Below are 72089 nucleotides of genomic sequence, written 5' to 3' on the forward strand. Positions count from 1 at the left end.
AAAAAGTTGAAAATTTTCATGAAAAGATTTCGGCTTCAAAAAAGTTGAAAATGTTCATCAAAAGATTTCTGCTTCAGAAAAGTTGAAAATTTTCATGAAAAGATTTCTGCTTTAAAAAAGTTGAAAATTTTCATGAAAAGATTTCGGCTTCAAAAAGTTTGAAAATTTTCATGAAAAGATTTCGGCTTCAAAAAAGTTGAAAATTTTCATGAAGTATTTCGGCTTCAAAAAAGTTGAAAATTTTCATGACAAGATTTCGGCTCCAAAAAGTTGAAAATTTTCTTGAAAAGATTTCGGCTTCAAATAAGTTGAAAATTTTCATGAAAAGATTTCGGCTTCAAAAAAGTATAAAATTTTCATCAAGTATTTCGGCTTCAAAAAAGTCAAAGTATTTCATGAAAAGATTTCTGCTTCAAAAAAGTTGAAAATTTTCATGAAAAGATTTCGGCTTCAAAAAAGTTGAAAATTTACATGAAAAGATTTCGGCTTCAAAAAAGTTGAAAATTTTCATGAAAAGATTTCAGCTTCAAAAAAGTTGAAAATTTTCATAACAGCATTATGGCTTTAAAAATGGTAAGAATTTTCATCAAGTATTTCGGCTTCAAAAAAGTCGAAGTATTTCATGAAAAGATTTCTGCTTCAAAAAAGTTGAAAATTTTCATTAAAAGATTTCGGCTTCAAAAAATTCAAAAACTTTCATGAAGTATTTCGGCTTCAAAAAAGTTGAAAATTTTCATGAAAAGATTTCGGCTTCAAAAAGGTTGAAAATTTTCATGAACTATTTCGACTTCAAAAAAGTCGAAGATTTTCATGAAAAGATTTCTGCTTCAAAAAAGTTGAAAATTTTCATTAAAAGATTTCGGCTTCAAAAAATTCCAAAACTTTCATGAAGTATTTCGGCTTCAAAAAAGTTGAAGATTTACATTAAAAGATTTCGGCATCAAAAAAGTTGAAAACTTTAATGAAGTATTTCGGCTTCAAAAATGTTGAAAATTTTCATGAAAAGATTTTTATTTCAAAAAGTTGAAAATTTTCATGAAAAGATTTCGGCTTCAAAAAAGTTGAAAATTTTCATGAAAAGATTTAGACTTCAAAAAAGTTGAAAATTTTCATCAAGTATTTCGGCTTCAAAAAAGTTCAAGATTTTCATGAAAAGATTTCAGCTTCAAAAAAGTCAAAGATTTTCTTGAAAAGATTTCTGCTTCAAAAAAGTTGAAAATTTTCATGACAGGATTTTGGCTTTAAAAAAGGTAAAAATTTTCATGACAAGATTTCGGCTCCAAAAAGTTGAAAATTTTCATGAAAAGATTTCGGCTTCAAAAAAGTTGAAAATTTTCATGAAAAGATTTCGGCTTCAAAAAAGTTGAAAATTTTCATCAAGTATTTCGGCTTCAAAAAAGTCAAAGTATTTCATGAAAAGATTTCTGCTTCAAAAAAGTTGAAAATTTTCATGAAAAGATTTCGGCTTCAAAAAAGTTGAACATTTACATGAAAAGATTTCGGCTTCAAAAAAGTTGAAAATTTTCATGAAAAGATTTCAGCTTCAAAAAAGTTGAAAATTTTCATGACAGCATTATGGCTTTAAAAAAGGTAAGAATTTTCATCAAGTATTTCGGCTTCAAAAAAGTCGAAGTATTTCATGAAAAGATTTCTGCTTCAAAAAAGTTGAAAATTTTCATGAAAAGATTTTGGCTTCAAAAAAGTTGAAAATTTTCATGAACTATTTCGGCATCAAAAAAGTCTAAAACTTTCATGAAGTATTTCTGCTTTAAAAATGTCAAAGTGACCCCGTTGAGTTTTTATTTTCTACATCTTTGCAATAAATTCATCTCTTCATTCAGTATTCAAGGTATTCCTCAATTAACTTGTTTTTGATCATCATACATCCTTATTTTATTTTTTCCTTTCTTACTTTTTGAATAAAAAACATTTTTGTATCATTACCCTTCTAATGCACAACATGGGTCAAAAATGAATCCACTTTCTATGTTATTTCATGTATGGCTGAGTGTTTCTATGATATATCTTTGAAATAAATACATTTTATCATTTTCTTTTCCAAGTATGCAGTAAATATCTTGTTTTTGTTAAGCACAAATCATCATTTGTATTTTTCCTTTCTTACTTTATGAACGAGCACAGCTTTTGTATTTCTACATCAAGTCAGAAACGACCCCAGAAACGACCCACATGCATTTACTATAGCATTTGCTGTGAAACGTGGTTGTTTCAGACATTTCACAGCTCAGCACAGCTCCCTTGGAACATCTAATACATGTAAGTATTGTTTTTAAATTGTTCTAACATCACTTTAGAAAATATTTGATGACAATTGTGAAAGATAACTGTACATAACATTTGATTAGGTTTAGGTTACCTTGAGAGTGAGTACATTACTTGTCAGAAAGTTACAAGTAATTACTATTAGCTAGCTAGCTGTTGACACTTCTATTTTAGTTAGCTAATTCTATTGTAGTTAGCTAACTATTATGTAGATTGCTAGGCTACTTAGCAAAGTACTTAGCTAAGCTACTTAGCCAAGTCACCAAAATAAAACTCTATGTATGTGTATGTATATTGATGTGCATCTGAAAATTTTATTGTGCTTTTGATTTTCTTTATCCAGAGTATGGCTGGTCCCAGATTTACTACTGAGATGGTTGTAGCGATGCTGCAGGAAGAACCAGATGAGGAGGCAATTTGTCTTGATTCAGAGTCTGAAATTTCTGATGATGATGACCCAGAATATTTGCCAGAGGGTCAAGCTGGAGTTGTGGGTGTGTCTGGGAATCCATGAAGAAGACTCCTCTGATGATACAGAAGACTCATCTGATGAGTCCTCTGAAGAGGAAACTCAGACCCAGTCCAATAGATTGAGTAAAAACGGATCTTACTGGAATGAGAATCCCCCCATTCATGGCAGAACAAGAAGCCATAACATTCTGAGGAGCTGCCCAGGACCTACACCTGGATCACCAGCTGTTTCACCAAAAGATGCCTGGGATATGTTCATGAGTGACAACATCATTGAGGAGGTTCTAATATGTACCAACTTAGAGGGACGAAGAACAGCCACAGCAAAAGGGAAAGAGTGGAGAAGCATTGATAAAGAAGAATTGATGGCCTTCATCAATTCTTGCAGGGGGGGAGAAGAGCTGGGATGTGGCCTTGCAGGAGCTGTTTGTGGATCCGCTGCAAAATCCAATTTACAAGGCCACCATGGGGCTTAGGAGATATGAAGATATCCGCCGCGTCATACGGTTTGACGACAAGAGGACCAGGGCTCTGCGACTGGAAACACACCACATGGCGACATTTAGGTACGTGTGGGACTGTTTCCTGGACAACTGCAGAAGAAAGTTCATCCCCAGTGACTGTGTCACCATAGATGAGCAGCTTGTGCCATTCCGAGGCAGGTGCAAGTTACGGCAACACATGCCCAGCAAGCCTGCAAAATATGGGATAAAAATCTTCTGGATGTGCGACGCAAGGGTACCTTATGCAATAGATGGAATTGTCTATACCGGGAGACAGCCAGGTTCAGAGGAACCTTGGAGAGAATGTCGTCCAGCAATTGTGCAGTGGAATCAGACAGACAGGTGAATGTAAAGTACAATAGAGAAACTAATGTATTAAGTTTTAGCACAATACCTACATACTTTTTCCCAATCTTCCCAATCGGACATACCACCTATCATGAAGCCATCCAAATCACGGGAGACTCATAGCTCAGAATTCGGATTCAATGGCAACATGACCATGGTGTGCAGAAGAAGGGAAAAGCTGTTGTCCTCCTGAGCACTATGCATGATGACAAAGCAGTGGATGACAGCAGTCAGAAGAAGAAACAATGGGAAGATGTGGGTTTAAAAAACAAAACACAGCCACCACCCAGCCACAAGAGGACATCAGACAGGAGGGCCAAAGGAAGAGGAAGAGGTGCACGATCTGCCCAGTTACCAAAGACAGAAAAGTCAGCAGCTAGTGTTCCCAGTGCACCAGGCCTGTGTGCAAGGAGCACAAACTCTTAGTGATCATTTGTGAGGCATGTCAAAATTGAGAAGGCAATTTGTGCTCTAGTGATGTGTTCAGTTGTATTTCATTTTGTTTGGTCACATTCACCAGTTTACAGTTGTTAAATTACAGATACAGTTCAGTTCAACAGCCGTGTTATCTGTTATCAGAGGTATGTGTATGTGTGACAAAATGACAAATAAACATGTTGCAAATATGAAATACATAAGTGTTTGGCTCCACTCACTGCTAAAGTAATTACTTGAAACAAATTATTATTATAGTATTAATTCATTTAATTTTAAATCACACTTGGATGTATGGGTCATTTTTGACCCATGTGTGTAAACTTGATGTAGTAATAAAAAAAGCTATTTTTGTTCATAAAGCATGAAAGTAAAAATGGAAATAGTGATTGGTGGTAATCAAAAACAAGATATTTAAAGAATACTTGGAATATTCAATCATAAAATAAATTGATTTCAAAAGACAGAACAAAGAAAAACTCAGCCAGCATGAAGAAAGTCGAAGATTTTCATGAAAATTTTCAACTTTTTTGAAGCCGAAATACTTCATGAAAATCTTTGACTTTTTTGAAGCCGAAATCTTTTCATGAAAGTTTTCAACTTTTTTAAAGCCGAAATCTTTTCATGAAAATTTTGAACTTTTTTGAAGCAGAAATCGTTTCATCAAAATTTTCAAATTTTTTGAAGCCGAAATACTTCATGAAAGTTTTCAACCTTTTTGAAGCTGAAATACTTCATGAAAATTTTTACCTTTTTTAAAGCCAAAATCCTGTCATGAAAATTTTCAACTTTGTTGAAGCCGAAATCTTTTCATGAAAATTTTCAACTTTTTTGAAGCCGAAATCTTTTCATGAAAATTTTCAACTTTCTGAAGAAGAAATATTTTATGAAAATTTTCAACTTTTTCAAAAACCCGAATTTTTCAACTTTTTTGAAGCCGAAATACTTCATGAAAATTTTCAACTTTTTTGAAGCCGAACTCTTTTCATGAAAAATTTCAATTTTGTTGAAGCTGAAATCTTTTCGTGGAAATTTTCAACTTTTTTGAAGCCAAAATCTTTTCATGAAAATTTTCAACTTTTTGGAAGCAGAAATCTTTTCATAAAAATTATCAACTTTTTTGAAAATGAAACCTTTTCATCAAAATTTTCAACTTTTTTGAAGCAGAAATCGTTTCATGAAGATCTTCAACTTTTTTGAAGCAAAAATCTTTTCATCAAAATTTTCAAATTTTTTGAAGCTGAAATACTTCATGAAAATGTTCAACTTTTTTGAAGCCGAAATCTTTTCATGAAAATTTTCAACTTTTTTGAAGGCTAAATCTTTTCATGAAAATTTTTAACTTTGTTGAAGCAGAAATCTTTTCATGAAAATGTTCAACTTTGTTGAAGCAGAAATCTTTTCATGAAAATTTTAAAGCAGAAATCTTTTCATGAAAATTTTCAACTTTTTTGAAGCTGAAATCTTTTCATGTAAATTTTCAACTTTTTTGAAACCAAAATACTTCATGAAAATTTTTGACTTTTTTGAAGCCGAAATCTTTTCATGAAAATCTTCGACTTTTTTGAAGCAGAAATCTTTTTAGGAAAATTTTCAACTTTTTTGAAGCAGAAATCTTTTCATGAAAATTTTCAACTTTTTTAAAGCCAAAATCCTGTAATGAAAAATTTCAATTTTGTTGAAGCAGAAATCTTTTCATGAAAATTTTCAACTTTGTTGAAGCAGAAATCTTTTCATGAAAATTTTAAAGCAGAAATCTTGTCATGAAAATTTTCAACTTTTTTGAAGCAGAAATCTTTTCATAAAAATTATCAACTTTTTTGAAAATGAAACCTTTTCATCAAAATTTTCAACTTTTTTGAAGCCGAAATCTTTTCATGTAAATTTTTAACTTTTTTGAAACCAAAATACTTCATGAAAATTTTCAACTTTTTTGAAGCAAAAATCTTTTCATGAAAATCTTCGACTTTTTTAATGCAGAAATCTTTTTATGAAAATTTTCAACTTTTTTGTAGCCGAAATCTTTTCATGAAAATCTTCGACTTTTTTGAAGCAGAAATCTTTTCATGAAAATTTTCATGCAGAAATCTTTTCATGAAAATCTTCGACTTTTTTGAAGCCTAAATCTTTTCATGAAAATTTTCAACTTTTTTGAAGCAGAAATCTTTTCATGTAAATTTTCAACTTTTTTGAATCCGAAATACTTCATGAAAATTTTCAACTTTTTTGAAGCCGAAATGTTTTCATTAAAATTTTCAACTTTTTTAAATCCGAAATCTTTTCATGAAAATCTTTGACTTTTTTAATGCAGAAATATTTTTATGAAAATTTTCAAGCAGAAATCTTTTCATGAAAATTTTCAATTTTTTTAAGTAGAAATATTTTATGAAAATTTTCAACTTTTTCAAAAACCCGAATTTTTCAACTTTTTTGAAGCCGAAATACTTCATGAAAATTTTCAACTTTTTTGAAGCAGAAAACTTTTCATTTAAATTTTCAACTTTTTTGAAGCCGAAATACTTCATGAAAATTTTCAACTTTTTTGAAGCCGAACTCTTTTCATGAAAAATTTCAATTTTGTTGAAGCTGAAATCTTTTCATGGAAATTTTCAACTTTTTTGAAGCAGAAATCTTTTCATAAAAATTATCAACTTTTTTGAAAATGAAACCTTTTCATCAAAATTTTCAACTTTTTTGAAGCCGAAATCTTTTCATGTAAATTTTTAACTTTTTTGAAACCGAAATACTTCATGAAAATTTTCAACTTTTTTGAAGCTGAAATTTTTTCATGAAAATGTTCAACTTTTTTGAAGCAGAAATCGTTTCATGAAGATCTTCAACTTTTTTGAAGCAAAAATCTTTTCATCAAAATTTTCAAATTTTTTGAAGCTGAAATACTTCATGAAAATGTTCAACTTTTTTGAAGCCGAAATCTTTTCATGAAAATTTTTAACTTTTTTGAAGGCTAAATCTTTTCATGAAAATTTTTAACTTTGTTGAAGCAGAAATCTTTTCATGAAAATTTTCAACTTTGTTGAAGCAGAAATCTTTTCATAAAAATTTTAAAGCAGAAATCTTTTCATGAAAATTTTCAACTTTTTTGAAGCTGAAATCTTTTCATGTAAATTTTCAACTTTTTTGAAACCAAAATACTTCATGAAAATTTTTGACTTTTTTGAAGCCGAAATCTTTTCATGAAAATCTTCGACTTTTTTGAAGCAGAAATCTTTTTATGAAAATTTTCAAATTTTGAAGCAGAAATCTTTTCATGAAAATTTAAAAGCAGAAATCTTTTCATGAAAATTTTCAACTTTTTTGAAGCTGAAATCTTTTCATGTAAATTTTCAACTTTTTTGAAACCAAAATACTTCATGAAAATTTTTGACTTTTTTGAAGCCGAAATCTTTTCATGAAAATCTTCGACTTTTTTGAAGCAGAAATCTTTTTATGAAAATTTTCAACTTTTTTGAAGCCGAAATCTTTTCATGAAAATTTTCAACTTTTTTAAAGCCAAAATCCTGTAATGAAAAATTTCAATTTTGTTGAAGCAGAAATCTTTTCATGAAAATTTTCAACTTTGTTGAAGCAGAAATCTTTTCATGAAAATTTTCAACTTTTTTGAAGCTGAAATCTTTTCATGTAAATTTTCAACTTTTTTGAAACCAAAATACTTCATGAAAATTTTTGACTTTTTTGAAGCCGAAATCTTTTCATGAAAATCTTCGACTTTTTTGAAGCAGAAATCTTTTTATGAAAATTTTCAACTTTTTTGAAGCAGAAATCTTTTCATGAAAATTTTCAACTTTTTGAAAGCCAAAATCCTGTAATGAAAAATTTCAATTTTGTTGAAGCTGAAATCTTTTCATGGAAATTTTCAACTTTTTTGAAGCCAAAATCTTGTCATGAAAATTTTCAACTTTTTTGAAGCAGAAATCTTTTCATAAAAATTATCAACTTTTTTGAAAATGAAACCTTTTCATCAAAATTTTCAACTTTTTTGAAGCCGAAATCTTTTCATGTAAATTTTTAACTTTTTTGAAACCAAAATACTTCATGAAAATCTTCGACTTTTTTGAAGCAGAAATCTTTTCATGAAAATTTTCATGCAGAAATCTTTTCATGAAAATCTTCGACTTTTTTGAAGCCTAAATCTTTTCATGAAAATTTTCAACTTTTTTGAAGCAGAAATCTTTTTATGAAAATTTTCAACTTTTTTAAATCCGAAATCTTTTCATGAAAATCTTTGACTTTTTTAATGCAGAAATATTTTTATGAAAATTTTCAATTTTTTTAAGCAGAAATCTTTTCATGTAAATTTTCAACTTTTTTGAATCCGAAATACTTCATGAAAATTTTCAACTTTTTTGAAGCCGAAATGTTTTCATTAAAATTTTCAACTTTTTTAAATCCGAAATCTTTTCATGAAAATCTTTGACTTTTTTAATGCTGAAATATTTTTATGAAAATTTTCAAGCAGAAATCTTTTCATGAAAATTTTCAATTTTCTGAAGCCGAAATGTTTTCATTAAAATTTTCAACTTTTTTAAATCCGAAATCTTTTCATGAATCTTTTCATGAAAATTTTGAAGCAGAAATCTTTTCATGAAAATTTTCAACTTTTTTGAAGCCGAAATCTTTTCATTAAAATTTTCAACTTTTTTAAATCCGAAATCTTTTCATGAAAATCTTTGACTTTTTTAATGCAGAAATATTTTTATGAAAATTTTCAAGCAGAAATCTTTTCATGAAAATTTTCAATTTTCTGAAGCCGAAATGTTTTCATTAAAATTTTCAACTTTTTTAAATCCGAAATCTTTTCATGAATCTTTTCATGAAAATTTTGAAGCAGAAATCTTTTCATGAAAATTTTCAACTTTTTTGAAGCCGAAATCTTTTCATGAAAATTTTCAACTTTTTAAAAAGCTTGAAATTTTCAACTTTTTTGAAACAGAAATCTTTTCATGTAAATTTTGAACTTTTTTGAAAATGAAATCTTTTCATGAAAATTTTCAACTTTTTTGAAGTCGAAATACTTCATGAAAGTTTTCAACTTTTTCAAAGCTGAAATACTTCATGAAAGTTTTCAACTTTTTTAAAGCTGAAATCTTTATATGTAAATTTTCAACTTTATTCAAACTGATATTCTACATTTTCTAACTCAAAGTGTCGTTTCAAAGTAAAAATACTGTTAGAAGGAGTGATTCAGACAAAATTAGATGAAACAGCTGTACTGGTAACAAATGAGCGCAGTTACATGAAATGACATCAAAATCAACATTCCCTGAGCCAGACAACGCTATTAACAGCTTTAGTGATCAAATTGAGCGTTTCTTGCGAAGCTGAGCTCGAAAGTGACATGAAACATGTTTTTGGGACATAAAGTGACACTTACTTTTCAGACTACATTTTCTAACTCAAAGTGTCGTTTCAAAGTAAAAATACTGTTAGAAGGAGTGATTCAGACAAAATTAGATGAAACAGCAGCACTGGTAACAAATGAGCGCAGTTACATGAAATGACATCAAAATCAACATTCCCTGAGCCAGACAACGCTATTAACAGCTTTAGTGATCAAATTGAGCGTTTCTTGCGAAGCTGAGCTCGAAAGTGACATGAAACATGTTTTTGAGACATAAAGTGACACTTACAGTGAATACCTGTCCTGACTACATTTTTTAACTCAAAGTGTCGTTTCAAAGTAAAAATACTGTTAGAAGGAGTGATTCATCAAAAATAAGATGAAACAGCAGCACTGGTAACAAATGAGCGCAGTTACATGAAATGACATCAAAATCAACATTCCCTGAGCCAGACAACGCTATTAACAGCTTTAGTGATCAAATTGAGCGTATCTTGCGAAGCTGAGCTCGAAAGTGACATGAAACATGTTTTTGAGACATAAAGTGACACTTACAGTGAATACCTGTTCTGACTACATTTTCTAACTCAAAGTGTCGTTTCAAAGTAAAAATACTGTTAGAAGGAGTGATTCAGACAATATTAGATGAAACAGCTGTACTGGTAACAAATGAGCGCAGTTACATGAAATGACATCAAAATCAACATTCCCTGAGCCAGACAACGCTATTAACAGCTTTAGTGATCAAATTGAGCGTTTCTTGCGAAGCTGAGCTCGAAAGTGACATGAAACATGTTTTTGAGACATAAAGTGACACTTACAGTGAATACCTGTCCTGACTACATTTTTTAACTCAAAGTGTCGTTTCAAAGTAAAAATACTGTTAGAAGGAGTGATTCAGACAAAATTAGATGAAACAGCAGCACTGGTAACAAATGAGCGCAGTTACATGAAATGACATCAAAATCAACATTCCCTGAGCCAGACAACGCTATTAACAGCTTTAGTGATCAAATTGAGCGTTTCTTGCGAAGCTGAGCTCGAAAGTGACATGAAACATGTTTTTGAGTCATAAAGTGACACTTACAGTGAATACCTGTCCTGACTACATTTTTTAACTCAAAGTGTCGTTTCAAAGTAAAAATACTGTTAGAAGGAGTGATTCATCAAAAATAAGATGAAACAGCAGCACTGGTAACAAATGAGCGCAGTTACATGAAATGACATCAAAATCAACATTCCCTGAGCCAGACAACGCTATTAACAGCTTTAGTGATCAAATTGAGCGTATCTTGCGAAGCTGAGCTCGAAAGTGACATGAAACATGTTTTTGAGACATAAAGTGACACTTACAGTGAATACCTGTCCTGACTACATTTTCTAACTCAAAGTGTCGTTTCAAAGTAAAAATACTGTTAGAAGGAGTGATTCAGACAAAATTAGATGAAACAGCAGCACTGGTAACAAATGAGCGCAGTTACATGAAATGACATCAAAATCAACATTCCCTGAGCCAGACAACGCTATTAACAGCTTTAGTGATCAAATTGAGCGTATCTTGCGAAGCTGAGCTCGAAAGTGACATGAAACATGTTTTTGAGACATAAAGTGACACTTACAGTGAATACCTGTTCTGACTACATTTTCTAACTCAAAGTGTCGTTTCAAAGTAAAAATACTGTTAGAAGGAGTGATTCAGACGAAATTAGATGAAACAGCAGCACTGGTAACAAACAACGATATTAACAGCTTTAGTGATCAAATTGAGCGTATCTTGCGAAGCTGAGCTCGAAAGTGACATGAAACAAGTTTTTGAGACATAAAGTGACACTTACTGTTCAGACTACATTTTTAACTCAAAGTGCCGTTTCAAAGTAAAAATACTGTTAGAAGGAGTGATTCAGACAAAATTAGATGAAACAGCTGTACTGGTAACAAATGAGCGCAGTTACATGAAATGACATCAAAATCAACATTCCCTGAGCCAGACAACGCTATTAACAGCTTTAGTGATCAAATTGAGCGTATCTTGCGAAGTTGTGCTCGAAAGTGACATGAAACATGTTTTGAACAGTAAGTGTCACTTTATGTCTCAAAAACATGTTTCATGTCACTTTCGAGCTCAGCTTCGCAAGATACGCTCAATTTGATCACTAAAGCTGTTAATATCGTTGATTGTTAGCAGTACAGCTGTTTCAACTAATTTTGTCTGAAACACTCCTTCTAACAGTATTTTTACTTTGAAACGACGCTTTGAGTTAGAAAATGTAGTCAGAACAGGTATTCACTGTAAGTGTCACTTTATGTCTCAAAAACATGTTTCATGTCACTTTCGAGCTCAGCTTCGCAAGATACGCTCAATTTGATCACTAAAGCTGTTAATAGCGTTGTCTGGCTCAGGGAATGTTGATTTTGATGTCATTTCATGTAACTGCGCTCATTTGTTACCACTACAGCTGTTTCATCTAATTTTGTCTGAATCACTCCCTCTAACAGTATTTTTACTTTGAAACGACACTTTGAGTTAGAAAATGTAGTCTGAACAGTAAGTGTCACTTTATGTCTCAAAAACATGTTTCATGTCACTTTCGAGCTCAGCTTCGCAAGATACGCTCAATTTGATCACTAAAGCTGTTAATAGCGTTGTCTGGCTCAGGGAATGTTGATTTTGATGTCATTTCATGTAACTGCGCTCATTTTTTACCACTACAGCTGTTTCATCTAATTTTGCCTGAAAAACTCCTTCTAACAGTATTTTTACTTTGAAACGACACTTTGAGTTAGAAAATGCAGTCTGAACAGTAAGTGTCACTTTTTGTCTGAAAAACATGTTTCATGTCACTTTCGAGCTCAGCTTCGCAAGATACGCTCAATTTGATCACTAAAGCTGTTAATAGCGTTGTTTGTTACCAGTACAGCTGTTTCATCTAATTTTGTCTGAATCACTCCCTCTAACAGTATTTTTACTTTGAAACGACACTTTGAGTTAGAAAATGTAGTATGAACAGTAAGTGTCACTTTATGTCTCAAAAACATGTTTCATGTCACTTTCGAGCTCAGCTTCGCAAGATACGCTCAATTTGATCACTAAAGCTGTTAATAGCGTTGTCTGGCTCAGGGAATGTTGATTTTGATGTCATTTCATGTAACTGCGCTCATTTTTTACCACTACAGCTGTTTCATCTAATTTTGCCTGAAAAACTCCTTCTAACAGTATTTTTACTTTGAAACGACACTTTGAGTTAGAAAATGCAGTCTGAACAGTAAGTGTCACTTTTTGTCTGAAAAACATGTTTCATGTCACTTTCGAGCTCAGCTTCGCAAGATACGCTCAATTTGATCACTAAAGCTGTTAATAGCGTTGTTTGTTACCAGTACAGCTGTTTCATCTAATTTTGTCTGAATCACTCCTTCTAACAGTATTTTTACTTTGAAACGACGCTTTCAGTTAGAAAATGTAGTCAGGACAGGTATTCACTGTAAGTGTCACTTTATGTCTCAAAAACATGTTTCATGTCACTTTCGAGCTCAGCTTCGCAAGATACGCTCAATTTGATCACTAAAGTTGTTAATAGCGTTGTCTGGCTCAGGGAATGTTGATTTTGATGTCATTTCATGTAACTGGGCTCATTTGTTACCAGTACAGCTGTTTCATCTAATTTTGTCTGAATCACTCCTTCTAACAGTATTTTTACTTTGAAACGACACTTTGAGTTAGAAAATGTAGAATATCAGTTTGAATAAAGTCGAAAATTTTCATGAAAAGATTTCTGCTTCAAAAAAGTATAAATTTTTCATGACAGGATTTTGGCTTTAAAAAAGGTAAAAATTTTCATGAAAAGATTTCGGCTTCAAAAAAGTTGAAAATTTTCATGAAAAGATTTACACTTCAAAAAAGTTGAAAATGTTCATGAATTTTTTCGACTTCAAAAAAGTCTAAGATTTTCATGAAAAGATTTCTGCTTCAAAAACTTGAAAATTTTCATGAAAAGATTTCGGCTTCAAAAAAGTTGAAAATTTTCATGAAAAGATTAACACTTCAAAAAAGTTGAAAATGTTCATGAATTTTTTCGACTTCAAAAAAGTCTAAGATTTTCATGAAAAGATTTCTGCTTCAAAAACTTGAAAATTTTCATGAAAAGATTTCGGCTTCAAAAAAGTTGAAAATTTTCATGAAAAGATTTACACTTCAAAAAAGTTGAAAATGTTCATGAATTTTTTCGACTTCAAAAAAGTCGAACATTTTCATGAATAGATTTCGTCTTCAAATATGTTGAAAATTTTCATCAACTATTTCGGCATCAAAAAATTGAAAATTTTCATCAAAAGATTTCTGCTTCAAAAAAGTTGACAATTTTCATGAAAAGATTTCTGCTTCAAAAAAGTTGAAAATTTTCATGAACTATTTCGGCATCAAAAAAGTTGAAAATTTACATTAAAAGATTTCGGCTTCAAAAAAGTCAAAAATTTTCATGAAAAGAATTCGGCTTCAAAAAAGTTGAAAATTTTCATGAAAAGATTTAGACTTCAAAAAAGTTGAAAATTTTCATGAATTTTTTCGACTTCAAAAAAGTTGAAAAAATGTCATGAACTATTTCGGCATCAAAAAAGTTGAAAATTTACATTAATAGATTTCGGCTTCAAAAAAGTCAAAAATTTTCATAAAGTATTTCGGCTTCAAAAAAGTTGAAAATTTTCATGAAAAGATTTCGGCTTCAAAAAAGTTGAAAATTTTCATGAAAAGATTTACATTTCAAAAAAGTTTAAAATGTTCATGAACTATTTCGGCTTCAAAAAAGTTGAAAATTTTCATGAAAAGATTTCGGCTTCAAAAAAGTTGAAAATTGTCATGAAAAGATTTACACTTCAAAAAAGTTGAAAATGTTCATGAATTTTTTCGACTTCAAAAAAGTCTAAGATTTTCATGAAAAGATTTCTGCTTCAAAAACTTGAAAATTTTCATGAAAAGATTTCGGCTTCAAAAAAGTTGAAAATTTTCATGAAAAGATTTACACTTCAAAAAAGTTGAAAATGTTCATGAATTTTTTCGACTTCAAAAAAGTCTAAGATTTTCATGAAAAGATTTCTGCTTCAAAAACTTGAAAATTTTCATGAAAAGATTTCGGCTTCAAAAAAGTTGAAAATTTTCATGAAAAGATTTACACTTCAAAAAAGTTGAAGATGTCCATGAATTTTTTCGACTTCAAAAAAGTCGAACATTTTCATGAATAGATTTCGGCATCAAAAAAGTTGAAAATTTTCATGAAAAGATTTCTGCTTCAAAAAGTTGACAATTTTCATGAAAAGATTTCTGCTTCAAAAAAGTTGAAAATTTTCATGAACTATTTCGGCATCAAAAAAGTTGAAAATTTGCATGAAAAGATTTCGGCTTCAAAAAAGTTGAAAATTTTCATGAAGTATTTGGGCTTCAAAAAAGTCAATGATTTTCATGAAAAGATTTCTGCTTCAGAAAAGTCGAACATTTTCATGAAGTATTTCGGCTTCAAAAAGGTTGAAAATTTACATTAAAAGATTTGGGCTTCAAAAAAGTCAACGATTTTCATGAAAAGATTTCGGCTTCAAAAAAGTTGAAAATTTTCATGAAATAATTTCAGCTTCAGAAAAGTTGAAAATTTTCATGACAGGATTATGGCTTTAAAAAAGGTAAGAATTTTCATGAAGTATTTCGGCTTCAAAAAAGTTGAAAATTTTCATGAACTATTTCGGCATCAAAAAAGTCAACGATTTTCATGAAAAGATTTCTGTTTCAAAAAAGTTGAAAATTTTCATGAAGTATTTCGGCTTCAAAAAAGTTGAAAATTTTCATGACAAGATTTCGGCTCCAAAAAGTTGAAAATTTTCATGAAAAGATTTCGGCTTCAAAAAAGTTGAAAATTTTCATGAAAAGATTTACACTTCAAAAAAGTTTAAAATGTTCATGAATTTTTTCGACTTCAAAAAAGTTAAAAAAATGTCATGAACTATTTTGGCATCAAAAAAGTTGAAAATTTACATTAAAAGATTTCGGCTTCAAAAAAGTCAAAAATTTTCATGAAGTATTTCGGCTTCAAAAAAGTTGAAAATTTTCATGAAAAGATTTCGGCTTCAAAAAAGTTGAAAATTTTCATGAAAAGATTTACACTTCAAAAAAGTTGAAAATGTTCATGAATTTTTTCGACTTCAAAAAAGTCTAAGATTTTCATAAAGTATTTCGGCTTCAAAAAAGTTGAAAATTTTCATGAAAAGATTTCGGCTTCAAAAAAGTTGAAAATTTTCATGAAAAGATTTACACTTCAAAAAAGTTTAAAATGTTCATGAACTATTTCGGCTTCAAAAAAGTTGAAAATTTTCATGAAAAGATTTCGGCTTCAAAAAAGTTGAAAATTGTCATGAAAAGATTTACACTTCAAAAAAGTTGAAAATGTTCATGAATTTTTTCGACTTCAAAAAAGTCTAAGATTTTCATGAAAAGATTTCTGCTTCAAAAACTTGAAAATTTTCATGAAAAGATTTCGGCTTCAAAAAAGTTGAAAATTTTCATGAAAAGATTTACACTTCAAAAAAGTTGAAAATGTTCATGAATTTTTTCGACTTCAAAAAAGTCTAAGATTTTCATGAAAAGATTTCTGCTTCAAAAACTTGAAAATTTTCATGAAAAGATTTCGGCTTCAAAAAAGTTGAAAATTTTCATGAAAAGATTTACACTTCAAAAAAGTTGAAGATGTCCATGAATTTTTTCGACTTCAAAAAAGTCGAACATTTTCATGAATAGATTTCGGCATCAAAAAAGTTGAAAATTTTCATGAAAAGATTTCTGCTTCAAAAAGTTGACAATTTTCATGAAAAGATTTCTGCTTCAAAAAAGTTGAAAATTTTCATGAACTATTTCGGCATCAAAAAAGTTGAAAATTTGCATGAAAAGATTTCGGCTTCAAAAAAGTTGAAAATTTTCATGAAGTATTTGGGCTTCAAAAAAGTCAATGATTTTCATGAAAAGATTTCTGCTTCAGAAAAGTCGAACATTTTCATGAAGTATTTCGGCTTCAAAAAGGTTGAAAATTTACATTAAAAGATTTGGGCTTCAAAAAAGTCAACGATTTTCATGAAAAGATTTCGGCTTCAAAAAAGTTGAAAATTTTCATGAAATAATTTCAGCTTCAGAAAAGTTGAAAATTTTCATGACAGGATTATGGCTTTAAAAAAGGTAAGAATTTTCATGAAGTATTTCGGCTTCAAAAAAGTTGAAAATTTTCATGAACTATTTCGGCATCAAAAAAGTCAACGATTTTCATGAAAAGATTTCTGTTTCAAAAAAGTTGAAAATTTTCATGAAGTATTTCGGCTTCAAAAAAGTTGAAAATTTTCATGACAAGATTTCGGCTCCAAAAAGTTGAAAATTTTCATGAAAAGATTTCGGCTTCAAAAAAGTTGAAAATTTTCATGAAAAGATTTACACTTCAAAAAAGTTTAAAATGTTCATGAATTTTTTCGACTTCAAAAAAGTTAAAAAAATGTCATGAACTATTTTGGCATCAAAAAAGTTGAAAATTTACATTAAAAGATTTCGGCTTCAAAAAAGTTGAAAATTTTCATGAAAAGATTTACACTTCAAAAAAGTTTAAAATGTTCATGAATTTTTTCGACTTCAAAAAAGTTAAAAAAATGTCATGAACTATTTTGGCATCAAAAAAGTTGAAAATTTACATTAAAAGATTTCGGCTTCAAAAAAGTCAAAAATTTTCATGAAGTATTTCGGCTTCAAAAAAGTTGAAAATTTTCATGAAAAGATTTCGGCTTCAAAAAAGTTGAAAATTTTCATGAAAAGATTTACACTTCAAAAAAGTTTAAAATGTTCATGAATTTTTTCGACTTCAAAAAAGTTAAAAAAATGTCATGAACTATTTTGGCATCAAAAAAGTTGAAAATTTACATTAAAAGATTTCGGCTTCAAAAAAGTCAAAAATTTTCATGAAGTATTTCGGCTTCAAAAAAGTTGAAAATTTTCATGAAAAGATTTACACTTCAAAAAAGTTGAAAATGTTCATGAATTTTTTCGACTTCAAAAAAGTCTAAGATTTTCATGAAAAGATTTCTGCTTCAAAAACTTGAAAATTTTCATGAAAAGATTTCGGCTTCAAAAAAGTTGAAAATTTTCATGAAAAGATTTACACTTCAAAAAAGTTGAAAATGTTCATGAATTTTTTCGACTTCAAAAAAGTCTAAGATTTTCATGAAAAGATTTCTGCTTCAAAAACTTGAAAATTTTCATGAAAAGATTTCGGCTTCAAAAAACTTGAAAATTTTCATGAAAAGATTTACACTTCAAAAAAGTTGAAGATGTCCATGAATTTTTTCGACTTCAAAAAAGTCGAACATTTTCATGAATAGATTTCGGCATCAAAAAAGTTGAAAATTTTCATGAAAAGATTTCTGCTTCAAAAAGTTGACAATTTTCATGAAAAGATTTCTGCTTCAAAAAAGTTGAAAATTTTCATGAACTATTTCGGCATCAAAAAAGTTGAAAATTTGCATGAAAAGATTTCGGCTTCAAAAAAGTTGAAAATTTTCATGAAGTATTTGGGCTTCAAAAAAGTCAATGATTTTCATGAAAAGATTTCTGCTTCAGAAAAGTCGAACATTTTCATGAAGTATTTCGGCTTCAAAAAGGTTGAAAATTTACATTAAAAGATTTGGGCTTCAAAAAAGTCAACGATTTTCATGAAAAGATTTCGGCTTCAAAAAAGTTGAAAATTTTCATGAAATAATTTCAGCTTCAGAAAAGTTGAAAATTTTCATGACAGGATTATGGCTTTAAAAAAGGTAAGAATTTTCATGAAGTATTTCGGCTTCAAAAAAGTTGAAAATTTTCATGAACTATTTCGGCATCAAAAAAGTCAACGATTTTCATGAAAAGATTTCTGCTTCAAAAAGTTTGAAAATTTTCATGAAAAGATTTCTGCTTCAAAAAAGTTGAAAATTTTCATGAAAAGATTTCGGCTTCAAAAAGTTTGAAAATTTTCATGAAAAGATTTCGGCTTCAAAAAAGTTGAAAATTTTCATGAACTATTTCGGCATCAAAAAAGTTGAAAATTTTCATGAAAAGATTTCGGCTTCAAAAAAGTTGAAAATTTTCATGACAAGATTTCGGCTCCAAAAAGTTGAAAATTTTCATGAAAAGATTTCGGCTTCAAAAAAGTTGAAAATTTTCATAAAAAGATTTTGGCTTCAAAAAAGTTGAAAATTTTCATGAACTATTTCGGCATCAAAAAAGTCTAAAACTTTCATGAAGTATTTCTGCTTTAAAAATGTCAAAGTGACCCGGTTGAGTTTTTATTTTCTACATCTTTGCAATAAATTCATCTCTTCATTCAGTATTCAAGGTATTCCTCAATTAACTTGTTTTTGATCATCATACATCCTTATTTTATTTTTTCCTTTCTTACTTTTTGAATAAAAAACATTTTTGTATCATTACCCTTCTAATGCACAACATGGGTCAAAAATGAATCCACTTTCTATGTTATTTCATGTATGGCTGAGTGTTTCTATGATATATCTTTGAAATAAATACATTTTATCATTTTCTTTTCCAAGTATGCAGTAAATATCTTGTTTTTGTTAAGCACAAATCATCATTTGTATTTTTCCTTTCTTACTTTATGAACGAGCACAGCTTTTGTATTTCTACATCAAGTCAGAAACGACCCCAGAAACGACCCACATGCATTTACTATAGCATTTGCTGTGAAACGTGGTTGTTTCAGACATTTCACAGCTCAGCACAGCTCCCTTGGAACATCTAATACATGTAAGTATTGTTTTTAAATTGTTCTAACATCACTTTAGAAAATATTTGATGACAATTGTGAAAGATAACTGTACATAACATTTGATTAGGTTTAGGTTACCTTGAGAGTGAGTACATTACTTGTCAGAAAGTTACAAGTAATTACTATTAGCTAGCTAGCTGTTGACACTTCTATTTTAGTTAGCTAATTCTATTGTAGTTAGCTAACTATTATGTAGATTGCTAGGCTACTTAGCAAAGTACTTAGCTAAGCTACTTAGCCAAGTCACCAAAATAAAACTCTATGTATGTGTATGTATATTGATGTGCATCTGAAAATTTTATTGTGCTTTTGATTTTCTTTATCCAGAGTATGGCTGGTCCCAGATTTACTACTGAGATGGTTGTAGCGATGCTGCAGGAAGAACCAGATGAGGAGGCAATTTGTCTTGATTCAGAGTCTGAAATTTCTGATGATGATGACCCAGAATATTTGCCAGAGGGTCAAGCTGGAGTTGTGGGTGTGTCTGGGAATCCATGAAGAAGACTCCTCTGATGATACAGAAGACTCATCTGATGAGTCCTCTGAAGAGGAAACTCAGACCCAGTCCAATAGATTGAGTAAAAACGGATCTTACTGGAATGAGAATCCCCCCATTCATGGCAGAACAAGAAGCCATAACATTCTGAGGAGCTGCCCAGGACCTACACCTGGATCACCAGCTGTTTCACCAAAAGATGCCTGGGATATGTTCATGAGTGACAACATCATTGAGGAGGTTCTAATATGTACCAACTTAGAGGGACGAAGAACAGCCACAGCAAAAGGGAAAGAGTGGAGAAGCATTGATAAAGAAGAATTGATGGCCTTCATCAATTCTTGCAGGGGGGGAGAAGAGCTGGGATGTGGCCTTGCAGGAGCTGTTTGTGGATCCGCTGCAAAATCCAATTTACAAGGCCACCATGGGGCTTAGGAGATATGAAGATATCCGCCGCGTCATACGGTTTGACGACAAGAGGACCAGGGCTCTGCGACTGGAAACACACCACATGGCGACATTTAGGTACGTGTGGGACTGTTTCCTGGACAACTGCAGAAGAAAGTTCATCCCCAGTGACTGTGTCACCATAGATGAGCAGCTTGTGCCATTCCGAGGCAGGTGCAAGTTACGGCAACACATGCCCAGCAAGCCTGCAAAATATGGGATAAAAATCTTCTGGATGTGCGACGCAAGGGTACCTTATGCAATAGATGGAATTGTCTATACCGGGAGACAGCCAGGTTCAGAGGAACCTTGGAGAGAATGTCGTCCAGCAATTGTGCAGTGGAATCAGACAGACAGGTGAATGTAAAGTACAATAGAGAAACTAATGTATTAAGTTTTAGCACAATACCTACATACTTTTTCCCAATCTTTAATAATGTGTATTTTATTTTTTTATTTGATTTCTCTGTAAGCAAAATAGTAAAACAGAATAAAATGCAATGCAATGCAACAGATTATGGCGTTAGAGTTTAAAGAATTCCATGTCGAGTAAATTTACAATCTTTTCCCCCTCTCATAGGTCGCAACATCACAATTAGCAACTTCTTCACCAGTGTCCCGCTGGCTGAGAAGCTCCTCGAGAAGAACCTGACCATTGTTGGGACTCTTTGCCAGAACAAATCGGACATACCACCTATCATGAAGCCATCCAAATCACGGGAGACTCATAGCTCAGAATTCGGATTCAATGGCAACATGACCATGGTGTGCAGAAGAAGGGAAAAGCTGTTGTCCTCCTGAGCACTATGCATGATGACAAAGCAGTGGATGACAGCAGTCAGAAGAAGAAACAATGGGAAGATGTGGGTTTAAAAAACAAAACACAGCCACCACCCAGCCACAAGAGGACATCAGACAGGAGGGCCAAAGGAAGAGGAAGAGGTGCACGATCTGCCCAGTTACCAAAGACAGAAAAGTCAGCAGCTAGTGTTCCCAGTGCACCAGGCCTGTGTGCAAGGAGCACAAACTCTTAGTGATCATTTGTGAGGCATGTCAAAATTGAGAAGGCAATTTGTGCTCTAGTGATGTGTTCAGTTGTATTTCATTTTGTTTGGTCACATTCACCAGTTTACAGTTGTTAAATTACAGATACAGTTCAGTTCAACAGCCGTGTTATCTGTTATCAGAGGTATGTGTATGTGTGACAAAATGACAAATAAACATGTTGCAAATATGAAATACATAAGTGTTTGGCTCCACTCACTGCTAAAGTAATTACTTGAAACAAATTATTATTATAGTATTAATTCATTTAATTTTAAATCACACTTGGATGTATGGGTCATTTTTGACCCATGTGTGTAAACTTGATGTAGTAATAAAAAAAGCTATTTTTGTTCATAAAGCATGAAAGTAAAAATGGAAATAGTGATTGGTGGTAATCAAAAACAAGATATTTAAAGAATACTTGGAATATTCAATCATAAAATAAATTGATTTCAAAAGATAGAACAAAGAAAAACTCAGCCAGCATGAAGAAAGTCGAAGATTTTCATGAAAATTTTCAACTTTTTTGAAGCCGAAATACTTCATGAAAATCTTTGACTTTTTTGAAGCCGAAATCTTTTCATGAAAGTTTTCAACTTTTTTAAAGCCGAAATCTTTTCATGAAAATTTTGAACTTTTTTGAAGCAGAAATCTTTTCATCAAAATTTTCAAATTTTTTGAAGCCGAAATACTTCATGAAAGTTTTCAACCTTTTTGAAGCTGAAATACTTCATGAAAATTTTTACCTTTTTTAAAGCCAAAATCCTGTCATGAAAATTTTCAACTTTGTTGAAGCCGAAATCTTTTCATGAAAATTTTCAACTTTTTTGAAGCCGAAATCTTTTCATGAAAATTTTCAACTTTCTGAAGTAGAAATATTTTATGAAAATTTTCAACTTTTTCAAAAACCCGAATTTTTCAACTTTTTTGAAGCCGAAATACTTCATGAAAATTTTCAACTTTTTTGAAGCAGAAAACTTTTCATTTAAATTTTCAACTTTTTTGAAGCCGAAATACTTCATGAAAATTTTCAACTTTTTTGAAGCCGAACTCTTTTCATGAAAAATTTCAATTTTGTTGAAGCTGAAATCTTTTCATGGAAATTTTCAACTTTTTTGAAGCCAAAATCTTTTCATGAAAATTTTCAACTTTTTTGAAGCAGAAATCTTTTCATAAAAATTATCAACTTTTTTGAAAATGAAACCTTTTCATCAAAATTTTCAACTTTTTTGAAGCCGAAATCTTTTCATGTAAATTTTTAACTTTTTTGAAACCGAAATACTTCATGAAAATTTTCAACTTTTTTGAAGCTGAAATTTTTTCATGAAAATGTTCAACTTTTTTGAAGCAGAAATCGTTTCATGAAGATCTTCAACTTTTTTGAAGCAAAAATCTTTTCATCAAAATTTTCAAATTTTTTGAAGCTGAAATACTTCATGAAAATGTTCAACTTTTTTGAAGCCGAAATCTTTTCATGAAAATTTTCAACTTTTTTGAAGGCGAAATCTTTTCATGAAAATTTTTAACTTTGTTGAAGCAGAAATCTTTTCATGAAAATTTTCAACTTTGTTGAAGCAGAAATCTTTTCATAAAAATTTTAAAGCAGAAATCTTTTCATGAAAATTTTCAACTTTTTTGAAGCTGAAATCTTTTCATGTAAATTTTCAACTTTTTTGAAACCAAAATACTTCATGAAAATTTTTGACTTTTTTGAAGCCGAAATCTTTTCATGAAAATCTTCGACTTTTTTGAAGCAGAAATCTTTTTATGAAAATTTTCAACTTTTTTGAAGCCGAAATCTTTTCATGAAAATTTTCAACTTTTTTAAAGCCAAAATCCTGTAATGAAAAATTTCAATTTTGTTGAAGCAGAAATCTTTTCATGAAAATTTTCAACTTTGTTGAAGCAGAAATCTTTTCATGAAAATTTTCAACTTTTTTGAAGCTGAAATCTTTTCATGTAAATTTTCAACTTTTTTGAAACCAAAATACTTCATGAAAATTTTTGACTTTTTTGAAGCCGAAATCTTTTCATGAAAATCTTCGACTTTTTTGAAGCAGAAATCTTTTTATGAAAATTTTCAACTTTTTTGAAGCAGAAATCTTTTCATGAAAATTTTCAACTTTTTTAAAGCCAAAATCCTGTAATGAAAAATTTCAATTTTGTTGAAGCTGAAATCTTTTCATGGAAATTTTCAACTTTTTTGAAGCCAAAATCTTGTCATGAAAATTTTCAACTTTTTTGAAGCAGAAATCTTTTCATAAAAATTATCAACTTTTTTGAAAATGAAACCTTTTCATCAAAATTTTCAACTTTTTTGAAGCCGAAATCTTTTCATGTAAATTTTTAACTTTTTTGAAACCAAAATACTTCATGAAAATTTTCAACTTTTTTGAAGCAAAAATCTTTTCATGAAAATCTTCGACTTTTTTGAAGCAGAAATCTTTTCATGAAAATTTTCATGCAGAAATCTTTTCATGAAAATCTTCGACTTTTTTGAAGCCTAAATCTTTTCATGAAAATTTTCAACTTTTTTGAAGCAGAAATCTTTTTATGAAAATTTTCAACTTTTTTAAATCCGAAATCTTTTCATGAAAATCTTTGACTTTTTTAATGCAGAAATATTTTTATGAAAATTTTCAATTTTTTTAAGCAGAAATCTTTTCATGTAAATTTTCAACTTTTTTGAATCCGAAATACTTCATGAAAATTTTCAACTTTTTTGAAGCCGAAATGTTTTCATTAAAATTTTCAACTTTTTTAAATCCGAAATCTTTTCATGAATCTTTTCATGAAAATTTTGAAGCAGAAATCTTTTCATGAAAATTTTCAACTTTTTAAAAAGCTTGAAATTTTCAACTTTTTTGAAACAGAAATCTTTTCATGTAAATTTTGAACTTTTTTGAAAATGAAATCTTTTCATGAAAATTTTCAACTTTTTTGAAGTCGAAATACTTCATGAAAGTTTTCAACTTTTTTAAAGCTGAAATCTTTATATGTAAATTTTCAACTTTATTCAAACTGATATTCTACATTTTCTAACTCAAAGTGTCGTTTCAAATTAAAAATACTGTTAGAAGGAGTGATTCAGACAAAATTAGATGAAACAGCTGTACTGGTAACAAATGAGCGCAGTTACATGAAATGACATCAAAATCAACATTCCCTGAGCCAGACAACGCTATTAACAGCTTTAGTGATCAAATTGAGCGTATCTTGGGAAGTTGTGCTCGAAAGTGACATGAAACATGTTTTGAACAGTAAGTGTCACTTTATGTCTCAAAAACATGTTTCATGTCACTTTCGAGCTCAGCTTCGCAAGATACGCTCAATTTGATCACTAAAGCTGTTAATATCGTTGATTGTTAGCAGTACAGCTGTTTCAACTAATTTTGTCTGAAACACTCCTTCTAACAGTATTTTTACTTTGAAACGACGCTTTGAGTTAGAAAATGTAGTCAGAACAGGTATTCACTGTAAGTGTCACTTTATGTCTCAAAAACATGTTTCATGTCACTTTCGAGCTCAGCTTCGCAAGATACGCTCAATTTGATCACTAAAGCTGTTAATAGCGTTGTCTGGCTCAGGGAATGTTGATTTTGATGTCATTTCATGTAACTGCGCTCATTTGTTACCACTACAGCTGTTTCATCTAATTTTGTCTGAATCACTCCCTCTAACAGTATTTTTACTTTGAAACGACACTTTGAGTTAGAAAATGTAGTCTGAACAGTAAGTGTCACTTTATGTCTCAAAAACATGTTTCATGTCACTTTCGAGCTCAGCTTCGCAAGATACGCTCAATTTGATCACTAAAGCTGTTAATAGCGTTGTCTGGCTCAGGGAATGTTGATTTTGATGTCATTTCATGTAACTGCGCTCATTTTTTACCACTACAGCTGTTTCATCTAATTTTGCCTGAAAAACTCCTTCTAACAGTATTTTTACTTTGAAACGACACTTTGAGTTAGAAAATGCAGTCTGAACAGTAAGTGTCACTTTTTGTCTGAAAAACATGTTTCATGTCACTTTCGAGCTCAGCTTCGCAAGATACGCTCAATTTGATCACTAAAGCTGTTAATAGCGTTGTTTGTTACCAGTACAGCTGTTTCATCTAATTTTGTCTGAATCACTCCCTCTAACAGTATTTTTACTTTGAAACGACACTTTGAGTTAGAAAATGTAGTATGAACAGTAAGTGTCACTTTATGTCTCAAAAACATGTTTCATGTCACTTTCGAGCTCAGCTTCGCAAGATACGCTCAATTTGATCACTAAAGCTGTTAATAGCGTTGTCTGGCTCAGGGAATGTTGATTTTGATGTCATTTCATGTAACTGCGCTCATTTTTTACCACTACAGCTGTTTCATCTAATTTTGCCTGAAAAACTCCTTCTAACAGTATTTTTACTTTGAAACGACACTTTGAGTTAGAAAATGCAGTCTGAACAGTAAGTGTCACTTTTTGTCTGAAAAACATGTTTCATGTCACTTTCGAGCTCAGCTTCGCAAGATACGCTCAATTTGATCACTAAAGCTGTTAATAGCGTTGTTTGTTACCAGTACAGCTGTTTCATCTAATTTTGTCTGAATCACTCCCTCTAACAGTATTTTTACTTTGAAACGACACTTTGAGTTAGAAAATGTAGTATGAACAGTAAGTGTCACTTTATGTCTCAAAAACATGTTTCATGTCACTTTCGAGCTCAGCTTCGCAAGATACGCTCAATTTGATCACTAAAGCTGTTAATAGCGTTGTCTGGCTCAGGGAATGTTGATTTTGATGTCATTTCATGTAACTGCGCTCATTTGTTACCAGTACAGCTGTTTCATCTAATTTTGCCTGAAAAACTCCTTCTAACAGTATTTTTACTTTGAAACGACACTTTGAGTTAGAAAATGCAGTCTGAACAGTAAGTGTCACTTTTTGTCTGAAAAACATGTTTCATGTCACTTTCGAGCTCAGCTTCGCAAGATACGCTCAATTTGATCACTAAAGCTGTTAATAGCGTTGTTTGTTACCAGTACAGCTGTTTCATCTAATTTTGTCTGAATCACTCCTTCTAACAGTATTTTTACTTTGAAACGACGCTTTCAGTTAGAAAATGTAGTCAGGACAGGTATTCACTGTAAGTGTCACTTTATGTCTCAAAAACATGTTTCATGTCACTTTCGAGCTCAGCTTCGCAAGATACGCTCAATTTGATCACTAAAGTTGTTAATAGCGTTGTCTGGCTCAGGGAATGTTGATTTTGATGTCATTTCATGTAACTGGGCTCATTTGTTACCAGTACAGCTGTTTCATCTAATTTTGTCTGAATCACTCCTTCTAACAGTATTTTTACTTTGAAACGACACTTTGAGTTAGAAAATGTAGAATATCAGTTTGAATAAAGTCGAAAATTTTCATGAAAAGATTTCTGCTTCAAAAAAGTATAAATTTTTCATGACAGGATTTTGGCTTTAAAAAAGGTAAAAATTTTCATGAAAAGATTTCGGCTTCAAAAAAGTTGAAAATTTTCATGAAAAGATTTACACTTCAAAAAAGTTGAAAATGTTCATGAATTTTTTCGACTTCAAAAAAGTCTAAGATTTTCATGAAAAGATTTCTGCTTCAAAAACTTGAAAATTTTCATGAAAAGATTTACACTTCAAAAAAGTTGAAAATGTTCATGAATTTTTTCGACTTCAAAAAAGTCGAACATTTTCATGAATAGATTTCGGCTTCAAAAATGTTGAAAATTTTCATCAACTATTTCGGCATCAAAAAATTGAAAATTTTCATCAAAGATTTCTGCTTCAAAAAAGTTGACAATTTTCATGAAAAGATTTCTGCTTCAAAAAAGTTGAAAATTTTCATGAACTATTTCGGCATCAAAAAAGTTGAAAATTTACATTAATAGATTTCGGCTTCAAAAAAGTCAAAAATTTTCATAAAGTATTTCGGCTTCAAAAAAGTTGAAAATTTTCATGAAAAGATTTCGGCTTCAAAAAAGTTGAAAATTTTCATGAAAAGATTTACACTTCAAAAAAGTTTAAAATGTTCATGAATTTTTTCGACTTCAAAAAAGTTAAAAAAATGTCATGAACTATTTTGGCATCAAAAAAGTTGAAAATTTACATTAAAAGATTTCGGCTTCAAAAAAGTCAAAAATTTTCATGAAGTATTTCGGCTTCAAAAAAGTTGAAAATTTTCATGAAAAGATTTCGGCTTCAAAAAAGTTGAAAATTTTCATGAAAAGATTTACACTTCAAAAAAGTTGAAAATGTTCATGAATTTTTTCGACTTCAAAAAAGTCTAAGATTTTCATGAAAAGATTTCTGCTTCAAAAACTTGAAAATTTTCATGAAAAGATTTCGGCTTCAAAAAAGTTGAAAATTTTCATGAAAAGATTTACACTTCAAAAAAGTTGAAAATGTTCATGAATTTTTTCGACTTCAAAAAAGTCTAAGATTTTCATGAAAAGATTTCTGCTTCAAAAACTTGAAAATTTTCATGAAAAGATTTCGGCTTCAAAAAAGTTGAAAATTTTCATGAAAAGATTTACACTTCAAAAAAGTTGAAAATGTTCATGAATTTTTTCGACTTCAAAAAAGTCTAAGATTTTCATGAAAAGATTTCTGCTTCAAAAACTTGAAAATTTTCATGAAAAGATTTCGGCTTCAAAAAAGTTGAAAATTTTCATGAAAAGATTTACACTTCAAAAAAGTTGAAGATGTCCATGAATTTTTTCGACTTCAAAAAAGTCGAACATTTTCATGAATAGATTTCGGCATCAAAAAAGTTGAAAATTTTCATGAAAAGATTTCTGCTTCAAAAAGTTGACAATTTTCATGAAAAGATTTCTGCTTCAAAAAAGTTGAAAATTTTCATGAACTATTTCGGCATCAAAAAAGTTGAAAATTTGCATGAAAAGATTTCGGCTTCAAAAAAGTTGAAAATTTTCATGAAGTATTTGGGCTTCAAAAAAGTCAATGATTTTCATGAAAAGATTTCTGCTTCAGAAAAGTCGAACATTTTCATGAAGTATTTCGGCTTCAAAAAGGTTGAAAATTTACATTAAAAGATTTGGGCTTCAAAAAAGTCAACGATTTTCATGAAAAGATTTCGGCTTCAAAAAAGTTGAAAATTTTCATGAAATAATTTCAGCTTCAGAAAAGTTGAAAATTTTCATGACAGGATTATGGCTTTAAAAAAGGTAAGAATTTCCATGAAGTATTTCGGCTTCAAAAAAGTTGAAAATTTTCATGAACTATTTCGGCATCAAAAAAGTCAACGATTTTCATGAAAAGATTTCTGCTTCAAAAAAGTTGAAAATTTTCATGAAAAGATTTCGGCATCAAAAAAAGTTGAAAATTTTCATGAAAAGATTTCGGCTTCAAAAAAGTTGAAAATGTTCATCAAAAGATTTCTGCTTCAGAAAAGTTGAAAATTTTCATGAAAAGATTTCTGCTTCAAAAAAGTTGAAAATTTTCATGAAAAGATTTCGGCTTCAAAAAGTTTGAAAATTTTCATTAAAAGATTTCGGCTTCAAAAAAGTTGAAAATTTTCATGAAGTATTTCGGCTTCAAAAAAGTTGAAAATTTTCATGACAAGATTTCGGCTCCAAAAAGTTGAAAATTTTCATGAAAAGATTTCGGCTTCAAAAAAGTTGAAAATTTTCATGAAAAGATTTACACTTCAAAAAAGTTTAAAATGTTCATGAATTTTTTCGACTTCAAAAAAGTTAAAAAAATGTCATGAACTATTTTGGCATCAAAAAAGTTGAAAATTTTCATGAAAAGATTTCGGCTTCAAAAAAGTTGAAAATTTTCATGAAAAGATTTACACTTCAAAAAAGTTGAAAATGTTCATGAATTTTTTCGACTTCAAAAAAGTCTAAGATTTTCATGAAAAGATTTCTGCTTCAAAAACTTGAAAATTTTCATGAAAAGATTTCTGCTTCAAAAAAGTTGAAAATTTTCATGAACTATTTCGGCATCAAAAAAGTTGAAAATTTTCATGAAAAGATTTACACTTCAAAAAAGTTGAAAATGTTCATGAATTTTTTCGACTTCAAAAAAGTCTAAGATTTTCATGAAAAGATTTCTGCTTCAAAAACTTGAAAATTTTCATGAAAAGATTTCGGCTTCAAAAAAGTTGAAAATTTTCATGAAAAGATTTCGGCTTCAAAAAAGTTGAAAATTTTCATGAAAAGATTTACACTTCAAAAAAGTTGAAGATGTCCATGAATTTTTTCGACTTCAAAAAAGTCGAACATTTTCATGAATAGATTTCGGCATCAAAAAAGTTGAAAATTTTCATGAAAAGATTTCTGCTTCAAAAAGTTGACAATTTTCATGAAAAGATTTCTGCTTCAAAAAAGTTGAAAATTTTCATGAACTATTTCGGCATCAAAAAAGTTGAAAATTTGCATGAAAAGATTTCGGCTTCAAAAAAGTTGAAAATTTTCATGAAGTATTTGGGCTTCAAAAAAGTCAATGATTTTCATGAAAAGATTTCTGCTTCAGAAAAGTCGAACATTTTCATGAAGTATTTCGGCTTCAAAAAGGTTGAAAATTTACATTAAAAGATTTGGGCTTCAAAAAAGTCAACGATTTTCATGAAAAGATTTCGGCTTCAAAAAAGTTGAAAATTTTCATGAAATAATTTCAGCTTCAGAAAAGTTGAAAATTTTCATGACAGGATTATGGCTTTAAAAAAGGTAAGAATTTTCATGAAGTATTTCGGCTTCAAAAAAGTTGAAAATTTTCATGAACTATTTCGGCATCAAAAAAGTCAACGATTTTCATGAAAAGATTTCTGCTTCAAAAAAGTTGAAAATTTTCATGAAAAGATTTCGGCATCAAAAAAAGTTGAAAATTTTCATGAAAAGATTTCGGCTTCAAAAAAGTTGAAAATGTTCATCAAAAGATTTCTGCTTCAGAAAAGTTGAAAATTTTCATGAAAAGATTTCTGCTTTAAAAAAGTTGAAAATTTTCATGAAAAGATTTCGGCTTCAAAAAGTTTGAAAATTTTCATGAAAAGATTTCGGCTTCAAAAAAGTTGAAAATTTTCATGAAGTATTTCGGCTTCAAAAAAGTTGAAAATTTTCATGACAAGATTTCGGCTCCAAAAAGTTGAAAATTTTCTTGAAAAGATTTCGGCTTCAAATAAGTTGAAAATTTTCATGAAAAGATTTCGGCTTCAAAAAAGTATAAAATTTTCATCAAGTATTTCGGCTTCAAAAAAGTCAAAGTATTTCATGAAAAGATTTCTGCTTCAAAAAAGTTGAAAATTTTCATGAAAAGATTTCGGCTTCAAAAAAGTTGAAAATTTACATGAAAAGATTTCGGCTTCAAAAAAGTTTAAAATGTTCATGAACTATTTCGGCTTCAAAAAAGTTGAAAATTTTCATGACAGCATTATGGCTTTAAAAATGGTAAGAATTTTCATCAAGTATTTCGGCTTCAAAAAAGTCGAAGTATTTCATGAAAAGATTTCTGCTTCAAAAAAGTTGAAAATTTTCATTAAAAGATTTCGGCTTCAAAAAATTCAAAAACTTTCATGAAGTATTTCGGCTTCAAAAAAGTTGAAAATTTTCATGAAAAGATTTCGGCTTCAAAAAGGTTGAAAACTTTCATGAACTATTTCGACTTCAAAAAAGTCGAAGATTTTCATGAAAAGATTTCTGCTTCAAAAAAGTTGAAAATTTTCATTAAAAGATTTCGGCTTCAAAAAATTCCAAAACTTTCATGAAGTATTTCGGCTTCAAAAAAGTTGAAGATTTACATTAAAAGATTTCGGCATCAAAAAAGTTGAAAACTTTAATGAAGTATTTCGGCTTCAAAAATGTTGAAAATTTTCATGAAAAGATTTTTATTTCAAAAAGTTGAAAATTTTCATGAAAAGATTTCGGCTTCAAAAAAGTTGAAAATTTTCATGAAAAGATTTAGACTTCAAAAAAGTTGAAAATTTTCATCAAGTATTTCGGCTTCAAAAAAGTTCAAGATTTTCATGAAAAGATTTCAGCTTCAAAAAAGTCAAAGATTTTCTTGAAAAGATTTCTGCTTCAAAAAAGTTGAAAATTTTCATGACAGGATTTTGGCTTTAAAAAAGGTAAAAATTTTCATGACAAGATTTCGGCTCCAAAAAGTTGAAAATTTTCATGAAAAGATTTCGGCTTCAAAAAAGTTGAAAATTTTCATGAAAAGATTTCGGCTTCAAAAAAGTTGAAAATTTTCATCAAGTATTTCGGCTTCAAAAAAGTCAAAGTATTTCATGAAAAGATTTCTGCTTCAAAAAAGTTGAAAATTTTCATGAAAAGATTTCGGCTTCAAAAAAGTTGAACATTTACATGAAAAGATTTCGGCTTCAAAAAAGTTGAAAATTTTCATGAAAAGATTTCAGCTTCAAAAAAGTTGAAAATTTTCATGAAAAGATTTTGGCTTCAAAAAAGTTGAAAATTTTCATGAACTATTTCGGCATCAAAAAAGTCTAAAACTTTCATGAAGTATTTCTGCTTTAAAAATGTCAAAGTGACCCGGTTGAGTTTTTATTTTCTACATCTTTGCAATAAATTCATCTCTTCATTCAGTATTCAAGGTATTCCTCAATTAACTTGTTTTTGATCATCATACATCCTTATTTTATTTTTTCCTTTCTTACTTTTTGAATAAAAAACATTTTTGTATCATTACCCTTCTAATGCACAACATGGGTCAAAAATGAATCCACTTTCTATGTTATTTCATGTATGGCTGAGTGTTTCTATGATATATCTTTGAAATAAATACATTTTATCATTTTCTTTTCCAAGTATGCAGTAAATATCTTGTTTTTGTTAAGCACAAATCATCATTTGTATTTTTCCTTTCTTACTTTATGAACGAGCACAGCTTTTGTATTTCTACATCAAGTCAGAAACGACCCCAGAAACGACCCACATGCATTTACTATAGCATTTGCTGTGAAACGTGGTTGTTTCAGACATTTCACAGCTCAGCACAGCTCCCTTGGAACATCTAATACATGTAAGTATTGTTTTTAAATTGTTCTAACATCACTTTAGAAAATATTTGATGACAATTGTGAAAGATAACTGTACATAACATTTGATTAGGTTTAGGTTACCTTGAGAGTGAGTACATTACTTGTCAGAAAGTTACAAGTAATTACTATTAGCTAGCTAGCTGTTGACACTTCTATTTTAGTTAGCTAATTCTATTGTAGTTAGCTAACTATTATGTAGATTGCTAGGCTACTTAGCAAAGTACTTAGCTAAGCTACTTAGCCAAGTCACCAAAATAAAACTCTATGTATGTGTATGTATATTGATGTGCATCTGAAAATTTTATTGTGCTTTTGATTTTCTTTATCCAGAGTATGGCTGGTCCCAGATTTACTACTGAGATGGTTGTAGCGATGCTGCAGGAAGAACCAGATGAGGAGGCAATTTGTCTTGATTCAGAGTCTGAAATTTCTGATGATGATGACCCAGAATATTTGCCAGAGGGTCAAGCTGGAGTTGTGGGTGTGTCTGGGAATCCATGAAGAAGACTCCTCTGATGATACAGAAGACTCATCTGATGAGTCCTCTGAAGAGGAAACTCAGACCCAGTCCAATAGATTGAGTAAAAACGGATCTTACTGGAATGAGAATCCCCCCATTCATGGCAGAACAAGAAGCCATAACATTCTGAGGAGCTGCCCAGGACCTACACCTGGATCACCAGCTGTTTCACCAAAAGATGCCTGGGATATGTTCATGAGTGACAACATCATTGAGGAGGTTCTAATATGTACCAACTTAGAGGGACGAAGAACAGCCACAGCAAAAGGGAAAGAGTGGAGAAGCATTGATAAAGAAGAATTGATGGCCTTCATCAATTCTTGCAGGGGGGGAGAAGAGCTGGGATGTGGCCTTGCAGGAGCTGTTTGTGGATCCGCTGCAAAATCCAATTTACAAGGCCACCATGGGGCTTAGGAGATATGAAGATATCCGCCGCGTCATACGGTTTGACGACAAGAGGACCAGGGCTCTGCGACTGGAAACACACCACATGGCGACATTTAGGTACGTGTGGGACTGTTTCCTGGACAACTGCAGAAGAAAGTTCATCCCCAGTGACTGTGTCACCATAGATGAGCAGCTTGTGCCATTCCGAGGCAGGTGCAAGTTACGGCAACACATGCCCAGCAAGCCTGCAAAATATGGGATAAAAATCTTCTGGATGTGCGACGCAAGGGTACCTTATGCAATAGATGGAATTGTCTATACCGGGAGACAGCCAGGTTCAGAGGAACCTTGGAGAGAATGTCGTCCAGCAATTGTGCAGTGGAATCAGACAGACAGGTGAATGTAAAGTACAATAGAGAAACTAATGTATTAAGTTTTAGCACAATACCTACATACTTTTTCCCAATCTTCCCAATCGGACATACCACCTATCATGAAGCCATCCAAATCACGGGAGACTCATAGCTCAGAATTCGGATTCAATGGCAACATGACCATGGTGTGCAGAAGAAGGGAAAAGCTGTTGTCCTCCTGAGCACTATGCATGATGACAAAGCAGTGGATGACAGCAGTCAGAAGAAGAAACAATGGGAAGATGTGGGTTTAAAAAACAAAACACAGCCACCACCCAGCCACAAGAGGACATCAGACAGGAGGGCCAAAGGAAGAGGAAGAGGTGCACGATCTGCCCAGTTACCAAAGACAGAAAAGTCAGCAGCTAGTGTTCCCAGTGCACCAGGCCTGTGTGCAAGGAGCACAAACTCTTAGTGATCATTTGTGAGGCATGTCAAAATTGAGAAGGCAATTTGTGCTCTAGTGATGTGTTCAGTTGTATTTCATTTTGTTTGGTCACATTCACCAGTTTACAGTTGTTAAATTACAGATACAGTTCAGTTCAACAGCCGTGTTATCTGTTATCAGAGGTATGTGTATGTGTGACAAAATGACAAATAAACATGTTGCAAATATGAAATACATAAGTGTTTGGCTCCACTCACTGCTAAAGTAATTACTTGAAACAAATTATTATTATAGTATTAATTCATTTAATTTTAAATCACACTTGGATGTATGGGTCATTTTTGACCCATGTGTGTAAACTTGATGTAGTAATAAAAAAAGCTATTTTTGTTCATAAAGCATGAAAGTAAAAATGGAAATAGTGATTGGTGGTAATCAAAAACAAGATATTTAAAGAATACTTGGAATATTCAATCATAAAATAAATTGATTTCAAAAGACAGAACAAAGAAAAACTCAGCCAGCATGAAGAAAGTCGAAGATTTTCATGAAAATTTTCAACTTTTTTGAAGCCGAAATACTTCATGAAAATCTTTGACTTTTTTGAAGCCGAAATCTTTTCATGAAAGTTTTCAACTTTTTTAAAGCCGAAATCTTTTCATGAAAATTTTGAACTTTTTTGAAGCAGAAATCTTTTCATCAAAATTTTCAAATTTTTTGAAGCCGAAATACTTCATGAAAGTTTTCAACCTTTTTGAAGCTGAAATACTTCATGAAAATTTTTACCTTTTTTAAAGCCAAAATCCTGTCATGAAAATTTTCAACTTTGTTGAAGCCGAAATCTTTTCATGAAAATTTTCAACTTTTTTGAAGCCGAAATCTTTTCATGAAAATTTTCAACTTTCTGAAGAAGAAATATTTTATGAAAATTTTCAACTTTTTCAAAAACCCGAATTTTTCAACTTTTTTGAAGCCGAAATACTTCATGAAAATTTTCAACTTTTTTGAAGCCGAACTCTTTTCATGAAAAATTTCAATTTTGTTGAAGCTGAAATCTTTTCGTGGAAATTTTCAACTTTTTTGAAGCCAAAATCTTTTCATGAAAATTTTCAACTTTTTGGAAGCAGAAATCTTTTCATAAAAATTATCAACTTTTTTGAAAATGAAACCTTTTCATCAAAATTTTCAACTTTTTTGAAGCAGAAATCGTTTCATGAAGATCTTCAACTTTTTTGAAGCAAAAATCTTTTCATCAAAATTTTCAAATTTTTTGAAGCTGAAATACTTCATGAAAATGTTCAACTTTTTTGAAGCCGAAATCTTTTCATGAAAATTTTCAACTTTTTTGAAGGCTAAATCTTTTCATGAAAATTTTTAACTTTGTTGAAGCAGAAATCTTTTCATGAAAATGTTCAACTTTGTTGAAGCAGAAATCTTTTCATGAAAATTTTAAAGCAGAAATCTTTTCATGAAAATTTTCAACTTTTTTGAAGCTAAAATCTTTTCATGTAAATTTTCAACTTTTTTGAAACCAAAATACTTCATGAAAATTTTTGACTTTTTTGAAGCCGAAATCTTTTCATGAAAATCTTCGACTTTTTTGAAGCAGAAATCTTTTTATGAAAATTTTCAACTTTTTTGAAGCAGAAATCTTTTCATGAAAATTTTAAAGCAGAAATCTTTTCATGAAAATTTTCAACTTTTTTGAAGCTGAAATCTTTTCATGTAAATTTTCAACTTTTTTGAAACCAAAATACTTCATGAAAATTTTTGACTTTTTTGAAGCCGAAATCTTTTCATGAAAATCTTCGACTTTTTTGAAGCAGAAATCTTTTTATGAAAATTTTCAACTTTTTTGAAGCAGAAATCTTTTCATGAAAATTTTCAACTTTTTTAAAGCCAAAATCCTGTAATGAAAAATTTCAATTTTGTTGAAGCAGAAATCTTTTCATGAAAATTTTCAACTTTGTTGAAGCAGAAATCTTTTCATGAAAATTTTAAAGCAGAAATCTTGTCATGAAAATTTTCAACTTTTTTGAAGCAGAAATCTTTTCATAAAAATTATCAACTTTTTTGAAAATGAAACCTTTTCATCAAAATTTTCAACTTTTTTGAAGCCGAAATCTTTTCATGTAAATTTTTAACTTTTTTGAAACCAAAATACTTCATGAAAATTTTCAACTTTTTTGAAGCAAAAATCTTTTCATGAAAATCTTCGACTTTTTTAATGCAGAAATCTTTTTATGAAAATTTTCAACTTTTTTGTAGCCGAAATCTTTTCATGAAAATCTTTGACTTTTTTGAAGCAGAAATCTTTTCATGAAAATTTTCATGCAGAAATCTTTTCATGAAAATCTTCGACTTTTTTGAAGCCTAAATCTTTTCATGAAAATTTTCAACTTTTTTGAAGCAGAAATCTTTTCATGTAAATTTTCAACTTTTTTGAATCCGAAATACTTCATGAAAATTTTCAACTTTTTTGAAGCCGAAATGTTTTCATTAAAATTTTCAACTTTTTTAAATCCGAAATCTTTTCATGAAAATCTTTGACTTTTTTAATGCAGAAATATTTTTATGAAAATTTTCAAGCAGAAATCTTTTCATGAAAATTTTCAATTTTTTTAAGTAGAAATATTTTATGAAAATTTTCAACTTTTTCAAAAACCCGAATTTTTCAACTTTTTTGAAGCCGAAATACTTCATGAAAATTTTCAACTTTTTTGAAGCCGAACTCTTTTCATGAAAAATTTCAATTTTGTTGAAGCTGAAATCTTTTCATGGAAATTTTCAACTTTTTTGAAGCAGAAATCTTTTCATAAAAATTATCAACTTTTTTGAAAATGAAACCTTTTCATCAAAATTTTCAACTTTTTTGAAGCCGAAATCTTTTCATGTAAATTTTTAACTTTTTTGAAACCGAAATACTTCATGAAAATTTTCAACTTTTTTGAAGCTGAAATTTTTTCATGAAAATGTTCAACTTTTTTGAAGCAGAAATCGTTTCATGAAGATCTTCAACTTTTTTGAAGCAAAAATCTTTTCATCAAAATTTTCAAATTTTTTGAAGCTGAAATACTTCATGAAAATGTTCAACTTTTTTGAAGCCGAAATCTTTTCATGAAAATTTTTAACTTTTTTGAAGGCTAAATCTTTTCATGAAAATTTTTAACTTTGTTGAAGCAGAAATCTTTTCATGAAAATTTTCAACTTTGTTGAAGCAGAAATCTTTTCATAAAAATTTTAAAGCAGAAATCTTTTCATGAAAATTTTCAACTTTTTTGAAGCTGAAATCTTTTCATGTAAATTTTCAACTTTTTTAAATCCGAAATCTTTTCATGAAAATCTTTGACTTTTTTAATGCAGAAATATTTTTATGAAAATTTTCAATTTTTTTAAGCAGAAATCTTTTCATGTAAATTTTCAACTTTTTTGAATCCGAAATACTTCATGAAAATTTTCAACTTTTTTGAAGCCGAAATGTTTTCATTAAAATTTTCAACTTTTTTAAATCCGAAATCTTTTCATGAATCTTTTCATGAAAATTTTGAAGCAGAAATCTTTTCATGAAAATTTTCAATTTTCTGAAGCCGAAATGTTTTCATTAAAATTTTCAACTTTTTTAAATCCGAAATCTTTTCATGAATCTTTTCATGAAAATTTTGAAGCAGAAATCTTTTCATGAAAATTTTCAACTTTTTTGAAGCCGAAATCTTTTCATTAAAATTTTCAACTTTTTTAAATCCGAAATCTTTTCATGAAAATCTTTGACTTTTTTAATGCAGAAATATTTTTATGAAAATTTTCAAGCAGAAATCTTTTCATGAAAATTTTCAATTTTCTGAAGCCGAAATGTTTTCATTAAAATTTTCAACTTTTTTAAATCCGAAATCTTTTCATGAATCTTTTCATGAAAATTTTGAAGCAGAAATCTTTTCATGAAAATTTTCAACTTTTTTGAAGCCGAAATCTTTTCATGAAAATTTTCAACTTTTTAAAAAGCTTGAAATTTTCAACTTTTTTGAAACAGAAATCTTTTCATGTAAATTTTGAACTTTTTTGAAAATGAAATCTTTTCATGAAAATTTTCAACTTTTTTGAAGTCGAAATACTTCATGAAAGTTTTCAACTTTTTCAAAGCTGAAATACTTCATGAAAGTTTTCAACTTTTTTAAAGCTGAAATCTTTATATGTAAATTTTCAACTTTATTCAAACTGATATTCTACATTTTCTAACTCAAAGTGTCGTTTCAAAGTAAAAATACTGTTAGAAGGAGTGATTCAGACAAAATTAGATGAAACAGCTGTACTGGTAACAAATGAGCGCAGTTACATGAAATGACATCAAAATCAACATTCCCTGAGCCAGACAACGCTATTAACAGCTTTAGTGATCAAATTGAGCGTTTCTTGCGAAGCTGAGCTCGAAAGTGACATGAAACATGTTTTTGAGACATAAAGTGACACTTACAGTGAATACCTGTCCTGACTACATTTTTTAACTCAAAGTGTCGTTTCAAAGTAAAAATACTGTTAGAAGGAGTGATTCATCAAAAATAAGATGAAACAGCAGCACTGGTAACAAATGAGCGCAGTTACATGAAATGACATCAAAATCAACATTCCCTGAGCCAGACAACGCTATTAAAAGCTTTAGTGATCAAATTGAGCGTTTCTTGCGAAGCTGAGCTCGAAAGTGACATGAAACATGTTTTTGAGACATAAAGTGACACTTACAGTGAATACCTGTCCTGACTACATTTTTTAACTCAAAGTGTCGTTTCAAAGTAAAAATACTGTTAGAAGGAGTGATTCATCAAAAATAAGATGAAACAGCAGCACTGGTAACAAATGAGCGCAGTTACATGAAATGACATCAAAATCAACATTCCCTGAGCCAGACAACGCTATTAACAGCTTTAGTGATCAAATTGAGCGTATCTTGCGAAGCTGAGCTCGAAAGTGACATGAAACATGTTTTTGAGACATAAAGTGACACTTACAGTGAATACCTGTCCTGACTACATTTTCTAACTCAAAGTGTCGTTTCAAAGTAAAAATACTGTTAGAAGGAGTGATTCAGACAAAATTAGATGAAACAGCAGCACTGGTAACAAATGAGCGCAGTTACATGAAATGACATCAAAATCAACATTCCCTGAGCCAGACAACGCTATTAACAGCTTTAGTGATCAAATTGAGCGTTTCTTGCGAAGCTGAGCTCGAAAGTGACATGAAACATGTTTTTGAGACATAAAGTGACACTTACAGTGAATACCTGTCCTGACTACATTTTTTAACTCAAAGTGTCGTTTCAAAGTAAAAATACTGTTAGAAGGAGTGATTCATCAAAAATAAGATGAAACAGCAGCACTGGTAACAAATGAGCGCAGTTACATGAAATGACATCAAAATCAACATTCCCTGAGCCAGACAACGCTATTAACAGCTTTAGTGATCAAATTGAGCGTATCTTGCGAAGCTGAGCTCGAAAGTGACATGAAACATGTTTTTGAGACATAAAGTGACACTTACAGTGAATACCTGTTCTGACTACATTTTCTAACTCAAAGTGTCGTTTCAAAGTAAAAATACTGTTAGAAGGAGTGATTCAGACAATATTAGATGAAACAGCTGTACTGGTAACAAATGAGCGCAGTTACATGAAATGACATCAAAATCAACATTCCCTGAGCCAGACAACGCTATTAACAGCTTTAGTGATCAAATTGAGCGTTTCTTGCGAAGCTGAGCTCGAAAGTGACATGAAACATGTTTTTGAGACATAAAGTGACACTTACAGTGAATACCTGTCCTGACTACATTTTTTAACTCAAAGTGTCGTTTCAAAGTAAAAATACTGTTAGAAGGAGTGATTCAGACAAAATTAGATGAAACAGCAGCACTGGTAACAAATGAGCGCAGTTACATGAAATGACATCAAAATCAACATTCCCTGAGCCAGACAACGCTATTAACAGCTTTAGTGATCAAATTGAGCGTTTCTTGCGAAGCTGAGCTCGAAAGTGACATGAAACATGTTTTTGAGACATAAAGTGACACTTACAGTGAATACCTGTCCTGACTACATTTTTTAACTCAAAGTGTCGTTTCAAAGTAAAAATACTGTTAGAAGGAGTGATTCATCAAAAATAAGTTGAAACAGCAGCACTGGTAACAAATGAGCGCAGTTACATGAAATGACATCAAAATCAACATTCCCTGAGCCAGACAACGCTATTAACAGCTTTAGTGATCAAATTGAGCGTATCTTGCGAAGCTGAGCTCGAAAGTGACATGAAACATGTTTTTGAGACATAAAGTGACACTTACAGTGAATACCTGTTCTGACTACATTTTCTAACTCAAAGTGTCGTTTCAAAGTAAAAATACTGTTAGAAGGAGTGATTCAGACGAAATTAGATGAAACAGCAGCACTGGTAACAAACAACGATATTAACAGCTTTAGTGATCAAATTGAGCGTATCTTGCGAAGCTGAGCTCGAAAGTGACATGAAACAAGTTTTTGAGACATAAAGTGACACTTACTGTTCAGACTACATTTTTAACTCAAAGTGCCGTTTCAAAGTAAAAATACTGTTAGAAGGAGTGATTCAGACAAAATTAGATGAAACAGCTGTACTGGTAACAAATGAGCGCAGTTACATGAAATGACATCAAAATCAACATTCCCTGAGCCAGACAACGCTATTAAGAGCTTTAGTGATCAAATTGAGCGTATCTTGCGAAGTTGTGCTCGAAAGTGACATGAAACATGTTTTGAACAGTAAGTGTCACTTTATGTCTCAAAAACATGTTTCATGTCACTTTCGAGCTCAGCTTCGCAAGATACGCTCAATTTGATCACTAAAGCTGTTAATATCGTTGATTGTTAGCAGTACAGCTGTTTCAACTAATTTTGTCTGAAACACTCCTTCTAACAGTATTTTTACTTTGAAACGACACTTTGAGTTAGAAAATGCAGTCTGAACAGTAAGTGTCACTTTTTGTCTCAAAAACATGTTTCATGTCACTTTCGAGCTCAGCTTCGCAAGATACGCTCAATTTGATCACTAAAGCTGTTAATAGCGTTGTTTGTTACCAGTACAGCTGTTTCATCTAATTTTGTCTGAATCACTCCTTCTAACAGTATTTTTACTTTGAAACGACGCTTTCAGTTAGAAAATGTAGTCAGGACAGGTATTCACTGTAAGTGTCACTTTATGTCTCAAAAACATGTTTCATGTCACTTTCGAGCTCAGCTTCGCAAGATACGCTCAATTTGATCACTAAAGCTGTTAATAGCGTTGTTTGTTACCAGTACAGCTGTTTCATCTAATTTTGTCTGAATCACTCCTTCTAACAGTATTTTTACTTTGAAACGACGCTTTCAGTTAGAAAATGTAGTCAGGACAGGTATTCACTGTAAGTGTCACTTTATGTCTCAAAAACATGTTTCATGTCACTTTCGAGCTCAGCTTCGCAAGATACGCTCAATTTGATCACTAAAGTTGTTAATAGCGTTGTCTGGCTCAGGGAATGTTGATTTTGATGTCATTTCATGTAACTGGGCTCATTTGTTACCAGTACAGCTGTTTCATCTAATTTTGTCTGAATCACTCCTTCTAACAGTATTTTTACTTTGAAACGACACTTTGAGTTAGAAAATGTAGAATATCAGTTTGAATAAAGTCGAAAATTTTCATGAAAAGATTTCTGCTTCAAAAAAGTATAAATTTTTCATGACAGGATTTTGGCTTTAAAAAAGGTAAAAATTTTCATGAAAAGATTTCGGCTTCAAAAAAGTTGAAAATTTTCATGAAAAGATTTACACTTCAAAAAAGTTGAAAATGTTCATGAATTTTTTCGACTTCAAAAAAGTCTAAGATTTTCATGAAAAGATTTCTGCTTCAAAAACTTGAAAATTTTCATGAAAAGATTTCGGCTTCAAAAAAGTTGAAAATTTTCATGAAAAGATTTACACTTCAAAAAAGTTGAAAATGTTCATGAATTTTTTCGACTTCAAAAAAGTCTAAGATTTTCATGAAAAGATTTCTGCTTCAAAAACTTGAAAATTTTCATGAAAAGATTTCGGCTTCAAAAAAGTTGAAAATTTTCATGAAAAGATTTACACTTCAAAAAAGTTGAAAATGTTCATGAATTTTTTCGACTTCAAAAAAGTCGAACATTTTCATGAATAGATTTCGGCTTCAAAAATGTTGAAAATTTTCATCAACTATTTCGGCATCAAAAAATTGAAAATTTTCATCAAAAGATTTCTGCTTCAAAAAAGTTGACAATTTTCATGAAAAGATTTCTGCTTCAAAAAAGTTGACAATTTTCATGAACTATTTCGGCATCAAAAAAGTTGAAAATTTACATTAAAAGATTTCGGCTTAAAAAAAGTCAAAAATTTTCATGAAAAGAATTCGGCTTCAAAAAAGTTGAAAATTTTCATGAAAAGATTTAGACTTCAAAAAAGTTGAAAATGTTCATGAATTTTTTCGACTTCAAAAAAGTTGAAAAAATGTCATGAACTATTTCGGCATCAAAAAAGTTGAAAATTTACATTAATAGATTTCGGCTTCAAAAAAGTCAAAAATTTTCATAAAGTATTTCGGCTTCAAAAAAGTTGAAAATTTTCATGAAAAGATTTCGGCTTCAAAAAAGTTGAAAATTTTCATGAAAAGATTTACACTTCAAAAAAGTTGAAAATGTTCATGAATTTTTTCGACTTCAAAAAAGTTAAAAAAATGTCATGAACTATTTTGGCATCAAAAAAGTTGAAAATTTACATTAAAAGATTTCGGCTTCAAAAAAGTCAAAAATTTTCATGAAGTATTTCGGCTTCAAAAAAGTTGAAAATTTTCATGAAAAGATTTCGGCTTCAAAAAAGTTGAAAATTTTCATGAAAAGATTTACACTTCAAAAAAGTTGAAAATGTTCATGAATTTTTTCGACTTCAAAAAAGTCTAAGATTTTCATGAAAAGATTTCTGCTTCAAAAACTTGAAAATTTTCATGAAAAGATTTCGGCTTCAAAAAAGTTGAAAATTTTCATGAAAAGATTTACACTTCAAAAAAGTTGAAAATGTTCATGAATTTTTTCGACTTCAAAAAAGTCTAAGATTTTCATGAAAAGATTTCTGCTTCAAAAACTTGAAAATTTTCATGAAAAGATTTCGGCTTCAAAAAAGTTGAAAATTTTCATGAAAAGATTTACACTTCAAAAAAGTTGAAGATGTCCATGAATTTTTTCGGCATCAAAAAAGTTGAAAATTTTCATGAAAAAATTTCTGCTTCAAAAAGTTGACAATTTTCATGAAAAGATTTCTGCTTCAAAAAAGTTGAAAATTTTCATGAACTATTTCGGCATCAAAAAAGTTGAAAATTTGCATGAAAAGATTTCGGCTTCAAAAAAGTTGAAAATTTTCATGAAGTATTTGGGCTTCAAAAAAGTCAATGATTTTCATGAAAAGATTTCTGCTTCAGAAAAGTCGAACATTTTCATGAAGTATTTCGGCTTCAAAAAGGTTGAAAATTAACATTAAAAGATTTGGGCTTCAAAAAAGTCAACGATTTTCATGAAAAGATTTCGGCTTCAAAAAAGTTGAAAATTTTCATGAAATAATTTCAGCTTCAGAAAAGTTGAAAATTTTCATGACAGGATTATGGCTTTAAAAAAGGTAAGAATTTTCATGAAGTATTTCGGCTTCAAAAAAGTTGAAAATTTTCATGAACTATTTCGGCATCAAAAAAGTCAACGATTTTCATGAAAAGATTTCTGCTTCAAAAAAGTTGAAAATTTTCATGAAAAGATTTCGGCTTCAAAAAAGTTGAATATGTTCATCAAAAGATTTCTGCTTCAGAAAAGTTGAAAATTTTCATGAAAAGATTTCTGCTTCAAAAAAGTTGAAAATTTTCATGAAAAGATTTCGGCTTCAAAAAGTTTGAAAATTTTCATGAAAAGATTTCGGCTTCAAAAAAGTTGAAAATTTTCATGAAGTATTTCGGCTTCAAAAAAGTTGAAAATTTTCATGACAAGATTTCGGCTTCAAAAAAGTTGAAAATTTTCATGAAATAATTTCGGCTTCAAAAAAGTTGAAAATTTTCATGAACTATTTCGGCTTCAAAAAAGTTGAAAATTTTCATGAAAAGATTTCGGCTTCAAAAAAGTTGAACATTTTCATGAAAAGATTTCGGCTTCAAAAAAGTTGAAAATTTTCATGACAGGATTTTGGCTTTACAAAAAGTAAAAATTTTCATAAAGTATTTCGGCTTCAAAAAGGTTGAAAACTTTCATGAACTATTTCGACTTCAAAAAAGTCGAAGATTTTCATGAAAAGATTTCTGCTTCAAAAAAGTTGAAAATTTTCATGAAAAGATTTCAGCTTCAAAAAAGTTGAAAATTTTCATGATAGCATTATGGCTTTAAAAAAGGTAAGAATTTTCATCAAGTATTTCGGCTTCAAAAAAGTCGAAGTATTTCATGAAAAGATTTCTGCTTCAAAAAAGTTGAAAATTTTTATTAAAAGATTTCGGCTTCAAAAAATTCAAAAACTTTCATGAAGTATTTCGGCTTCAAAAAAGTTGAAAATTTTCATGAAAAGATTTCGGCTTCAAAAAGGTTGAAAACTTTCATGAACTATTTCGACTTCAAAAAAGTCGAAGATTTTCATGAAAAGATTTCTGCTTCAAAAAAGTTGAAAATTTTCATTAAAAGATTTCGGCTTCAAAAAATTCCAAAACTTTCATGAAGTATTTCGGCTTCAAAAAAGTTGAAGATTTACATTAAAAGATTTCGGCATCAAAAAAGTTGAAAACTTTAATGAAGTATTTCGGCTTCAAAAATGTTGAACATTTTCATGAAAAGATTTATATTTCAAAAAAGTTGAAAATTTTACATGAAAAGATTTCGGCTTCAAAAAAGTTGAAAATTTTCATGAAAAGATTTAGACTTCAAAAAAGTTGAAAATTTTCATCAAGTATTTCGGCTTCAAAAAAGTTCAAGATTTTCATGAAAAGATTTCAGCTTCAAAAAAGTCAAAGATTTTCTTGAAAAGATTTCTGCTTCAAAAAAGTTGAAAATTTTCATGACAGGATTTTGGCTTTAAAAAAGGTAAAAATTTTCATGACAAGATTTCGGCTCCAAAAAGTTGAAAATTTTCATGAAAAGATTTCGGCTTCAAAAAAGTTGAAAATTTTCATGAAAAGATTTCGGCTTCAAAAAAGTTGAAAATTTTCATCAAGTATTTCGGCTTCAAAAAAGTCAAAGTATTTCATGAAAAGATTTCTGCTTCAAAAAAGTTGAAAATTTTCATGAAAAGATTTCGGCTTCAAAAAAGTTGAACATTTACATGAAAAGATTTCGGCTTCAAAAAAGTTGAAAATTTTCATGAAAAGATTTCAGCTTCAAAAAAGTTGAAAATTTTCATGACAGCATTATGGCTTTAAAAAAGGTAAGAATTTTCATCAAGTATTTCGGCTTCAAAAAAGTCGAAGTATTTCATGAAAAGATTTCTGCTTCAAAAAAGTTGAAAATTTTCATGAAAAGATTTTGGCTTCAAAAAAGTTGAAAATTTTCATGAACTATTTCGGCATCAAAAAAGTCTAAAACTTTCATGAAGTATTTCTGCTTTAAAAATGTCAAAGTGACCCGGTTGAGTTTTTATTTTCTACATCTTTGCAATAAATTCATCTCTTCATTCAGTATTCAAGGTATTCCTCAATTAACTTGTTTTTGATCATCATACATCCTTATTTTATTTTTTCCTTTCTTACTTTTTGAATAAAAAACATTTTTGTATCATTACCCTTCTAATGCACAACATGGGTCAAAAATGAATCCACTTTCTATGTTATTTCATGTATGGCTGAGTGTTTCTATGATATATCTTTGAAATAAATACATTTTATCATTTTCTTTTCCAAGTATGCAGTAAATATCTTGTTTTTGTTAAGCACAAATCATCATTTGTATTTTTCCTTTCTTACTTTATGAACGAGCACAGCTTTTGTATTTCTACATCAAGTCAGAAACGACCCCAGAAACGACCCACATGCATTTACTATAGCATTTGCTGTGAAACGTGGTTGTTTCAGACATTTCACAGCTCAGCACAGCTCCCTTGGAACATCTAATACATGTAAGTATTGTTTTTAAATTGTTCTAACATCACTTTAGAAAATATTTGATGACAATTGTGAAAGATAACTGTACATAACATTTGATTAGGTTTAGGTTACCTTGAGAGTGAGTACATTACTTGTCAGAAAGTTACAAGTAATTACTATTAGCTAGCTAGCTGTTGACACTTCTATTTTAGTTAGCTAATTCTATTGTAGTTAGCTAACTATTATGTAGATTGCTAGGCTACTTAGCAAAGTACTTAGCTAAGCTACTTAGCCAAGTCACCAAAATAAAACTCTATGTATGTGTATGTATATTGATGTGCATCTGAAAATTTTATTGTGCTTTTGATTTTCTTTATCCAGAGTATGGCTGGTCCCAGATTTACTACTGAGATGGTTGTAGCGATGCTGCAGGAAGAACCAGATGAGGAGGCAATTTGTCTTGATTCAGAGTCTGAAATTTCTGATGATGATGACCCAGAATATTTGCCAGAGGGTCAAGCTGGAGTTGTGGGTGTGTCTGGGAATCCATGAAGAAGACTCCTCTGATGATACAGAAGACTCATCTGATGAGTCCTCTGAAGAGGAAACTCAGACCCAGTCCAATAGATTGAGTAAAAACGGATCTTACTGGAATGAGAATCCCCCCATTCATGGCAGAACAAGAAGCCATAACATTCTGAGGAGCTGCCCAGGACCTACACCTGGATCACCAGCTGTTTCACCAAAAGATGCCTGGGATATGTTCATGAGTGACAACATCATTGAGGAGGTTCTAATATGTACCAACTTAGAGGGACGAAGAACAGCCACAGCAAAAGGGAAAGAGTGGAGAAGCATTGATAAAGAAGAATTGATGGCCTTCATCAATTCTTGCAGGGGGGGAGAAGAGCTGGGATGTGGCCTTGCAGGAGCTGTTTGTGGATCCGCTGCAAAATCCAATTTACAAGGCCACCATGGGGCTTAGGAGATATGAAGATATCCGCCGCGTCATACGGTTTGACGACAAGAGGACCAGGGCTCTGCGACTGGAAACACACCACATGGCGACATTTAGGTACGTGTGGGACTGTTTCCTGGACAACTGCAGAAGAAAGTTCATCCCCAGTGACTGTGTCACCATAGATGAGCAGCTTGTGCCATTCCGAGGCAGGTGCAAGTTACGGCAACACATGCCCAGCAAGCCTGCAAAATATGGGATAAAAATCTTCTGGATGTGCGACGCAAGGGTACCTTATGCAATAGATGGAATTGTCTATACCGGGAGACAGCCAGGTTCAGAGGAACCTTGGAGAGAATGTCGTCCAGCAATTGTGCAGTGGAATCAGACAGACAGGTGAATGTAAAGTACAATAGAGAAACTAATGTATTAAGTTTTAGCACAATACCTACATACTTTTTCCCAATCTTTAATAATGTGTATTTTATTTTTTTATTTGATTTCTCTGTAAGCAAAATAGTAAAACAGAATAAAATGCAATGCAATGCAACAGATTATGGCGTTAGAGTTTAAAGAATTCCATGTCGAGTAAATTTACAATCTTTTCCCCCTCTCATAGGTCGCAACATCACAATTAGCAACTTCTTCACCAGTGTCCCGCTGGCTGAGAAGCTCCTCGAGAAGAACCTGACCATTGTTGGGACTCTTTGCCAGAACAAATCGGACATACCACCTATCATGAAGCCATCCAAATCACGGGAGACTCATAGCTCAGAATTCGGATTCAATGGCAACATGACCATGGTGTGCAGAAGAAGGGAAAAGCTGTTGTCCTCCTGAGCACTATGCATGATGACAAAGCAGTGGATGACAGCAGTCAGAAGAAGAAACAATGGGAAGATGTGGGTTTAAAAAACAAAACACAGCCACCACCCAGCCACAAGAGGACATCAGACAGGAGGGCCAAAGGAAGAGGAAGAGGTGCACGATCTGCCCAGTTACCAAAGACAGAAAAGTCAGCAGCTAGTGTTCCCAGTGCACCAGGCCTGTGTGCAAGGAGCACAAACTCTTAGTGATCATTTGTGAGGCATGTCAAAATTGAGAAGGCAATTTGTGCTCTAGTGATGTGTTCAGTTGTATTTCATTTTGTTTGGTCACATTCACCAGTTTACAGTTGTTAAATTACAGATACAGTTCAGTTCAACAGCCGTGTTATCTGTTATCAGAGGTATGTGTATGTGTGACAAAATGACAAATAAACATGTTGCAAATATGAAATACATAAGTGTTTGGCTCCACTCACTGCTAAAGTAATTACTTGAAACAAATTATTATTATAGTATTAATTCATTTAATTTTAAATCACACTTGGATGTATGGGTCATTTTTGACCCATGTGTGTAAACTTGATGTAGTAATAAAAAAAGCTATTTTTGTTCATAAAGCATGAAAGTAAAAATGGAAATAGTGATTGGTGGTAATCAAAAACAAGATATTTAAAGAATACTTGGAATATTCAATCATAAAATAAATTGATTTCAAAAGATAGAACAAAGAAAAACTCAGCCAGCATGAAGAAAGTCGAAGATTTTCATGAAAATTTTCAACTTTTTTGAAGCCGAAATACTTCATGAAAATCTTTGACTTTTTTGAAGCCGAAATCTTTTCATGAAAGTTTTCAACTTTTTTAAAGCCGAAATCTTTTCATGAAAATTTTGAACTTTTTTGAAGCAGAAATCTTTTCATCAAAATTTTCAAATTTTTTGAAGCCGAAATACTTCATGAAAGTTTTCAACCTTTTTGAAGCTGAAATACTTCATGAAAATTTTTACCTTTTTTAAAGCCAAAATCCTGTCATGAAAATTTTCAACTTTGTTGAAGCCGAAATCTTTTCATGAAAATTTTCAACTTTTTTGAAGCCGAAATCTTTTCATGAAAATTTTCAACTTTCTGAAAGAGAAATATTTTATGAAAATTTTCAACTTTTTCAAAAACCCGAATTTTTCAACTTTTTTGAAGCCGAAATACTTCATGAAAATTTTCAACTTTTTTGAAGCAGAAAACTTTTCATTTAAATTTTCAACTTTTTTGAAGCCGAAATACTTCATGAAAATTTTCAACTTTTTTGAAGCCGAACTCTTTTCATGAAAAATTTCAATTTTGTTGAAGCTGAAATCTTTTCATGGAAATTTTCAACTTTTTTGAAGCAGAAATCTTTTCATAAAAATTTTCAACTTTTTTGAAGCAGAAATCTTTTCATAAAAATTATCAACTTTTTTGAAAATGAAACCTTTTCATCAAAATTTTCAACTTTTTTGAAGCCGAAATCTTTTCATGTAAATTTTTAACTTTTTTGAAACCGAAATACTTCATGAAAATTTTCAACTTTTTTGAAGCTGAAATTTTTTCATGAAAATGTTCAACTTTTTTGAAGCAGAAATCGTTTCATGAAGATCTTCAACTTTTTTGAAGCAAAAATCTTTTCATCAAAATTTTCAAATTTTTTGAAGCTGAAATACTTCATGAAAATGTTCAACTTTTTTGAAGCCGAAATCTTTTCATGAAAATTTTCAACTTTTTTGAAGGCTAAATCTTTTCATGAAAATTTTTAACTTTGTTGAAGCAGAAATCTTTTCATGAAAATTTTCAACTTTGTTGAAGCAGAAATCTTTTCATAAAAATTTTAAAGCAGAAATCTTTTCATGAAAATTTTCAACTTTTTTGAAGCTGAAATCTTTTCATGTAAATTTTCAACTTTTTTGAAACCAAAATACTTCATGAAAATTTTTGACTTTTTTGAAGCCGAAATCTTTTCATGAAAATCTTCGACTTTTTTGAAGCAGAAATCTTTTTATGAAAATTTTCAACTTTTTTGAAGCCGAAATCTTTTCATGAAAATTTTCAACTTTTTTAAAGCCAAAATCCTGTAATGAAAAATTTCAATTTTGTTGAAGCAGAAATCTTTTCATGAAAATTTTCAACTTTGTTGAAGCAGAAATCTTTTCATGAAAATTTTCAACTTTTTTGAAGCTGAAATCTTTTCATGTAAATTTTCAACTTTTTTGAAACCAAAATACTTCATGAAAATTTTTGACTTTTTTGAAGCCGAAATCTTTTCATGAAAATCTTCGACTTTTTTGAAGCAGAAATCTTTTTATGAAAATTTTCAACTTTTTTGAAGCAGAAATCTTTTCATGAAAATTTTCAACTTTTTTAAAGCCAAAATCCTGTAATGAAAAATTTCAATTTTGTTGAAGCTGAAATCTTTTCATGGAAATTTTCAACTTTTTTGAAGCCAAAATCTTGTCATGAAAATTTTCAACTTTTTTGAAGCAGAAATCTTTTCATAAAAATTATCAACTTTTTTGAAAATGAAACCTTTTCATCAAAATTTTCAACTTTTTTGAAGCCGAAATCTTTTCATGTAAATTTTTAACTTTTTTGAAACCAAAATACTTCATGAAAATTTTCAACTTTTTTGAAGCAAAAATCTTTTCATGAAAATCTTCGACTTTTTTGAAGCAGAAATCTTTTCATGAAAATTTTCATGCAGAAATCTTTTCATGAAAATCTTCGACTTTTTTGAAGCCTAAATCTTTTCATGAAAATTTTCAACTTTTTTGAAGCAGAAATCTTTTTATGAAAATTTTCAACTTTTTTAAATCCGAAATCTTTTCATGAAAATCTTTGACTTTTTTAATGCAGAAATATTTTTATGAAAATTTTCAATTTTTTTAAGCAGAAATCTTTTCATGTAAATTTTCAACTTTTTTGAATCCGAAATACTTCATGAAAATTTTCAACTTTTTTGAAGCCGAAATGTTTTCATTAAAATTTTCAACTTTTTTAAATCCGAAATCTTTTCATGAATCTTTTCATGAAAATTTTGAAGCAGAAATCTTTTCATGAAAATTTTCAACTTTTTTGAAGCCGAAATCTTTTCATGAAAATTTTCAACTTTTTAAAAAGCTTGAAATTTTCAACTTTTTTGAAACAGAAATCTTTTCATGTAAATTTTGAACTTTTTTGAAAATGAAATCTTTTCATGAAAATTTTCAACTTTTTTGAAGTCGAAATACTTCATGAAAGTTTTCAACTTTTTTAAAGCTGAAATCTTTATATGTAAATTTTCAACTTTATTCAAACTGATATTCTACATTTTCTAACTCAAAGTGTCGTTTCAAATTAAAAATACTGTTAGAAGGAGTGATTCAGACAAAATTAGATGAAACAGCTGTACTGGTAACAAATGAGCGCAGTTACATGAAATGACATCAAAATCAACATTCCCTGAGCCAGAAAACACTATTAACAGCTTTAGTGATCAAATTGAGCGTTTCTTGCGAAGCTGAGCTCGAAAGTGACATGAAACATGTTTTTGGGACATAAAGTGACACTTACTTTTCAGACTACATTTTCTCACTCAAAGTGTCGTTTCAAAGTAAAAATACTGTTAGAAGGCGTGATTCAGACAAAATTAGATGAAACAGCTGTACTGGTAACAAACAACGATATTAACAGCTTTAGTGATCAAATTGAGCGTATCTTGCGAAGCTGAGCTCGAAAGTGACATGAAACATGTTTTTGAGACATAAAATGACACTTACTGTTCAGACTACATTTTCTAACTCAAAGTGTCGTTTCAAAGTAAAAATACTGTTAGAAGGAGTGATTCAGACAATATTAGATGAAACAGCTGTAGTGGTAACAAATGAGCGCAGTTACATGAAATGACATCAAAATCAACATTCCCTGAGCCAGACAACGCTATTAACAGCTTTAGTGATCAAATTGAGCGTTTCTTGCGAAGCTGAGCTCGAAAGTGACATGAAACATGTTTTTGGGACATAAAGTGACACTTACTTTTCAGACTACATTTTCTCACTCAAAGTGTCGTTTCAAAGTAAAAATACTGTTAGAAGGCGTGATTCAGACAAAATTAGATGAAACAGCTGTACTGGTAACAAACAACGATATTAACAGCTTTAGTGATCAAATTGAGCGTATCTTGCGAAGCTGAGCTCGAAAGTGACATGAAACATGTTTTTGAGACATAAAATGACACTTACTGTTCAGACTACATTTTCTAACTCAAAGTGTCGTTTCAAAGTAAAAATACTGTTAGAAGGAGTGATTCAGACAAAATTAGATGAAACAGCAGCACTGGTAACAAATGAGCGCAGTTACATGAAATGACATCAAAATCAACGTTCCCTGAGCCAGACAACGCTATTAACAGCTTTAGTGATCAAATTGAGCGTTTCTTGCGAAGCTGAGCTCGAAAGTGACATGAAACATGTTTTTGAGACATAAAGTGACACTTACAGTGAATACCTGTCCTGACTACATTTTCTAACTCAAAGTGTCGTTTCAAAGTAAAAATACTGTTAGAAGGAGTGATTCAGACAAAATTAGATGAAACAGCAGCACTGGTAACAAATGAGCGCAGTTACATGAAATGACATCAAAATCAACGTTCCCTGAGCCAGACAACGCTATTAACAGCTTTAGTGATCAAATTGAGCGTTTCTTGCGAAGCTGAGCTCGAAAGTGACATGAAACATGTTTTTGAGACATAAAGTGACACTTACAGTGAATACCTGTCCTGACTACATTTTTTAACTCAAAGTGTCGTTTCAAAGTAAAAATACTGTTAGAAGGAGTGATTCATCAAAAATAAGATGAAACAGCAGCACTGGTAACAAATGAGCGCAGTTACATGAAATGACATCAAAATCAACATTCCCTGAGCCAGACAACGCTATTAACAGCTTTAGTGATCAAATTGAGCGTATCTTGCGAAGCTGAGCTCGAAAGTGACATGAAACATGTTTTTGAGACATAAAGTGACACTTACAGTGAATACCTGTTCTGACTACATTTTCTAACTCAAAGTGTCGTTTCAAAGTAAAAATACTGTTAGAAGGAGTGATTCAGACAAAATTAGATGAAACAGCAGCACTGGTAACAAATGAGCGCAGTTACATGAAATGACATCAAAATCAACATTCCCTGAGCCAGACAACGCTATTAACAGCTTTAGTGATCAAATTGAGCGTATCTTGCGAAGCTGAGCTCGAAAGTGACATGAAACATGTTTTTGAGACATAAAGTGACACTTACAGTGAATACCTGTTCTGACTACATTTTCTAACTCAAAGTGTCGTTTCAAAGTAAAAATACTGTTAGAAGGAGTGATTCAGACAAAATTAGATGAAACAGCAGCACTGGTAACAAACAACGATATTAACAGCTTTAGTGATCAAATTGAGCGTATCTTGCGAAGCTGAGCTCGAAAGTGACATGAAACAAGTTTTTGAGACATAAAGTGACACTTACTGTTCAGACTACATTTTTAACTCAAAGTGCCGTTTCAAAGTAAAAATACTGTTAGAAGGAGTGATTCAGACAAAATTAGATGAAACAGCTGTACTGGTAACAAATGAGCGCAGTTACATGAAATGACATCAAAATCAACATTCCCTGAGCCAGACAACGCTATTAACAGCTTTAGTGATCAAATTGAGCGTATCTTGGGAATTTGTGCTCGAAAGTGACATGAAACATGTTTTGAACAGTAAGTGTCACTTTATGTCTCAAAAACATGTTTCATGTCACTTTCGAGCTCAGCTTCGCAAGATACGCTCAATTTGATCACTAAAGCTGTTAATATCGTTGATTGTTAGCAGTACAGCTGTTTCAACTAATTTTGTCTGAAACACTCCTTCTAACAGTATTTTTACTTTGAAACGACGCTTTGAGTTAGAAAATGTAGTCAGAACAGGTATTCACTGTAAGTGTCACTTTATGTCTCAAAAACATGTTTCATGTCACTTTCGAGCTCAGCTTCGCAAGATACGCTCAATTTGATCACTAAAGCTGTTAATAGCGTTGTCTGGCTCAGGGAATGTTGATTTTGATGTCATTTCATGTAACTGCGCTCATTTGTTACCACTACAGCTGTTTCATCTAATTTTGTCTGAATCACTCCCTCTAACAGTATTTTTACTTTGAAACGACACTTTGAGTTAGAAAATGTAGTCTGAACAGTAAGTGTCACTTTATGTCTCAAAAACATGTTTCATGTCACTTTCGAGCTCAGCTTCGCAAGATACGCTCAATTTGATCACTAAAGCTGTTAATAGCGTTGTCTGGCTCAGGGAATGTTGATTTTGATGTCATTTCATGTAACTGCGCTCATTTTTTACCACTACAGCTGTTTCATCTAATTTTGCCTGAAAAACTCCTTCTAACAGTATTTTTACTTTGAAACGACACTTTGAGTTAGAAAATGCAGTCTGAACAGTAAGTGTCACTTTTTGTCTGAAAAACATGTTTCATGTCACTTTCGAGCTCAGCTTCGCAAGATACGCTCAATTTGATCACTAAAGCTGTTAATAGCGTTGTTTGTTACCAGTACAGCTGTTTCATCTAATTTTGTCTGAATCACTCCCTCTAACAGTATTTTTACTTTGAAACGACACTTTGAGTTAGAAAATGTAGTATGAACAGTAAGTGTCACTTTATGTCTCAAAAACATGTTTCATGTCACTTTCGAGCTCAGCTTCGCAAGATACGCTCAATTTGATCACTAAAGCTGTTAATAGCGTTGTCTGGCTCAGGGAATGTTGATTTTGATGTCATTTCATGTAACTGCGCTCATTTTTTACCACTACAGCTGTTTCATCTAATTTTGCCTGAAAAACTCCTTCTAACAGTATTTTTACTTTGAAACGACACTTTGAGTTAGAAAATGCAGTCTGAACAGTAAGTGTCACTTTTTGTCTGAAAAACATGTTTCATGTCACTTTCGAGCTCAGCTTCGCAAGATACGCTCAATTTGATCACTAAAGCTGTTAATAGCGTTGTTTGTTACCAGTACAGCTGTTTCATCTAATTTTGTCTGAATCACTCCCTCTAACAGTATTTTTACTTTGAAACGACACTTTGAGTTAGAAAATGTAGTATGAACAGTAAGTGTCACTTTATGTCTCAAAAACATGTTTCATGTCACTTTCGAGCTCAGCTTCGCAAGATACGCTCAATTTGATCACTAAAGCTGTTAATAGCGTTGTCTGGCTCAGGGAATGTTGATTTTGATGTCATTTCATGTAACTGCGCTCATTTTTTACCACTACAGCTGTTTCATCTAATTTTGCCTGAAAAACTCCTTCTAACAGTATTTTTACTTTGAAACGACACTTTGAGTTAGAAAATGCAGTCTGAACAGTAAGTGTCACTTTTTGTCTGAAAAACATGTTTCATGTCACTTTCGAGCTCAGCTTCGCAAGATACGCTCAATTTGATCACTAAAGCTGTTAATAGCGTTGTTTGTTACCAGTACAGCTGTTTCATCTAATTTTGTCTGAATCACTCCCTCTAACAGTATTTTTACTTTGAAACGACACTTTGAGTTAGAAAATGTAGTATGAACAGTAAGTGTCACTTTATGTCTCAAAAACATGTTTCATGTCACTTTCGAGCTCAGCTTCGCAAGATACGCTCAATTTGATCACTAAAGCTGTTAATAGCGTTGTCTGGCTCAGGGAATGTTGATTTTGATGTCATTTCATGTAACTGCGCTCATTTGTTACCAGTACAGCTGTTTCATCTAATTTTGCCTGAAAAACTCCTTCTAACAGTATTTTTACTTTGAAACGACACTTTGAGTTAGAAAATGCAGTCTGAACAGTAAGTGTCACTTTTTGTCTGAAAAACATGTTTCATGTCACTTTCGAGCTCAGCTTCGCAAGATACGCTCAATTTGATCACTAAAGCTGTTAATAGCGTTGTTTGTTACCAGTACAGCTGTTTCATCTAATTTTGTCTGAATCACTCCTTCTAACAGTATTTTTACTTTGAAACGACGCTTTCAGTTAGAAAATGTAGTCAGGACAGGTATTCACTGTAAGTGTCACTTTATGTCTCAAAAACATGTTTCATGTCACTTTCGAGCTCAGCTTCGCAAGATACGCTCAATTTGATCACTAAAGTTGTTAATAGCGTTGTCTGGCTCAGGGAATGTTGATTTTGATGTCATTTCATGTAACTGGGCTCATTTGTTACCAGTACAGCTGTTTCATCTAATTTTGTCTGAATCACTCCTTCTAACAGTATTTTTACTTTGAAACGACACTTTGAGTTAGAAAATGTAGAATATCAGTTTGAATAAAGTCGAAAATTTTCATGAAAAGATTTCTGCTTCAAAAAAGTATAAATTTTTCATGACAGGATTTTGGCTTTAAAAAAGGTAAAAATTTTCATGAAAAGATTTCGGCTTCAAAAAAGTTGAAAATTTTCATGAAAAGATTTACACTTCAAAAAAGTTGAAAATGTTCATGAATTTTTTCGACTTCAAAAAAGTCTAAGATTTTCATGAAAAGATTTCTGCTTCAAAAACTTGAAAATTTTCATGAAAAGATTTCGGCTTCAAAAAAGTTGAAAATTTTCATGAAAAGATTTACACTTCAAAAAAGTTGAAAATGTTCATGAATTTTTTCGACTTCAAAAAAGTCTAAGATTTTCATGAAAAGATTTCTGCTTCAAAAACTTGAAAATTTTCATGAAAAGATTTACACTTCAAAAAAGTTGAAAATGTTCATGAATTTTTTCGACTTCAAAAAAGTCGAACATTTTCATGAATAGATTTCGGCTTCAAAAATGTTGAAAATTTTCATCAACTATTTCGGCATCAAAAAATTGAAAATTTTCATCAAAAGATTTCTGCTTCAAAAAAGTTGACAATTTTCATGAAAAGATTTCTGCTTCAAAAAAGTTGAAAATTTTCATGAACTATTTCGGCATCAAAAAAGTTGAAAATTTACATTAATAGATTTCGGCTTCAAAAAAGTCAAAAATTTTCATAAAGTATTTCGGCTTCAAAAAAGTTGAAAATTTTCATGAAAAGATTTCGGCTTCAAAAAAGTTGAAAATTTTCATGAAAAGATTTACACTTCAAAAAAGTTTAAAATGTTCATGAATTTTTTCGACTTCAAAAAAGTTAAAAAAATGTCATGAACTATTTTGGCATCAAAAAAGTTGAAAATTTACATTAAAAGATTTCGGCTTCAAAAAAGTCAAAAATTTTCATGAAGTATTTCGGCTTCAAAAAAGTTGAAAATTTTCATGAAAAGATTTCGGCTTCAAAAAAGTTGAAAATTTTCATGAAAAGATTTACACTTCAAAAAAGTTGAAAATGTTCATGAATTTTTTCGACTTCAAAAAAGTCTAAGATTTTCATGAAAAGATTTCTGCTTCAAAAACTTGAAAATTTTCATGAAAAGATTTCGGCTTCAAAAAAGTTGAAAATTTTCATGAAAAGATTTACACTTCAAAAAAGTTGAAAATGTTCATGAATTTTTTCGACTTCAAAAAAGTCTAAGATTTTCATGAAAAGATTTCTGCTTCAAAAACTTGAAAATTTTCATGAAAAGATTTCGGCTTCAAAAAAGTTGAAAATTTTCATGAAAAGATTTACACTTCAAAAAAGTTGAAAATGTTCATGAATTTTTTCGACTTCAAAAAAGTCTAAGATTTTCATGAAAAGATTTCTGCTTCAAAAACTTGAAAATTTTCATGAAAAGATTTCGGCTTCAAAAAAGTTGAAAATTTTCATGAAAAGATTTACACTTCAAAAAAGTTGAAGATGTCCATGAATTTTTTCGACTTCAAAAAAGTCGAACATTTTCATGAATAGATTTCGGCATCAAAAAAGTTGAAAATTTTCATGAAAAGATTTCTGCTTCAAAAAGTTGACAATTTTCATGAAAAGATTTCTGCTTCAAAAAAGTTGAAAATTTTCATGAACTATTTCGGCATCAAAAAAGTTGAAAATTTGCATGAAAAGATTTCGGCTTCAAAAAAGTTGAAAATTTTCATGAAGTATTTGGGCTTCAAAAAAGTCAATGATTTTCATGAAAAGATTTCTGCTTCAGAAAAGTCGAACATTTTCATGAAGTATTTCGGCTTCAAAAAGGTTGAAAATTTACATTAAAAGATTTGGGCTTCAAAAAAGTCAACGATTTTCATGAAAAGATTTCGGCTTCAAAAAAGTTGAAAATTTTCATGAAATAATTTCAGCTTCAGAAAAGTTGAAAATTTTCATGACAGGATTATGGCTTTAAAAAAGGTAAGAATTTCCATGAAGTATTTCTGCTTCAAAAAAGTTGAAAATTTTCATGAAAAGATTTCGGCATCAAAAAAAGTTGAAAATTTTCATGAAAAGATTTCGGCTTCAAAAAAGTTGAAAATGTTCATCAAAAGATTTCTGCTTCAGAAAAGTTGAAAATTTTCATGAAAAGATTTCTGCTTCAAAAAAGTTGAAAATTTTCATGACAAGATTTCGGCTCCAAAAAGTTGAAAATTTTCATGAAAAGATTTCGGCTTCAAAAAAGTTGAAAATTTTCATGAAAAGATTTACACTTCAAAAAAGTTTAAAATGTTCATGAATTTTTTCGACTTCAAAAAAGTTAAAAAAATGTCATGAACTATTTTGGCATCAAAAAAGTTGAAAATTTACATTAAAAGATTTCGGCTTCAAAAAAGTCAAAAATTTTCATGAAGTATTTCGGCTTCAAAAAAGTTGAAAATTTTCATGAAAAGATTTCGGCTTCAAAAAAGTTGAAAATTTTCATGAAAAGATTTACACTTCAAAAAAGTTGAAAATGTTCATGAATTTTTTCGACTTCAAAAAAGTCTAAGATTTTCATGAAAAGATTTCTGCTTCAAAAACTTGAAAATTTTCATGAAAAGATTTCTGCTTCAAAAAGTTGAAAATTTTCATGAACTATTTCGGCATCAAAAAAGTCAACGATTTTCATGAAAAGATTTCTGCTTCAAAAAAGTTGAAAATTTTCATGAAAAGATTTCGGCATCAAAAAAAGTTGAAAATTTTCATGAAAAGATTTCGGCTTCAAAAAAGTTGAAAATGTTCATCAAAAGATTTCTGCTTCAGAAAAGTTGAAAATTTTCATGAAAAGATTTCTGCTTTAAAAAAGTTGAAAATTTTCATGAAAAGATTTCGGCTTCAAAAAGTTTGAAAATTTTCATGAAAAGATTTCGGCTTCAAAAAAGTTGAAAATTTTCATGAAGTATTTCGGCTTCAAAAAAGTTGAAAATTTTCATGACAAGATTTCGGCTCCAAAAAGTTGAAAATTTTCTTGAAAAGATTTCGGCTTCAAATAAGTTGAAAATTTTCATGAAAAGATTTCGGCTTCAAAAAAGTATAAAATTTTCATCAAGTATTTCGGCTTCAAAAAAGTCAAAGTATTTCATGAAAAGATTTCTGCTTCAAAAAAGTTGAAAATTTTCATGAAAAGATTTCGGCTTCAAAAAAGTTGAAAATTTACATGAAAAGATTTCGGCTTCAAAAAAGTTGAAAATTTTCATGAAAAGATTTCAGCTTCAAAAAAGTTGAAAATTTTCATGACAGCATTATGGCTTTAAAAATGGTAAGAATTTTCATCAAGTATTTCGGCTTCAAAAAAGTCGAAGTATTTCATGAAAAGATTTCTGCTTCAAAAAAGTTGAAAATTTTCATTAAAAGATTTCGGCTTCAAAAAATTCAAAAACTTTCATGAAGTATTTCGGCTTCAAAAAAGTTGAAAATTTTCATGAAAAGATTTCGGCTTCAAAAAGGTTGAAAATTTTCATGAACTATTTCGACTTCAAAAAAGTCGAAGATTTTCATGAAAAGATTTCTGCTTCAAAAAAGTTGAAAATTTTCATTAAAAGATTTCGGCTTCAAAAAATTCCAAAACTTTCATGAAGTATTTCGGCTTCAAAAAAGTTGAAGATTTACATTAAAAGATTTCGGCATCAAAAAAGTTGAAAACTTTAATGAAGTATTTCGGCTTCAAAAATGTTGAAAATTTTCATGAAAAGATTTTTATTTCAAAAAGTTGAAAATTTTCATGAAAAGATTTCGGCTTCAAAAAAGTTGAAAATTTTCATGAAAAGATTTAGACTTCAAAAAAGTTGAAAATTTTCATCAAGTATTTCGGCTTCAAAAAAGTTCAAGATTTTCATGAAAAGATTTCAGCTTCAAAAAAGTCAAAGATTTTCTTGAAAAGATTTCTGCTTCAAAAAAGTTGAAAATTTTCATGACAGGATTTTGGCTTTAAAAAAGGTAAAAATTTTCATGACAAGATTTCGGCTCCAAAAAGTTGAAAATTTTCATGAAAAGATTTCGGCTTCAAAAAAGTTGAAAATTTTCATGAAAAGATTTCGGCTTCAAAAAAGTTGAAAATTTTCATCAAGTATTTCGGCTTCAAAAAAGTCAAAGTATTTCATGAAAAGATTTCGGCTTCAAAAAAGTTGAAAATTTTCATGAAAAGATTTACACTTCAAAAAAGTTGAAGATGTCCATGAATTTTTTCGACTTCAAAAAAGTCGAACATTTTCATGAATAGATTTCGGCATCAAAAAAGTTGAAAATTTTCATGAAAAGATTTCTGCTTCAAAAAGTTGACAATTTTCATGAAAAGATTTCTGCTTCAAAAAAGTTGAAAATTTTCATGAACTATTTCGGCATCAAAAAAGTTGAAAATTTGCATGAAAAGATTTCGGCTTCAAAAAAGTTGAAAATTTTCATGAAGTATTTGGGCTTCAAAAAAGTCAATGATTTTCATGAAAAGATTTCTGCTTCAGAAAAGTCGAACATTTTCATGAAGTATTTCGGCTTCAAAAAGGTTGAAAATTTACATTAAAAGATTTGGGCTTCAAAAAAGTCAACGATTTTCATGAAAAGATTTCGGCTTCAAAAAAGTTGAAAATTTTCATGAAATAATTTCAGCTTCAGAAAAGTTGAAAATTTTCATGACAGGATTATGGCTTTAAAAAAGGTAAGAATTTTCATGAAGTATTTCGGCTTCAAAAAAGTTGAAAATTTTCATGAACTATTTCGGCATCAAAAAAGTCAACGATTTTCATGAAAAGATTTCTGTTTCAAAAAAGTTGAAAATTTTCATGAAGTATTTCGGCTTCAAAAAAGTTGAAAATTTTCATGACAAGATTTCGGCTCCAAAAAGTTGAAAATTTTCATGAAAAGATTTCGGCTTCAAAAAAGTTGAAAATTTTCATGAAAAGATTTACACTTCAAAAAAGTTTAAAATGTTCATGAATTTTTTCGACTTCAAAAAAGTTAAAAAAATGTCATGAACTATTTTGGCATCAAAAAAGTTGAAAATTTACATTAAAAGATTTCGGCTTCAAAAAAGTCAAAAATTTTCATGAAGTATTTCGGCTTCAAAAAAGTTGAAAATTTTCATGAAAAGATTTCGGCTTCAAAAAAGTTGAAAATTTTCATGAAAAGATTTACACTTCAAAAAAGTTGAAAATGTTCATGAATTTTTTCGACTTCAAAAAAGTCTAAGATTTTCATAAAGTATTTCGGCTTCAAAAAAGTTGAAAATTTTCATGAAAAGATTTCGGCTTCAAAAAAGTTGAAAATTTTCATGAAAAGATTTACACTTCAAAAAAGTTTAAAATGTTCATGAACTATTTCGGCTTCAAAAAAGTTCAAAATTTTCATGAAAAGATTTCGGCTTCAAAAAAGTTGAAAATTGTCATGAAAAGATTTACACTTCAAAAAAGTTGAAAATGTTCATGAATTTTTTCGACTTCAAAAAAGTCTAAGATTTTCATGAAAAGATTTCTGCTTCAAAAACTTGAAAATTTTCATGAAAAGATTTCGGCTTCAAAAAAGTTGAAAATTTTCATGAAAAGATTTACACTTCAAAAAAGTTGAAAATGTTCATGAATTTTTTCGACTTCAAAAAAGTCTAAGATTTTCATGAAAAGATTTCTGCTTCAAAAACTTGAAAATTTTCATGAAAAGATTTCGGCTTCAAAAAAGTTGAAAATTTTCATGAAAAGATTTACACTTCAAAAAAGTTGAAGATGTCCATGAATTTTTTCGACTTCAAAAAAGTCGAACATTTTCATGAATAGATTTCGGCATCAAAAAAGTTGAAAATTTTCATGAAAAGATTTCTGCTTCAAAAAGTTGACAATTTTCATGAAAAGATTTCTGCTTCAAAAAAGTTGAAAATTTTCATGAACTATTTCGGCATCAAAAAAGTTGAAAATTTGCATGAAAAGATTTCGGCTTCAAAAAAGTTGAAAATTTTCATGAAGTATTTGGGCTTCAAAAAAGTCAATGATTTTCATGAAAAGATTTCTGCTTCAGAAAAGTCGAACATTTTCATGAAGTATTTCGGCTTCAAAAAGGTTGAAAATTTACATTAAAAGATTTGGGCTTCAAAAAAGTCAACGATTTTCATGAAAAGATTTCGGCTTCAAAAAAGTTGAAAATTTTCATGAAATAATTTCAGCTTCAGAAAAGTTGAAAATTTTCATGACAGGATTATGGCTTTAAAAAAGGTAAGAATTTTCATGAAGTATTTCGGCTTCAAAAAAGTTGAAAATTTTCATGAACTATTTCGGCATCAAAAAAGTCAACGATTTTCATGAAAAGATTTCTGTTTCAAAAAAGTTGAAAATTTTCATGAAGTATTTCGGCTTCAAAAAAGTTGAAAATTTTCATGACAAGATTTCGGCTCCAAAAAGTTGAAAATTTTCATGAAAAGATTTCGGCTTCAAAAAAGTTGAAAATTTTCATGAAAAGATTTACACTTCAAAAAAGTTTAAAATGTTCATGAATTTTTTCGACTTCAAAAAAGTTAAAAAAATGTCATGAACTATTTTGGCATCAAAAAAGTTGAAAATTTACATTAAAAGATTTCGGCTTCAAAAAAGTCAAAAATTTTCATGAAGTATTTCGGCTTCAAAAAAGTTGAAAATTTTCATGAAAAGATTTCGGCTTCAAAAAAGTTGAAAATTTTCATGAAAAGATTTACACTTCAAAAAAGTTTAAAATGTTCATGAATTTTTTCGACTTCAAAAAAGTTAAAAAAATGTCATGAACTATTTTGGCATCAAAAAAGTTGAAAATTTACATTAAAAGATTTCGGCTTCAAAAAAGTCAAAAATTTTCATGAAGTATTTCGGCTTCAAAAAAGTTGAAAATTTTCATGAAAAGATTTACACTTCAAAAAAGTTGAAAATGTTCATGAATTTTTTCGACTTCAAAAAAGTCTAAGATTTTCATGAAAAGATTTCTGCTTCAAAAACTTGAAAATTTTCATGAAAAGATTTCGGCTTCAAAAAAGTTGAAAATTTTCATGAAAAGATTTACACTTCAAAAAAGTTGAAAATGTTCATGAATTTTTTCGACTTCAAAAAAGTCTAAGATTTTCATGAAAAGATTTCTGCTTCAAAAACTTGAAAATTTTCATGAAAAGATTTCGGCTTCAAAAAACTTGAAAATTTTCATGAAAAGATTTACACTTCAAAAAAGTTGAAGATGTCCATGAATTTTTTCGACTTCAAAAAAGTCGAACATTTTCATGAATAGATTTCGGCATCAAAAAAGTTGAAAATTTTCATGAAAAGATTTCTGCTTCAAAAAGTTGACAATTTTCATGAAAAGATTTCTGCTTCAAAAAAGTTGAAAATTTTCATGAACTATTTCGGCATCAAAAAAGTTGAAAATTTGCATGAAAAGATTTCGGCTTCAAAAAAGTTGAAAATTTTCATGAAGTATTTGGGCTTCAAAAAAGTCAATGATTTTCATGAAAAGATTTCTGCTTCAGAAAAGTCGAACATTTTCATGAAGTATTTCGGCTTCAAAAAGGTTGAAAATTTACATTAAAAGATTTGGGCTTCAAAAAAGTCAACGATTTTCATGAAAAGATTTCGGCTTCAAAAAAGTTGAAAATTTTCATGAAATAATTTCAGCTTCAGAAAAGTTGAAAATTTTCATGACAGGATTATGGCTTTAAAAAAGGTAAGAATTTTCATGAAGTATTTCGGCTTCAAAAAAGTTGAAAATTTTCATGAACTATTTCGGCATCAAAAAAGTCAACGATTTTCATGAAAAGATTTCTGCTTCAAAAAGTTTGAAAATTTTCATGAAAAGATTTCTGCTTCAAAAAAGTTGAAAATTTTCATGAAAAGATTTCGGCTTCAAAAAGTTTGAAAATTTTCATGAAAAGATTTCGGCTTCAAAAAAGTTGAAAATTTTCATGAACTATTTCGGCATCAAAAAAGTTGAAAATTTTCATGAAAAGATTTCGGCTTCAAAAAAGTTGAAAATTTTCATGACAAGATTTCGGCTCCAAAAAGTTGAAAATTTTCATGAAAAGATTTCGGCTTCAAAAAAGTTGAAAATTTTCATAAAAAGATTTTGGCTTCAAAAAAGTTGAAAATTTTCATGAACTATTTCGGCATCAAAAAAGTCTAAAACTTTCATGAAGTATTTCTGCTTTAAAAATGTCAAAGTGACCCGGTTGAGTTTTTATTTTCTACATCTTTGCAATAAATTCATCTCTTCATTCAGTATTCAAGGTATTCCTCAATTAACTTGTTTTTGATCATCATACATCCTTATTTTATTTTTTCCTTTCTTACTTTTTGAATAAAAAACATTTTTGTATCATTACCCTTCTAATGCACAACATGGGTCAAAAATGAATCCACTTTCTATGTTATTTCATGTATGGCTGAGTGTTTCTATGATATATCTTTGAAATAAATACATTTTATCATTTTCTTTTCCAAGTATGCAGTAAATATCTTGTTTTTGTTAAGCACAAATCATCATTTGTATTTTTCCTTTCTTACTTTATGAACGAGCACAGCTTTTGTATTTCTACATCAAGTCAGAAACGACCCCAGAAACGACCCACATGCATTTACTATAGCATTTGCTGTGAAACGTGGTTGTTTCAGACATTTCACAGCTCAGCACAGCTCCCTTGGAACATCTAATACATGTAAGTATTGTTTTTAAATTGTTCTAACATCACTTTAGAAAATATTTGATGACAATTGTGAAAGATAACTGTACATAACATTTGATTAGGTTTAGGTTACCTTGAGAGTGAGTACATTACTTGTCAGAAAGTTACAAGTAATTACTATTAGCTAGCTAGCTGTTGACACTTCTATTTTAGTTAGCTAATTCTATTGTAGTTAGCTAACTATTATGTAGATTGCTAGGCTACTTAGCAAAGTACTTAGCTAAGCTACTTAGCCAAGTCACCAAAATAAAACTCTATGTATGTGTATGTATATTGATGTGCATCTGAAAATTTTATTGTGCTTTTGATTTTCTTTATCCAGAGTATGGCTGGTCCCAGATTTACTACTGAGATGGTTGTAGCGATGCTGCAGGAAGAACCAGATGAGGAGGCAATTTGTCTTGATTCAGAGTCTGAAATTTCTGATGATGATGACCCAGAATATTTGCCAGAGGGTCAAGCTGGAGTTGTGGGTGTGTCTGGGAATCCATGAAGAAGACTCCTCTGATGATACAGAAGACTCATCTGATGAGTCCTCTGAAGAGGAAACTCAGACCCAGTCCAATAGATTGAGTAAAAACGGATCTTACTGGAATGAGAATCCCCCCATTCATGGCAGAACAAGAAGCCATAACATTCTGAGGAGCTGCCCAGGACCTACACCTGGATCACCAGCTGTTTCACCAAAAGATGCCTGGGATATGTTCATGAGTGACAACATCATTGAGGAGGTTCTAATATGTACCAACTTAGAGGGACGAAGAACAGCCACAGCAAAAGGGAAAGAGTGGAGAAGCATTGATAAAGAAGAATTGATGGCCTTCATCAATTCTTGCAGGGGGGGAGAAGAGCTGGGATGTGGCCTTGCAGGAGCTGTTTGTGGATCCGCTGCAAAATCCAATTTACAAGGCCACCATGGGGCTTAGGAGATATGAAGATATCCGCCGCGTCATACGGTTTGACGACAAGAGGACCAGGGCTCTGCGACTGGAAACACACCACATGGCGACATTTAGGTACGTGTGGGACTGTTTCCTGGACAACTGCAGAAGAAAGTTCATCCCCAGTGACTGTGTCACCATAGATGAGCAGCTTGTGCCATTCCGAGGCAGGTGCAAGTTACGGCAACACATGCCCAGCAAGCCTGCAAAATATGGGATAAAAATCTTCTGGATGTGCGACGCAAGGGTACCTTATGCAATAGATGGAATTGTCTATACCGGGAGACAGCCAGGTTCAGAGGAACCTTGGAGAGAATGTCGTCCAGCAATTGTGCAGTGGAATCAGACAGACAGGTGAATGTAAAGTACAATAGAGAAACTAATGTATTAAGTTTTAGCACAATACCTACATACTTTTTCCCAATCTTTAATAATGTGTATTTTATTTTTTTATTTGATTTCTCTGTAAGCAAAATAGTAAAACAGAATAAAATGCAATGCAATGCAACAGATTATGGCGTTAGAGTTTAAAGAATTCCATGTCGAGTAAATTTACAATCTTTTCCCCCTCTCATAGGTCGCAACATCACAATTAGCAACTTCTTCACCAGTGTCCCGCTGGCTGAGAAGCTCCTCGAGAAGAACCTGACCATTGTTGGGACTCTTTGCCAGAACAAATCGGACATACCACCTATCATGAAGCCATCCAAATCACGGGAGACTCATAGCTCAGAATTCGGATTCAATGGCAACATGACCATGGTGTGCAGAAGAAGGGAAAAGCTGTTGTCCTCCTGAGCACTATGCATGATGACAAAGCAGTGGATGACAGCAGTCAGAAGAAGAAACAATGGGAAGATGTGGGTTTAAAAAACAAAACACAGCCACCACCCAGCCACAAGAGGACATCAGACAGGAGGGCCAAAGGAAGAGGAAGAGGTGCACGATCTGCCCAGTTACCAAAGACAGAAAAGTCAGCAGCTAGTGTTCCCAGTGCACCAGGCCTGTGTGCAAGGAGCACAAACTCTTAGTGATCATTTGTGAGGCATGTCAAAATTGAGAAGGCAATTTGTGCTCTAGTGATGTGTTCAGTTGTATTTCATTTTGTTTGGTCACATTCACCAGTTTACAGTTGTTAAATTACAGATACAGTTCAGTTCAACAGCCGTGTTATCTGTTATCAGAGGTATGTGTATGTGTGACAAAATGACAAATAAACATGTTGCAAATATGAAATACATAAGTGTTTGGCTCCACTCACTGCTAAAGTAATTACTTGAAACAAATTATTATTATAGTATTAATTCATTTAATTTTAAATCACACTTGGATGTATGGGTCATTTTTGACCCATGTGTGTAAACTTGATGTAGTAATAAAAAAAGCTATTTTTGTTCATAAAGCATGAAAGTAAAAATGGAAATAGTGATTGGTGGTAATCAAAAACAAGATATTTAAAGAATACTTGGAATATTCAATCATAAAATAAATTGATTTCAAAAGATAGAACAAAGAAAAACTCAGCCAGCATGAAGAAAGTCGAAGATTTTCATGAAAATTTTCAACTTTTTTGAAGCCGAAATACTTCATGAAAATCTTTGACTTTTTTGAAGCCGAAATCTTTTCATGAAAGTTTTCAACTTTTTTAAAGCCGAAATCTTTTCATGAAAATTTTGAACTTTTTTGAAGCAGAAATCTTTTCATCAAAATTTTCAAATTTTTTGAAGCCGAAATACTTCATGAAAGTTTTCAACCTTTTTGAAGCTGAAATACTTCATGAAAATTTTTACCTTTTTTAAAGCCAAAATCCTGTCATGAAAATTTTCAACTTTGTTGAAGCCGAAATCTTTTCATGAAAATTTTCAACTTTTTTGAAGCCGAAATCTTTTCATGAAAATTTTCAACTTTCTGAAGTAGAAATATTTTATGAAAATTTTCAACTTTTTCAAAAACCCGAATTTTTCAACTTTTTTGAAGCCGAAATACTTCATGAAAATTTTCAACTTTTTTGAAGCAGAAAACTTTTCATTTAAATTTTCAACTTTTTTGAAGCCGAAATACTTCATGAAAATTTTCAACTTTTTTGAAGCCGAACTCTTTTCATGAAAAATTTCAATTTTGTTGAAGCTGAAATCTTTTCATGGAAATTTTCAACTTTTTTGAAGCCAAAATCTTTTCATGAAAATTTTCAACTTTTTTGAAGCAGAAATCTTTTCATAAAAATTATCAACTTTTTTGAAAATGAAACCTTTTCATCAAAATTTTCAACTTTTTTGAAGCCGAAATCTTTTCATGTAAATTTTTAACTTTTTTGAAACCGAAATACTTCATGAAAATTTTCAACTTTTTTGAAGCTGAAATTTTTTCATGAAAATGTTCAACTTTTTTGAAGCAGAAATCGTTTCATGAAGATCTTCAACTTTTTTGAAGCAAAAATCTTTTCATCAAAATTTTCAAATTTTTTGAAGCTGAAATACTTCATGAAAATGTTCAACTTTTTTGAAGCCGAAATCTTTTCATGAAAATTTTCAACTTTTTTGAAGGCGAAATCTTTTCATGAAAATTTTTAACTTTGTTGAAGCAGAAATCTTTTCATGAAAATTTTCAACTTTGTTGAAGCAGAAATCTTTTCATAAAAATTTTAAAGCAGAAATCTTTTCATGAAAATTTTCAACTTTTTTGAAGCTGAAATCTTTTCATGTAAATTTTCAACTTTTTTGAAACCAAAATACTTCATGAAAATTTTTGACTTTTTTGAAGCCGAAATCTTTTCATGAAAATCTTCGACTTTTTTGAAGCAGAAATCTTTTTATGAAAATTTTCAACTTTTTTGAAGCCGAAATCTTTTCATGAAAATTTTCAACTTTTTTAAAGCCAAAATCCTGTAATGAAAAATTTCAATTTTGTTGAAGCAGAAATCTTTTCATGAAAATTTTCAACTTTGTTGAAGCAGAAATCTTTTCATGAAAACTTTCAACTTTTTTGAAGCTGAAATCTTTTCATGTAAATTTTCAACTTTTTTGAAACCAAAATACTTCATGAAAATTTTTGACTTTTTTGAAGCCGAAATCTTTTCATGAAAATCTTCGACTTTTTTGAAGCAGAAATCTTTTTATGAAAATTTTCAACTTTTTTGAAGCAGAAATCTTTTCATGAAAATTTTCAACTTTTTTAAAGCCAAAATCCTGTAATGAAAAATTTCAATTTTGTTGAAGCTGAAATCTTTTCATGGAAATTTTCAACTTTTTTGAAGCCAAAATCTTGTCATGAAAATTTTCAACTTTTTTGAAGCAGAAATCTTTTCATAAAAATTATCAACTTTTTTGAAAATGAAACCTTTTCATCAAAATTTTCAACTTTTTTGAAGCCGAAATCTTTTCATGTAAATTTTTAACTTTTTTGAAACCAAAATACTTCATGAAAATTTTCAACTTTTTTGAAGCAAAAATCTTTTCATGAAAATCTTCGACTTTTTTGAAGCAGAAATCTTTTCATGAAAATTTTCATGCAGAAATCTTTTCATGAAAATCTTCGACTTTTTTGAAGCCTAAATCTTTTCATGAAAATTTTCAACTTTTTTGAAGCAGAAATCTTTTTATGAAAATTTTCAACTTTTTTAAATCCGAAATCTTTTCATGAAAATCTTTGACTTTTTTAATGCAGAAATATTTTTATGAAAATTTTCAATTTTTTTAAGCAGAAATCTTTTCATGTAAATTTTCAACTTTTTTGAATCCGAAATACTTCATGAAAATTTTCAACTTTTTTGAAGCCGAAATGTTTTCATTAAAATTTTCAACTTTTTTAAATCCGAAATCTTTTCATGAATCTTTTCATGAAAATTTTGAAGCAGAAATCTTTTCATGAAAATTTTCAACTTTTTTGAAGCCGAAATCTTTTCATGAAAATTTTCAACTTTTTAAAAAGCTTGAAATTTTCAACTTTTTTGAAACAGAAATCTTTTCATGTAAATTTTGAACTTTTTTGAAAATGAAATCTTTTCATGAAAATTTTCAACTTTTTTGAAGTCGAAATACTTCATGAAAGTTTTCAACTTTTTTAAAGCTGAAATCTTTATATGTAAATTTTCAACTTTATTCAAACTGATATTCTACATTTTCTAACTCAAAGTGTCGTTTCAAATTAAAAATACTGTTAGAAGGAGTGATTCAGACAAAATTAGATGAAACAGCTGTACTGGTAACAAACAACGATATTAACAGCTTTAGTGATCAAATTGAGCGTATCTTGCGAAGCTGAGCTCGAAAGTGACATGAAACATGTTTTTGAGACATAAAATGACACTTACTGTTCAGACTACATTTTCTAACTCAAAGTGTCGTTTCAAAGTAAAAATACTGTTAGAAGGAGTGATTCAGACAATATTAGATGAAACAGCTGTAGTGGTAACAAATGAGCGCAGTTACATGAAATGACATCAAAATCAACATTCCCTGAGCCAGACAACGCTATTAACAGCTTTAGTGATCAAATTGAGCGTTTCTTGCGAAGCTGAGCTCGAAAGTGACATGAAACATGTTTTTGAGACATAAAGTGACACTTACAGTGAATACCTGTCCTGACTACATTTTCTAACTCAAAGTGTCGTTTCAAAGTAAAAATACTGTTAGAAGGAGTGATTCAGACAAAATTAGATGAAACAGCAGCACTGGTAACAAATGAGCGCAGTTACATGAAATGACATCAAAATCAACGTTCCCTGAGCCAGACAACGCTATTAACAGCTTTAGTGATCAAATTGAGCGTTTCTTGCGAAGCTGAGCTCGAAAGTGACATGAAACATGTTTTTGAGACATAAAGTGACACTTACAGTGAATACCTGTCCTGACTACATTTTTTAACTCAAAGTGTCGTTTCAAAGTAAAAATACTGTTAGAAGGAGTGATTCATCAAAAATAAGATGAAACAGCAGCACTGGTAACAAATGAGCGCAGTTACATGAAATGACATCAAAATCAACATTCCCTGAGCCAGACAACGCTATTAACAGCTTTAGTGATCAAATTGAGCGTATCTTGCGAAGCTGAGCTCGAAAGTGACATGAAACATGTTTTTGAGACATAAAGTGACACTTACAGTGAATACCTGTTCTGACTACATTTTCTAACTCAAAGTGTCGTTTCAAAGTAAAAATACTGTTAGAAGGAGTGATTCAGACAAAATTAGATGAAACAGCAGCACTGGTAACAAATGAGCGCAGTTACATGAAATGACATCAAAATCAACATTCCCTGAGCCAGACAACGCTATTAACAGCTTTAGTGATCAAATTGAGCGTATCTTGCGAAGCTGAGCTCGAAAGTGACATGAAACATGTTTTTGAGACATAAAGTGACACTTACAGTGAATACCTGTTCTGACTACATTTTCTAACTCAAAGTGTCGTTTCAAAGTAAAAATACTGTTAGAAGGAGTGATTCAGACAAAATTAGATGAAACAGCAGCACTGGTAACAAACAACGATATTAACAGCTTTAGTGATCAAATTGAGCGTATCTTGCGAAGCTGAGCTCGAAAGTGACATGAAACATGTTTTTGAGACATAAAGTGACACTTACTGTTCAGACTACATTTTTAACTCAAAGTGCCGTTTCAAAGTAAAAATACTGTTAGAAGGAGTGATTCAGACAAAATTAGATGAAACAGCTGTACTGGTAACAAATGAGCGCAGTTACATGAAATGACATCAAAATCAACATTCCCTGAGCCAGACAACGCTATTAACAGCTTTAGTGATCAAATTGAGCGTATCTTGGGAAGTTGTGCTCGAAAGTGACATGAAACATGTTTTGAACAGTAAGTGTCACTTTATGTCTCAAAAACATGTTTCATGTCACTTTCGAGCTCAGCTTCGCAAGATACGCTCAATTTGATCACTAAAGCTGTTAATATCGTTGATTGTTAGCAGTACAGCTGTTTCAACTAATTTTGTCTGAAACACTCCTTCTAACAGTATTTTTACTTTGAAACGACGCTTTGAGTTAGAAAATGTAGTCAGAACAGGTATTCACTGTAAGTGTCACTTTATGTCTCAAAAACATGTTTCATGTCACTTTCGAGCTCAGCTTCGCAAGATACGCTCAATTTGATCACTAAAGCTGTTAATAGCGTTGTCTGGCTCAGGGAATGTTGATTTTGATGTCATTTCATGTAACTGCGCTCATTTTTTACCACTACAGCTGTTTCATCTAATTTTGCCTGAAAAACTCCTTCTAACAGTATTTTTACTTTGAAACGACA

This window comes from Labrus bergylta, chromosome 2 (genome assembly GCF_963930695.1).
Source record: "Labrus bergylta chromosome 2, fLabBer1.1, whole genome shotgun sequence".
Classification (NCBI taxonomy): Eukaryota; Metazoa; Chordata; class Actinopteri; order Labriformes; family Labridae; genus Labrus; species Labrus bergylta.